At 42.7% G+C, this 62185-nt stretch overlaps 1 protein-coding gene and 1 pseudogene across 1 annotated transcript; both read left to right on the top strand.

Annotated features, from left to right (window-relative positions):
• The first annotated feature begins 2193 nt into the window (after positions 1-2193).
• Positions 2194-7765, top strand: LOC135530215 (GTPase IMAP family member 9-like; annotated as a pseudogene).
• Positions 7766-26610: 18845 nt separating this feature from the next.
• Positions 26611-31204, top strand: LOC135530214 (GTPase IMAP family member 6-like). The gene is made up of 3 exons (XM_064958580.1): positions 26611-26631; positions 28229-28934; positions 30306-31204. Exons 1-3 carry the CDS (start codon positions 26611-26613, stop codon positions 31202-31204), a joined length of 1626 nt encoding a protein of 541 aa, XP_064814652.1.
• Positions 31205-62185: the final 30981 nt, after the last annotated feature.

Raw genomic sequence — 62185 nt, 5'->3', positions numbered from 1 at the left:
TGATCCAAGCCAAGTGAAATAACTGTTTGAGAAGATCAGGAGAATGCAGACTGCAATACAACACAGGCATTACATCTTTGCATCACCAATAATTGGTAAGTTTATTACCTGGCTCAAGATCTCTGGTTAAACCTTTATTGAATAGAATCTTCTTGTTAAAACTAAGACAAATGCTGTATCGGAGACGGTCTTTGAAAATACAAAATTCCCCCTTTTTGAATTTACATTCTAAACTAACTAAACAAACATTTGTGCCATACAGCAGCTGACATTTTGCCTTTTGTTAACATTTAACTTGAAACAAAACACAACAAATAGTTTTTTGTTATCCTTATACACAATAGCCACCCCATGACACAATACCACTACCATTCACAAGCAAACAACTGATACAAAAACAGCTCAACAACTGCACAGTAGCCTATTTACAACCAATAGTAGGCCTAATCTTCTTTCACCTCATTTGAAAAGTAAACTGACTTTTTAAGTGCATTTTGCAGAGATATTCTGAAAAACAGTTGATTTCTGTCAGTTGCTCTGTGACTTCACTGGGGGAACCACTCATTAAACTGACATAGGAATCGATGTGACTGTGTGCACTGCAAACATTGTGTACATGTTCAGCATTTTAGATCATGTAGCTATCCTATTAAATAGTTTGCTATAATATTTTCTTTTTGACACAATAGCCCATTTTGGATAATTTACAGATGTCCATGTTCTATGATAGGGTAATTTGCAAGGTAGGCTACACAGATGTGCAGCTCATGCGGGCTTTTATATCATATCAGTAATTTTGTAATGTAAAATATTAGATCTAGGGATGGATTGATCAGGGGACGTTCATTCACTAAGCAAACTGCTAGCTGTCCAACTCAATGCCTATTCAGGTGAGTTGCGAACCCATACGTTATACTTCAAATAGACTACTGATTAAGAGTGTAGACAACTGTACAGTCATAGAAAAGTCTGAATGTTAGCTGCCATGGTCTTTAAAAGACGCCTAAACTCCTCGGACTAGCCTATCATTCAAGACGTTGTTGGAGGTACAGCACAGCGCATTTCTGTGGCCTTTTCTATGGTAATATACACAGTTGCTTGACAGGCTCTCTGAGCACCCTCAATGGGGTTGGGCACAATCGGATGCATCTGGTTTTCATGGGGAAAAGGAAGAGAGCCTGTGATACAACTTCCGCTTTTGGGTGAGAGCCTCGCTGTTAACAAGGAGGAAGTTCTATTACACTGAACCAGGGTAAACCGGCTCCATGCCATCGGGCCAAAGCGAAGAGGGAGGAGCGCCTAGCTCAAATGGAGCATCACCGGGCCATAATATCAACAAAACAGCTTGATGAATCATTCAATAACACAAAACCTGTATTTTCCATCCAATTTTCTGTATTTTTCCTTGGAAAGCAACATGTTTTTAAAAACACTTGTGAAAACATGGAATTTTAACTTATTACTCCACGTGCTTGACATTCATTTTGTTTTCAGTCGACTTCACTGTCGGCTTTGACCGTGGCACCCAGCTCACTCTCGGGAGACAGCTCTGTGCATCCATTAATCGAGTCCCCTTATTGTGACACTTTCTCTTAACTCCTCCACATATTGAATTGGTTGAACCCCTACAGTTCTCTTCGTCTCCTCAAGACCAGAAGGTGAGGCATCCTTCTCAGGTGTTTCTGTTATGCCTGCTACATTAGGTTTTTCCCAGAGTGACAGCATGCCATTGTTTCAGAACACTCAACGTCCAGAAGTACTTTGCAAACCGTTGGTTTGAAATTCATATTGTACATTTTTAAGATCAAATGAAAACAACACTATGGGGCCTGGTGAAGGTTTTTTTTCCTCCATGATTCCTTGTTTCATACACAAGCTTAAATTGGACATGTCATATGAACAAAAATCTAAATGCAGAATGAAACAATTATTGATTTTAATGAGTTATGGTTCAGATATGGAAATTGGTCAACTGAAATGCATTCATTAGGCCCTAATCTATCAATTTCACATAACTGGGCAGGGGTACAGCCATGGGTGGGCCTGGGAGGCTATAGGCTCACCCCCTTGGGTGCCATGCCCACCAACTGGAGAGCCAGACCCAGCCAATCAGAATGAGTTTTTCCCAACAAAAGGGCTTTATTACAGACAGAAAATCTCAGTTTCATCAGTTGTCCAGGTGGCTGGTCTCCGATGATCCTGCAGGTGAAGAAGCTGGATGTTGAAGTCCTGGGCTGGCGTGATAACACGTGGTCTGCCGTTGTGAGTCTGGTTTGACATACTGCCAAATTCTCTAAAAAGATGTAGGAGGTGGCTTATGGTAGAGAAATGAACATTAAATGCTCTGGCAACAGCTCTGGTGGACATTTCTTCAGTCAGCATGCAAATTGCATTCTCCCTCAACTTGAGACATTATGGCCTTGTGTTGTATAACAAAACTGCACATTTTAGAGTGCCCCTTTTTTGTCCTCAGCACAAGGTACACCTGTGTAATGATCATGCTATTTAATCAGCTTCTTGATATGCCACACGTGTCAGGTGGATGGATTATCTTTGCAAAGGAGAAACGCTCACAAACAGGGATGTTAACAAATGTGTGTACAAAACTTGAGAGAAATAAGCTTTTTGTGCATGTAGAACATTTATGGGGTGTTTTATTTCAACTCATGAAACATGGGCCCAACACTTTACATTTTGCATTTATCATTTTCTTCAGTATACACTACCGTTCAAACGTTTGGGGTCACCTGAAATGTAATTGTTTTTGAAAGAAAAGCACATTTCTATATACATTAAAATATCATCAAATTGATCAGGAGTACAGGGTAGACATTGTTAATTTTGTAAATGACTATTGTAGCTGGAAACAGCTGATTTCTAATGGAATATCTACATCGGTGTACAGAGGCCCATTATAAGCAACCATCACTCGTGTTCCAATGGCATGTTGTGTTAGCTAATCCAAGTGTATCATTTTAAAAGCTAATTGATCATTAGAAAACCCTTTTGCAATTATGTTAGCTGAGCTGAAATCTGTTCTGATTAAAGAAGCAATAAACTGGCCTTTAGACTAGTATCTGGAGCATCAGCATTTGTAGACTTGATTATAGGCTTAAAATGGCTCAGAAACAAAGAACTTTCTTCTGAAATTCAGTCTATTCATTCAAATAAGGAAAAGGCCAAATGTGTTTTGTTGAATTTTCTGTTTGCTCAGGCAAAGTTGTCTATTTGGATAACAAGGAGGAACAAGGTCAAAGGTGGGGGGATAGCAGACCCTATACTATTGTTTAATGGGATGGTCTCTGCACGCCTAAGGGTTGAGTTTGAACACTATAGAATGATTAAAAGTGTGGAGATGTTTCAGGAGATATGGTGTGTTGGGAGGGCTGTCTGTATAGCTGGGTAAGATGTTTTGGATATAGGGTTGTAGAAGTGGTTTGTATCGTGTGGTAGAGGGAAAGGTGAGTATGGTACATGTATGCAGTACAGGATATATTTGTGTTTTATTTTAAGGGGGGGTGGTGGTGGTGAGGTTTTAATGAAAATGTGTCATTAAAGAAAAACACAAAGACAAGTCTCTCTCTCTGTGTGTAATGATTCTAAAAAGGAACACATGAATTAGACATTTATTTTTGTACTGTGGCCTTTATTTTATAAAAGTAACATGTAGCGTTTTGTTGGTATTTGATGGTAGTCAATTTAGCAACAAAATAATTATGACAGAAAAACAGGCTTGCACAAATTTCAGACTTGAGTTTCAATAATGTAAAATGTATCAACCCCTACAAAAATGTCCATTAATTAAAATCCACAGTATTTTTCACATTTCCTGTTGCTGTATGAATATTTTCCTGTTGTAGCAAACTTGCTCAAATTAAGATCTGTACAGGCAATGCTCACAGATTATTTTGTGCATTCCATGAAGTACAGCTTTGTCTCAAGAAGTGTGAAACTTAAAAATGTAGCCGTTCCTCAAAATGTGACAATGTGTGGTACATGAAGACTAGACCTCTTTTAAAAAGGTAACAGCCGTGTCCATTTAATCCAACAGAACTCCAACCACAGACACAAAAGGAGGTCTGCATTGTTCTGGTCGGGAAGACTGGAGCTGGGAAAAGTGCATCAGCTTTAGAATCAAGGGTTTCCTCTAATTCTCTGACAAAAAACTGTGAAAAGGAAAAAGGGAAGGTGGATAAAGGCAAAGTGTAGCTGTTATTGAAACCCCAGGGTTGTCATGTCACATACTACATTATCCAATGAAGAGGCACTGAACAAGATCGCTCTGTGCATCTCTCTCTCTCTCTCTGCTTGTCACGGCTTTCTTCTGTTGAAGGAGAGGCGGACCAAAATGCAGCGTGGTTAGTTTTGTGGATCTTTAATAAAGAATGAAAAAACACGAACAATACAAAAACAACAAACAGAACGTGAAAAGCTAAACAGTCCTATCTGGTGAAGACACAGAGACAGGAACAATCACCCACGAAAACACTCACAGAATATGGCTGCCTAAATATGGTTCCCAATCAGAGACAACGATAATCACCTGACTCTGATTGAGAACCGCCTCAGGCAGCCATAGACTATGCTATACACCCCATACAACCCCAAGACGAAACACACCACAAATAAACCCATGTCACACCCTGGCCTGACCCAAATAAATGAAGATAAACATAATAAATATAGACCAGGGCGTGACAGAACCCCCCTAAGGTGCGGACTCCCGGACGCACATCAAAACAATAGGGAGGGTCCGGGTGGGCGTCTGTCCATGGTGGCGGCTCCGGCTCCGGCGCGGGTCGTGGAACCCACTCTATTAATGTCTTAGTCCCCCTTCCTCGCGTCCTAGGATAGTCCACCCTCGCCGCCGACCATGGCCTAGTAGTCCTCACCCGGAATCCCACTGGACTGAAGGTCAGCACGGGACTGAGGGTCAGCTTGGGACAGAGGGGCAGCTCGGGACAGAGGGGCAGCTCGGGACTGAGGGGCAGCTCGGGACTGAGGGGCAGCTCGGGACTGAGGGGCAGCTCGGGACAGAGGGGCAGCTCGGGACAGAGGCAGCTCGGGACTGAGGGACAGCTCGGGACTGAGAGGCAGCTCGGGACTGAGAGGAAGCCCAGCACTGAGAGAAAGCTCAGCCAGGTAGTTGAATCCGGCAGATCCTGGCTGGCTGGCAGTTCTTGCAGATCCTGGCTGACTGGCGGATCTGGAAGAGTCTGGTTGACTGGCAGATCTGGAAGAGTCTGGTTGACTGGCAGATCTGGAAGAGTCTGGTTGACTAGCAGATCTGGAAAAGTCTGGTTGACTAGCAGATCTGGAAGAGTCTGGTTGACTAGCAGATCTGGAAGAGTCTGGTTGACTAGCAGATCTGGAAGAGTCTGGTTGACTGGCAGATCTGGAAGAGTCTGGTTGACTGGCAGATCTGGAAGAGTCTGGCTGACTGGCGGATCCTGGCAGACTGACGGCTCTGGCTGCTCCATGCTGACTGACAGCTCTGGCTGCTTCATGCTGACTGGCGGCTCTGGCTGCTCCATGCTGACCGGCGGCTCTGGCAGCGCCTTGCAGACTGGCAGCGCCTTGCAGACTGACAGATCCTTGCAGACTGACAGCTCCTTGCAGACTGGCAGCTCCTTGCAGACTGGCAGCTCCTTGCAGACTGGCAGCTCTGGCTGCTCCATGCAGACTGACAGCTCTGGCTGCTCCATGCAGACTGACAGCTCTGGCTGCTCCATGCAGACTGACAGCTCTGGCTGTTCCATGCAGACTGACAGGTCTGGCTGTTCCATGCAGACTGACAGCTCTGGCTGCGCTAAACGGGCAGGAGACTCCGGCAACGCTGTAGAGGCGGAAGGCTCTGGCAGCGCTAAACAGGCGGCAGACTCCTGCAGCGCAGGAGAGGAGGAAGGCTCTTGCTGCGCTGAACAGACGGGAGACTCCAGCAGCGCAGGAGAGGAGGAAGGCTCTGGCTGCGCTGAACAGGCGGGAGACTCCGGCAGCGCAGGAGAGGAGGAAGGCTCCGGCAGCGCTGGAGAGGCGAGGTGCACTGTAGGCCTGATGCGTGGTGCTGGCACTGGTGGTACTGGGCCGAGGACACTTACAGGAAGCCTGGTGCGGGGAGCTGCCACCGGAGGGCTGGGGTGTGGAGGTGGTACTGGGTAGATCGGACCGTGCAGGCGCACTGGAGCTCTTGAGCACCGAGCCTGCCCAACCTTACCTGGTTGAATACTCCCGGTCGCTCTGCCAGTGCGGCAAAGTGGAATAGCCCGCACTGTGCAATACAGGCAAACCGGGGACACCAAGCGTAAGGCTGGTGCCATGTAAGCCGGCCCAAGGAGACGCACTGGGGACCAGATGCATAGAGCCGGCTTCATGGCATTTTGCTCGACGCTCAATCTAGCCCGGCCGATACGCGGAGCTGGAATAGAACGCACGGGACTATGCACCACAGCACCACAGCATAACATGGTGCCTACCTGGTCTCTCTAGCTCCCCGGTAAGCACAGGAAGTTTGCGCAGGTCTCCTACCTGGCGTAGCCATACTCCCTGTGAGCCCCCCCCCAAGAAATTTTTGGGGCTGACTCTCGGGCTTCCAACCGCGTCGCCGTGCTGCCTCTTCATACCAGCGCCTCTCCGGCTTTTCCGCCTTCAGTTCTTCCTTGGGACGGCGATATTCTCCAGGCTGTGCCCAGGGTCCTTTTCCGTCCAATATCTCCTCCCAAGTCCAGAAGTCCTGTGATCGCTGCTGCCGCTGCTTGTCACCACGCCGCTTGGTCCTGTTGTGGTGGGTGATTCTGTCACAGCTTTCTTCTGTTGAAGGAGAGGCGGACCAAAATGCAGCGTGTTTAGTTCTTTAATACAGAATGAAAAAACACGAACAATACAAAAACAACAAACAGAACGTGAAAAGCTAAACAGTCCTATCTGGTGAAGACACAGAGACAGGAACAATCACCCACGAAAACACTCAAAGAATATGGCTACCTAAATATGGTTCCCAATCAGAGACAACAATAATCACCTGACTCTGATTGAGAACCGCCTCAGGCAGCCATAGACTATGCTATACACCCCACACAACCCCAAGACGAAACACACCACAAATAAACCCATGTCACACCCTGGCCTGACCCAAATAAATGAAGATAAACATAATAAATATAGACCAGGGCGTGACACTGCTCCTGCTCCCCATATGTTCCTGGTTGTGATCAAGCTGGGAAGATTCACTGAAGAGGGGCAGAAAAACGTGGAGATGATTCAGAGATTCTTCGGTGATGAAGCATTGAAATACACCATGGTTGTCTTCACACATGGAGACCTTCTTGATGATGATGGTGTAACAATTGACAACTTCCTGGGTGAAAATCCAAGTTTAGGAAGTTTAGTTTTCAAATGCAATGGGGGATATCATGTCTTCAACAACAAAGATAAGAATCGCTCCCAGGTCACTGAGCTCCTTGAGAAGATAAACAATATGGTGAAGGGGAATGGAGGAAGCCACTACACCACTGAGATGTTCCAGGAGGCTGAGAGAGCGATTGAAGAGGAGAAGAACAGGATCCTGAAAGAGAATGAAGAGAAGATACGCAGAGAGGAGGAGAAACTGAAGAAAGACCAAATGAAACAAGAGGCTCAAGAGAAAGAGCTTAAAGAGGAGAATGAGAGGATCCTGAGAGAGAACAAAGAACAGAAGTGCAGACATGAGGAGGAACTTAATAAAATGGTAGAAAAACAGGCTGGGGAGAAAGTGCATAAAGAGAAGTAGGGGATTGAGAGAGAGATAGAAGAGCAGATTCAGGGAGGAAGAACTGGAGAAACTGAAACTGGAAGAAGAGGCTAAGGAGAAATAAATAAATGAGTTGAGGGAAAAACATGAAAGGGAGGCTAGAGAGAAACTGAAAATAGTTTTTTGTTTGTTTAATAGTCAGGGAGATAGTGGTGAAAGCAGAAGAGGCTATGGGTGTGAAAGTAGTAAAAGCTGTTGAAGACTACATTACACAATGACAATCTGAAACAATGCTGTTCTAGAGTCCCAAGCTTGGTCACAGTTGATATTAATTGTAATTACAACTGTATTGTATTGCATTGCATTGAGTACAGGGATATACAGCATACATCGTTGTCATTCTGTTGTTATAGTCTGTAGACCCATCTACTTCTATATATGTATATTATATAGCTTACATAAAGCTCTATGACATTTAACCTGGCTCTGTGTCTGTTTATGTCAGCAGTAAACATTATGGAATGATAATTTAACACAAATGCCAGATATTATTAAATTCAATGATTTAATTTGTATTCAATGAGGACATGTTCTTTAAATAACACAAATCATCTTCATGACAGTTTATTAAAGTTGGTCATTCCCAATGATGATACTTACAGTAACAGCACTAATCAGAAGAGCCTTGCATGTAGAGGAAGGCTTCTAGTAGAAACAACAGAGCCCCTGTCCAGAAACAACCCCTAACTAGCCCCTTCCTATAAGCCTTGTGGAGATCTGAGAGGATTGGACAGGTTTATGCAATACAGAATCCTCTCATTCTCCTTTTTAAGCTATTTCTCTTGAGCCTCTTGTTTCATTTTTTCCATCTTCAGTTTCTCTTCCTCTCTGCGTATCTTCTCTTCATTCTCTCTCAGGATCCTGTTCTTCTTCTCTTCAATCGCTCTCACAGCCTCCTGGAACATCTCAGTGGTGTAGTGGCTTCCTCCATTCCCCTTCACCATATTGTTTATCTTCTCAAAGAGCTCAGTGACCTGGGAGCGATTCTTATCTTTGTTGTGTAATGGCTTCCTCCGTTCCACCTAGCCTATCAGAGGGAAAGGTGGAGCTGTCACTATATTGATTCAACCTATCAAGTCCTCTCAGAGCTCGACAAGTGTCTTGGGATATATGTAGACCGTGTACTTATTGGGCCAATAGAAACCCTAAAGGGAAGGGCTGTTTCTGGACAAGAACCGAGACATCTCCATAATAAAGTATTATTACACCTAGCAACAGACCAACCAACATCCCAGCCAGCAGAAGGGTTTAGTAGTTAGCTAAATGCATGATTTTCAGGGCAGCTTTCATGCATTGGTATTATAAACTAAATATGTTTTAATCAACAAGATTCTCAGCTTTAAAATAATAAAGTATTTTTTACACTCTGACTCGGTCGTTCCATGGACGACCATCGGTGTTCGTACCATTGTCATTTTGACATCATCAATATGAGACAGAACAGTGGAATTATTAATTGGATGAATGCACACATTTGTCCAGACTCTGTAAATCCGGATATTTAAACTGTGAAGTTATAAAGAGACTCTGGCCAGCACTATTGAGTGAGACCGGCCACATCTCAGTACTTTTGTTCATCTTTCCTCCTCCTTTCCTACATATCACTAAATAAATGAACTGGTTAGAACTGGTTTTAAAAGGTTAATAGCTATAGCTATAGTCATAAATATTTTTAAGTCCCCTCATATCAGTTGATATGATATGAATATGGCCGGGACCTTTGTCTGACCATGTGACCTGACTGGGAAAACCAGGTCTATAAGGCTTGGAGTTTCCCCTGGTCTGGTCATGTACAACCTCTCCTAGAAGGAAATGATAGGAGGAAAGAAATCCATTTAAAACTATTGAGACAGCCATGTGAGCCATGGTGGCCTGGTCTGTCTTGGTCCTCCTAGCCAGTAGAGGGAGACAAACACACTTTAAACTCTGGGGAAGACAGCCGAAACGGCATCCTGTTTCCTATAGTGCACTACTTTTGACAGGGGCCCATAGGGCACAGCCAGCTAGTCAGTCAGTTTCAACAGACAAGGAACCAGCAGCACTATGGAATCAAGTGTGTGGTGACCATTTATCAATAGTGAGAGAAAAAAACGTGTAAATAAATAATAAATTATTGCACACAGTTCTCTTCTCCCACATTTCAGGTTGGCAACACAGGGAACCCAAACATGAGCAAAAAACAGTAATATTAATACATAAAGTAGTACCCTTTTCTCACAGAACTAGGTCTCTTTTTTATTGATGTTACAGTCAAACTAGGACCAACAATAGTAGCCTGCCTCCGACTTTATCAGATACTTGCCCATACTGGTTACATCAATATAATACAAACCAACCTCTTGACCTTGGGGGGTTTATTTATTTAATGCATTATACTGCCATTGTACTATGGTAACACACAATTCATATAGATGGAACCATATGATATTCTTTGGTACCATTTATCATTGTCGCGTAGAGTAGGCCAGAAGGTTAAACTGAAAAACCCAACCTCTTTCAAATATAACGATGGCAGAGCCGCAAAAGTAAGTGATTCTGGAAGATAAACTGTACTGCCATTAAGGTATATATTGTGGGACAGCTAAAACAGAGCTGCACATCAACAGCTCAATCAAAACAGTCCCTCTCTTGAACTGAAAGAGTGGCTCATTTTCTAGGGGAAGCCCCTCCCATCAGAACATATCAAACTCCTTAATCAATTAAACCATTGCAAACATCAAAGCCACTCAGCTAAACATGTCATTAATTAAATGAATTGAACCTTTGCAAATCAGTTTATCATAATACATTATATAACAATATCACACATTTGCAGAAACAAACATGGCGCTCATCCATAACATTGATAAGTACAATAAACGTCACTTCAATTAAACATGAAAGCTTGTCTGTGTATTCTAACTTGTGTCGACCCACATTGCTAATGCAGCTAAAAACGGAGCAGGGAGGGTGAGGTGTGGGTGTGTTAGTTTACCAAACGCTGCCCGTGGCCTGTGACACTTCTCCGTCACAATCGGAATTGTACATTACCATGGTAGAATGTATAATGCAGTTTCAAACCATGTTCTTTCCATGATCCATATCTATACGGTGGTATAAATGAGGCAATACCATGGTATTATTTAGGTGGATGGCAGTTCCATCATGCGTCAAAGCTGAAATCATGGTGCATTGTCACGATTCAGATCTATTAAAAAGCACGAGCTGGCGCTCACCCAGGGAAAAGTATTTAGTGTAGAGGTGCTGACTGACGGAGAACAAACTGTGCTTCTACACCTGCATTGCTTGCTATTTGGGGTTTTAGGCTGAGTTTCTGTACAGCACTTTGTGACATCAGCTGATGTAAGAAGTGCTTCATAAATACAATTGATTGACCGTCAGCTATAAAAACAAAGAGTCGCCCACTCCATATGTATAACCTCCCAGTCATTTATTGGGTAAAACACCACCAACGTTTTGGCATCACTATGGTAGCAGTATCATACTTCAAGGTTAAAACCAATCTACATTTCCATGATTAAGACTATACCATGGTATGAATGAAAGCACCTTAGTAGTACTGTGGTAAAATTGTTTAAGGGGAGGTATGTATGTGAAGGGTTCATTGATCCCTTCACACAAAATCTTCTCGGAACAAATGTAACTATCATAGCCACTGGAGGCCACTAGAAAACAGCTGAAAACACCTACATGGACAAGTTGAAGAACTGATAGCGATTAAGAGAGTGAAAGTTGGCCTTGCCTTTCCTATCAGCCTGGAAAGGGGCCTTACTACATTTTAACTGGAACACACCAGGGCAGCCAAGCTCTTCAGTCAAGACAGAGAACACTACACATGAACTCTTATCTCCTCTCATCATTTAGTGGATAGAATCCTTGGAAATGTCTGTTATCAGTACTTAGGGGACGAACATAAAGATCTGGGAATTGCACATTTGAAAGCGCATACTTTTATTACCCCTGAGTAAAGGTGACAGTTAAATGTTTATTTCTGCCTGTCAGGTGGCATTAGCTATGTGCTACTCTAAAATTAATTTGCAGTTGCAGTCACAGCTCCCATTGCTGCCTCAGAAGCATGATGAATGGAGATTATATATTTCAGGACAAACCATTATTATTAACTTCAATTATTTCATGGCACTATAAAATAAAGTCACTGAAAACACCTCCCTATTTTTTTACCCATTGTTTTATTGCCAATTCCGAAAAAAAAAGCAAAGGACTGTCTTTAACCTCTCTGGGCAACCCGACACGCTAGCGTCCCACCTTGCCAACAATAAATGCAAATGCGCTACGCCAAATGCTAATAGCACTCGTTAAAACTCAAACGTTCATTAAAACACACATGCCAGGTACTCAATTGAAGCTACACACGTTGTGAATCTAGCCAACAAGTCAGATTTTTAAAATGCTTTTCGGTGAAAGCATGAGAAGCTATTATCTGATAGCATGCAACCCCCCAGAAACACACGAAGGGGACGTAAACAAAATAATTACCGTAGCCGGCGCTACACAAAACGAAGAAATAAAATATAAAACATTCATTACCTTTGACGAGCTTCTTTGTTGGCACTCCTATATGTCCCATAAACACCACAATTGGGTCTTTTTTTTAGATTAAATCGGTCCTTGTATACCCAAAATGTCCATTTATGAAGACTGTGTGATCCAGGAAAAACACAGTTTCTAAACGCAACGTTATTTTTTTTAATTAAAAAAGTTGCCTATAAACTTTGACAAAACACTTCAAACTACTTCTGTAATCCAACTTTAGGTATTAGTAAACGTTAATAAACGATCAAATTGATCACGGAGCGATCTGTATTCAATAGCAACAAGTTTGGAAATCGTAGTCCACTTTCCCCCTTCCATTTCTTCCTGCTGTGTACCCGACGAGAGGATGTGCCTATTTCTCATATGACCAAAGATTTACCTGCATAGAATTCACAACACTGGTGACATCGTGTGGAAGCTGTAGGAACTGTAAGCCAGTCGTTATCTATTATACATTGCAATAGACAATACAGAGACTGGCGGATTGATTTTTTCTTCGTCGATTTTGTGATCAGGTTTCCTTGAGATTTTGACCACGAAAAACGTTCTGTTATAGTCACAGACATCATTTAACCAGTTTTAGAAACTTCAGAATGATTTCTATCCACACATACTAATCATATAAATATACTATATTCCTGGCATGAGTAGCAGGACGTTGAAATGTTGTGCGATTTTTAACAGAATGTTGAAAAAAGTAGCCCGAACTCTAACAGGTTTTAACTTCTTCCTTTCCGTGCTACCATCTAACTAGTACAGGGCATAGGGAGATGGAGACAAGTTGTACAAAGAGAACATTGGACAACAGACCGTATTCTGCTGGATAGAACCTCAGTGGACTATCTGCACTTAACCCTTGGCGAAAGACACGTTTCTACAGTAAGATGACCATGTACAAGTTGAGATATGAGAGATTGAGAGTATTGTGGTCACCATAAGGCACGTTCACAGGAAGACTGCAGATGTAAATAAGATGTTAGCTAAATCTGTTGCAACACATCACAACTTCTCACTTCTGAGACTTATGTTTTGTTGTGCATTGTCCCTGTTCAAATACATTTAATAAATACTGTACTATACTGTTATTGTAGCCTAAATTAAGAATGACACTTGGGGGGGTTGATGAACAAATAAACTCAGCAAAAAAAAAGTAATATACTCTCACTGTCAACTGCATCTTATTTTCAGCAAACTTAACATGTGTATATATTTGTATGAACATAAGATTCAACAACTGAGACATAAACTGAACAAGTTCCACAGACATGTGACTAACAGAAATGGAATAATGTGTCCCTGAACAAAGAGGGTGTCAAAATCAAAAGTAACAGCCAGTATGTGCTGTGGCCACTAGCTGTATACTGCAGTGCATCTCCTCCTCATGGACTGCACCAGATTTGCCAGTTCTTGCTGTGAAATGTTACCCCACTCTTCCACCAAGGCACCTGCAACTTCCCAGACATTTCTGGGGGGAATGACCCTAGCCTTCACCCTCCGATCCAACAGATCCCAAACGTGCTCAATGGGATCGAGTTCCAGGCTATTCGCTGGCCATTGCAGAACACCAACATTCCTGTCTTGCAGGAAATCACACACAGAATGCGCAGTATGGCTGGTGGCATTGTTATGCTGGAGGGTCATGTCAGGATGAGCCTGCAGGAAGGGTAACACATGAGGGTGGAGGTCTTCCCTGTAACGCACAGCGTTGAGATTGCCTGCAATGACAACAAGCTCAGTCCGATGATGCTGTGACACACCGCCCCAGACCATGACGGACCCTCCACCTACAAATCGATCCTGCTCCAGAGTACAGACCTCGGTGTAATGCTCATTCCTTTGACGACAAATGTGAATCCAACCATCACCCCTGGTGAGACAAACCTGCGACACTTCAGTGAAGAGCACTTTTTGCCAGTCATGTCTGGTCCAGCGACCGTGGGTTTGTGCCCATAGGCGACGTTTTTGCCGGTGATGTCTGGTGAGGACCTGCCTTACAACAGGCCTGCAAGCCCTCAGTCCAGCCTCTCTCAGCCTATTGCGGACAATCTGAGCACTGATGGAGGGATTGTGCGTTCCTGGTGTAACTCGGGCACTTGTTGTTGCCATCCTGTATCTGTCCCGAAGGTGTGAGGTTCGGATGTACCGATCCGGTGGTGTTACACATAGTCTGCAACTGCGAGGACGATCAGCTGTCCGTCCTGTCTCCCTGTAGAGCTGTCTTAGGCGTTTCACAGTATGGACATTGCAATTTACAGTTGAAGTCGGAAGTTTACATAAACGAGTTTTAATGACTCCAACCTAAGTGTATCAACCACTCCACACATTTATTGTTAACAAACTATAGTTTTGGCAAGTCGGTTAGGACATCTACTTTGTGCCTGACAAGTAATTTTTCCTACAATGGTTTACAGACAGATTATTTCACTTAATCACAATTCCAGTGGGTCAGAAATTTACATACACTAAGTTAACCGTGCCTATAAACAGCTTGGAAAATTCCAGAAAATGATGTCATGGCTTTAGAAGCTTCTGATAGGCTAATTGACTTAATTTGAGTCAATTGGAGGTGTACCTGTGGATGTATTTCAAGGCCTACTTTCAAACTCTGTGCCTCTTTGCTTGACATGTGAAAATAAAAAAAAATCAGCCAAGACATCAGAAAAAAATGTGGAGACCTCCACAAGTCTGGTTCATCATTGGGAGCAATTTCCAAATGCCTGAAGGTACCACGTTCATCTGTACAAACAATAGTACGGAAGTATAAACACCATGGGACTACGCAGCCGACATACCACTCAGGAAGGAAACGCATCCTGTTTTCTAGAGATGAACGTACTTGAGGGAAGAAGATTCACCGGTTTGAATTCAATACAAATCTCCAGCACCACCCAGACCAGTGAAGAATCATTAGTAGGAATCAAATAGAAAGATTCAGAGTGTAGAAAGTGAGTGAACAAACCAGCGACACACTGACATTATTAAATGAAGCCAGGTCAACAACCAATATATTAGATCTCACATTAATAACCCACTTCTGGTTTCCCATTCTGCTTCTCCCTTGTTACTCCCAATACAACCACCAGTGTCCCCACCACCTCCTTAATCACACTCACACACACAAACACACACACACACACACACACACACACAAACACACGAGAAGAAAATTATTAATTCATTCACACACAAAGACAAGCTGTTCATCCACTTCAGGTAGTAGTAATCATCAACATCATCAGCTTCCGAGGTAATAGTAATAATAAATAGTAATAGCATCACTGAACAGTGCCGGTTGTTGGTCAGTCAGCCCACTAGGGGGAGCCCTTCCTAAGACTGTCCCTGGTAGTGGCATCCCAGGCACGCAAGGCGTGGTCGGAGGAGCGAGACCATTCGCCCCGCATCAAAGCAGTCCCTTGGTTTCCGTGGCAGCTTAAGCATCACCGACGCTGCCCCTTTTGAGGTTCCGGAAGGGTCGCCGGGGCGGAATGCGGCGAGAGGTCGGCGCACCTGTCAGACACACGGACGGAAATCTCAAACCAATCAGACAGCAGCCCGGACAGAGAATGACCTCATATTGCTCAGGGGCGGGGCCAGCAGGGGGGCCAGAGATTGCGACGCGGTAACCTCTAGCTCTCCAGCCAATCGGACGGCCGAAGACCACCGTCGCTGATTCGAGCGGTTGTTGTTGTCCAGACAGGGGAGAGGAGGGAAGGGGGGGGGAATTGGAGACTTGGTGGCCCCAAACATTAGGCTGCAGAAACAGGGAGGAAGAGGACGAGGCTGGGTGTAGGAGAAGTCTCTCTGGTGTAGGGACAGCACCCTCTAGTTTGTCAGGAGACCTGCTGCAGTCCATAGGCTCCCCCAGAGAAAAACCTTCCTCTTCCAGAGGATTCAGAGACACCAGGTCCAGAGGCTGCCCTGAATCATCTGACACGTCCTCCACCATCCCTCCCTTCTCCTTCCTCCTTTCATCCTCCACTATCCCTCCCTTCCCTTTTTCTGGTTGTGTCTAGTGGGTCTAGCTAATATGTATGATTCTAGCATATTACCAGACTCTTTCAAGGTGTAATATTGTGAATATTTCAAGTGAGATGTTATTGACACACACACACACAGTTAACCAATGTATTTCCTTTTTACATTACCCTAAATCAAGGTTTTCGTACTATCACACAAAAACCCTTAACTCAACCCTTTCACCATCACTGCACAACCAGAGTCAAATATAACCATATTTTTCTTCTTCAGTAAACTATTTGTTTTCCACTGACCCAGAAAAGAAGTGCCCTTCCTTCCCTTATTGGACATTATCACGTGTAATGTTTAATGAGTAGAACCAAATATACTCTATCACAGTGTATATCTCTATCTAGTGGAAACTATGGAGAACTACAACATGTATGTTTTTTAAACATAGTCAGTGGGCGTGTGTGTGTGATTGGGGAGTTCGTGGGGACACTGGTGGTTGTATTGAGAGTAACAAGGGAGAATCTAGAAGCGGGTTATTTTTATTTGAACCATTATTTAACTAGGCAAGTCAGTTAAGAACGCATTCTTATTTAAAATGACGGCCTACCAAAAGACAAAAGGCCTCCTGTGGGGACGGGGGCCTGGGATTAAAAATAAATACAATATAAATATAGGACAAAACACACATCACAACAAGAGAGACAACACTACATAAAGAGAGACCTAAGACAACAACATAGCAAGGCAGCAGCACATGACCACACAGCATGGTATCAACACAACATGACATCAAAATGGTAGCAACACAACATGGTATCAGCACAAAAACATGGTACAAACATTTTTGGGCACAGTCAACAGCACAAAGGTCAAGAAGGTGGAGGCAACAATACATCATTCAAAGCAGCCACAACTGTCAGTAAGAGTGTCCATTATTTTATTAATTTGAGATCTTATATATTGGTTGTTGACCTAGAGCCATTTGATTTTTGCAAGTGCTGCTGGTTTATTCACTCACTTTCTAAACTATGAATCCTTCTATTTGATTCCTACTAATGATTTTTTCCCATGAGTCCTGATCAAAAGTAGTGCACTATAGGGAGTAGTTGGTTGTCCCCAGAGTTTAATGTGTGTTTGTCTCCATCTGCTGACCTGGAGGACCCAGACAGACCAGGCTACTGTGACTCACATGCCTCTCCATGCTCTTAAATGGCTTCCTTTCCTCATACCCGTTCCTTCTAAGAGAATCTATACATGACCAGACTAGGAAAAACTCCAGGCCTTAGTTAAAGAACTGGAGATTTTCCTAGTCAGGTCACATGGTCAGGAAAAGGTCCCGGCCATATTCATATCAACTGGGGACTTAAAAAGGTTTACGACTATTTATTACATTTTTTATTTCACCTTTATTTAACCAGGTAGGTAAGTTGGGAAGAAGTTCTCATTTACAACTGCGACCTGGCCAAGATAAAGCAAAGCAGTTCGACACATACAACAACACAGAGTTACACATGGAATAAACAAACATGCAGTCAATAATACAGTAGAAAAAAGAAAAGAAAAATGCTATATACAGTGAGTGCAAATGAGGTAAGATAAGGGAGGTAAGGCAATGAATAGGCCATGGTGGCGAAGTAATTACAATATAGCAATTAAACACTGGAATGGTAGATGTGCAGAAGATGAATGTATTTCACCTTTATTTATTAGTAGACATGCTGGGGTGCAAAGGAGCAAGATAAATAAATAAATAAATACAGTATGGGGATGAGGTATTTACAGACGGGCTATGTACAGGTGCAGTGATCTATATGGCTATAGCTATTAACATTTATAACCAGTTCTAACAAGTTAATGTAGCTAGTGATCTGTAGGAAAGGAGGAGGAGGAAATATAAACCAAAGTATTGGGGTGTAGCCAGTCACACTCAATTGTGCTGTCCAGAGAATATCTTTATTACTAAACTGATTAAACACCATGATTTACAGAGTCTGGACAACAATATGACCATGGAACGGCCGAGACAGGGAGTGACATGCATGAAGAGTCTTTTCTTTTTTGGAGGGTGCTGAGAATGTTGTTGATCAATTTCACCATATTGCTTAAACCTGTCCACTCCTCTCAGATATGCCAATTGCGCGCCTCCCTATGGGACAACCAATCACTGCCGGTTGTGATACAGTCTGGAATCGAACCAGGGTCTGTAGTGACACCTCTAGCACTGATGCAGTGCTTTAGACTGCTGCGCCACTCGGGAGCCCAAAGGGGGAACAATATATGTGTCACGGATCTCTCCAGTACTGTTACTCATTCCGTGCACCAGTTCCAGAGGTCTATGTCACCGGCCTCTAGGAGTGATTGAACTGCCTCATTACGCACATCTGGTTCCCATTCCTCCCTCATTAGGATTGTTATATATGTGCCCGCTGTTACCCATTGTACTTGTTGATTATTGTTCCAACGGCCGTTGGTCGTGTGAGTACCTGTGCGTTGTTGTTTTGGCTTTCGTGCTGCTTGAATTGTGCATGTATGATTACAGGTCTCGTTCCATGTTGTATCATTGTGCACTTGTGTTTTCGGGTCAGAGATGGCCGCCTCGCTTTGCGTTCTTAGGAAACTATGCAGTATTTTGTTTTTTTATATATTATTTCTTACACTGTTACCCCAGGAAATCAGAAACAAACATATCTCTGGTAAGAAGAAGAGCGGGGGTGTATGCCTTATGATTAACGAGTCGTTGTGTGATCATAACAACATACAGGAACTCAAGTCCTTTTGTTCACCTGACCTAGAATTCCTTACATTCAAATGCCGACCGCGTTATCTACCAACAGAATTGTCTTCAATTATAATCACAGCCGTGTATATTCCCCCCAAGCAGACACATCGACGGCCCTGAAAGAACTTCATTGGACTCTATGTAAACTGGAAAACATATATCCTGAGGCTGCATTTATTGTAGCTGGGAAATTTAACAAGGCTAATCTAAAAACAAGGCTCCCTAAATTTTTAGCAGCATATCGAATGCGCAACCTGGGCTGGTAATATTCTGGATCATTGTTATTCTAACTTCCACGACGCATACAAAGCCCTCCCCCTCCCTCCTTTTGGCAAATCTGATCACGACTCAATTTTGTTGCTCCCAGCCTATAGACAGAAACAAAAACAGGAAATGTCCATGCTCAGGTCTGTTCAATGCTGGTCCGACCAATCTGATTCCACGCTTCAAGATTGCTTCGATCACGTGGACTGGGATATTTTCTGGATGGCGTCAGACAACAACATTGATGTATATAATAATTCAGTGAGCGAGTTTATTAGCAAGTGCATCGGTAACGTGGTACCCACGGTGACTATCAAAACCTTCCCCAACCAGAAACTGTGGATTGATGGTGGCATTCGTGCAAAACTGAAAGCGTGAACCACTGCTTTTAATCAGGGCAAGGTGACCAGAAACATGACCGAATACAAACAGTGTAGCTATTCCCTCCGCAAGGCAATCAAACAAGCTAAGCGCCAGTAAAGAAACAAAGTGGAGTCGCAATTCAACGGCTCAGACACAAGACGTATGTGGCAGGGTCTACAGTCAATCACGGACTACAAAAAGAAAACCAGCCCCGTCGCGGACCCCGATGTCATGCTCCCAGACAAACTAAACATCTTCTTTGCTCGCTTTGAGGACAATACAGTGCCACTGACACGGCCCGCTACCAAAACCTGTGGGCTCTCCTTCACCGCAGCCAACATGAGTAAAACATTTAGGCATGTTATCCCTCATATTCAATCAATCCCTATCCCAGTCTGCTGTCCCCACATGCTTCAAGAGGGCCACGATTGTTCCTGTTCCCAAGAAAGCTAAAGTAACTGAGTTAAACGACTATTGCCTCGTAGCACTCACTTCCGTCATCATGAAGTGCTTTGAGAGACTAGTCAAGGATCATTTCATCTCCACCCTACCTGAAACCCTAGACCCGCACCAATAGGTCCACAGACATCGCAATCACACTGCACACTGCCCTAACCCATCTGGACAAGAGGAATACCTATGTAAGAATGCTGTTCATCGATTACAGCTCAGCATTTAACACCATAGTACACTCCAAACTCGTCATCAAGCTTGAGACCCTGGGTCTCGACCCTGCCCTGTGCAACTGGGTCCTGGACTTTCTGGCGGGCAGCCCCCCAGGTGGTGAGGATAGGAAATAACATCTCTAAGCTGATCCTCAACACTGGGGCCCCACAAAGGTGCGTTCTCAGCCCTCTTCTGTACTCCCTGTTCAGCCATGACTGCGTGGCCATGCACACCTCCAACTCAATCATCAAGTTTGCAGACGACACTACAGTGAATGGCTTGATTACCAACAACAACGGGATGCCCTACAGGGAGGAGGAGGAGGAAAATAACCTCACACTCAACGTCAATAAAACAAAGTAGATGATTGTGGACTTCAGGAAACAGCAGAGGGAGCATTCCCCCATACACATCGATGGGACAGTAGTGGAGAAGGTGGAAAGTATTAAGTTCCTTGGCGTACACATCACAGACAAACTGAAATGGTCCACTCACACAGACAGCGTGGTGAAGAAGTCGCAACAGCGCCTCTTCAACCTCAGGAGGCTGAAGAAATTTGGCTTGTCACCAAAAACACACAAAAACTTTTACAGATGCACAATCGAGAGCATCCTGTCAGGCTGTATCACCGCCTGGTACGGCAACTGCTCCGCCCACAATCATAAGGCACTCCAGAGGGCAAACTAACTGCCCTCCAGGACACCTACACCACCCAATATCACAGGAAGGCCAAAAAGATCTTGTTAATCCAGCCACAGTCTGATTTCAAAATGTCTTTACGGCAAAAGCACACCTTGCGATTATGTTAGGTCAACGCCTAGCCACAGAAAAACATAAAGCCATTTTCCAAAGAAGGAGAGGTGTCACAAAAGACAGAAATAACGTTAAGATTAATCACTAACAGGACTCCATGTTGACAATAAATGTGTTTTGTTCGATAAAGTTTACCTTTATGTCCAAACACCTCATTTGAAATTGGTGTGTTATGTTCAGAAATGCATTGCCTCAAACAAACATCCGGTGAAAGTGCAGAGAGCCACATCAAATTACAGAAATACTCATCATAAACATTAATAAAAGATACAAGTGTTAAACACACAATTAAAGATACATTTCTCCTTAACTCCTCTGTGCACAGATCCCGTTAGTGGGATTAAATTAGACACCATACGATAAGCGCTACATAAATAGTCATATTAAACATTCCTGATAATAGAAGTGGCTCACGTGGTTCAAAAGTCTAGAATCTTGATAATCCAACTGCGTTGTCAGATTTAAAAAAGGATTTACTGTGAAAGAATACGATGTGATTATCTGAGGACAGAGCCCCATACCAAAATACTAGTTCAACCAGCACAGGCTTAACAAAATCACAAATTGCAATAAAATAAATCGTTCACCTTTGACAATCTTCCTCTGTTTGCAATCCCAAGGCTCATTGTTACACAATGAATGGTCATTTGTTTGATAAAATCCATTTTTATAGCCTTAAAACATACAAATTATTATATCACTATGTAAGGCTACTATTTAAATTATTTCACTGACAACCTGAATGATTAACAATATTAGGTTGTTAACACGTTTGTTTCTTTACATAAATAAATGGACACAAAAAGGCAGTGTATAACAACATTTCCCATCATGCATTGCTTCTGAAACGCTGCCCAAGGCTGTAGCAGAGGAACAGTGGTTATACAAGAAATCCCGTGACTGACTAGAAAGGGACTCCGTGATCTATGATTTATCATGCAGTGGAGAGCATGGTCTTTTGTCCGAGTAGATGTGCAAGCATTGCATTGCATCAACTAATGGTTGTGTGCAAGTCATCCAGATGGCACTTAAAAGACACACCCTCATCCACTTACCCTCGCCTTATGCCCTTAGGGGAATCGCCGTCGCCATTTTGGAAGGTGGTCCAAATTATTAGCCAAGCAAGGGAAGTTTACAATGTAAGACCCTCAGCCCGCGTTTTTAGTTGGCTTTGTGAGTGTACTATTATGTTCACTCCCGGGCCTGAAACTCCCCATCATTCAATTCGCAAAGATTGTACATCGGTGAAAACTTAAAAACATCAATAGAGAAGTCAACATACAAGTGTAAGTCAAAACTAATGCAAATAAGTTAGAAATTGTGCAACTAATGCACATGACGGGCACACACACGTCTCATAAAAAGTAAATATGTTTTTGTTTGGTTATATTTTGGAAATTGTAGAAATAAAACATTGTCCTTCTTCAGAAGTTCCAGCTAGGCAGGCTAACGTTAGTTAGCTAACTCATTTGCTAGATATCTTACAGTAGGTTTATATTCATAATTATATATTTAATATTCGTAGACATGCAATCATAATTGACTGTAAAGCATATAAATCACCCGCAGCACTGGTGTGAGTCAGCAATGTTGTGCAGGAACTCAAACCAGGGTTGACAAGAAATCACCTGACGAAAAACAGAAACCTTCTAAGATCACGTCATGAAGTACAACTTGGCATGTTATAAAACGGCAGCTGCATCGCCCTTGTATATGTATGATACCCAACTCAGCAGGCATTCAAAGGTAAGGACATCTATAAAGTTACTATTACAAGATACAAGCCTGAACCACATTCTTGTTGCATGTTTTCATATAAAAAAATGGGTGTTCTTTACATATTGACATTCAAAAATCGAGTATGACAAAGTTTAATATCTGTGACACTTTTGGAAAGACTTCATATGCAGTTTATTTTAGACAAAGCTATATGTAATATGTTTATTGTAACAAGAGTAACCAATGAATACATGTCATGTGTAAATATAGTGATGCTGACATTATGATGAAGGTGTTATGATGTAGGCATTATGCACATTCCTAAAACAGAACTAATATGGACTTAAATATCTAATAGACATTCTGTACTTATATAAGCTGCACTATAAAAGCTCTCTAACCCTTTTAAAACTAAAATCCTTTATTGAAACCATAACAAAGTGTCTTCCATGCCCCCGTTTCCCTAAAGACTAAGGGATGGGACTGGAGAAATGTAACCACTCTCAAATTCATAGACAGGGCTATGGATGGACTGATATCAAATGTATAGTTGTAACCATGTTTTGAGGCTCTACAGTGTTTGTTTACATTGTTTACAAGCATTGGTGTAAAACAAGCTTTGATTTAATCAGATCAAGCCCTAACCGGTGATGCCCGACACCTGCATAGATGATGATTTGGCGGTGTAACTGTTAGAGCTGTCAAATGGTGAGGAGCTGCTCTTGCGAGCATTGTCAGGAAGCCACACCCATCCAGCTCGTGTTACACCGACAGGTCTTGTATTTTGGTACACCAGAAGTGCATTCATTTCCAATGGAATTTTTTATTTTACCTTTATTTAACTAGGCAAGTCAGTTAAGAACAAATTCTTATTTTCAATGATGGCCTAGGAACAGTGGGTTAACTGCCTGTTCAGGGGCAGAACGACAGATTTGTACCTTGTCAGCTCGGGGATATGATTGCTGCGTTTGCCTTGCAGTATTGTTTTGCAGAGGCAGGTACAGTGCGTTCTATGTGGTGCATATGTTGGAATTATCGATTGTATGCGTCAAACTGTATGGGTAGACGGCTTGATAGAAACGGTAGCAGAAGGTGAATGTTGAACTTTTGTTGCACACATAACCAGATGATGATGCTTGTGTCACTTTACGGAACTACTGTCGGTGTGATCAAGCCGTTAGAAGTTCAGAACGAGAAAGTGTAGGCTATATACAAATAATGAGTCAAATTGAAAATCATTAATCAAAATAATTAGAATTTCTATCAGCCTAATTGAGATGTAGATTGCATCTCACATTTCAGTGTTCGAACATGTATGGGATTGCTCTTAATGCGACTCTGTGCAGCCAATGGTAAGGTCCGCTTTAATATAATGTGGTGTTATGACTGGTGGTTTGTCGACACCCTCTTGAGGATAGCGGGACAGTCGCCTCCCACTTGGGCAAAAAACAGAAAAAAATGCAGCACGGCATATTAAAAAAAAATATATATAAAATCAAACTTTCATTAAATCACACATGTAAGATTCTCAGTTAAAGCTACACTCGTTGTGAATCCAGCCAACATGTCAGATTTTAAAAAGGCTTCGGTGAAAGCATAAGAAGCTATTATCTGATAGCCTGCACCATCTGCACCACCAGTAAACAAATGAGTTAGCATATTTATAGCCTGCAGGTGCTACACCAAACGCAGAAATAAAATATAAAACATGCATTACCTTTGATGAGCTTCTTTTGTTGGCACTCATATGTCCCATAAACATCACAATTGGTCCTTTTGTTCGATCAATTCCATCCATATATATCCAAAATGTCCATTTTATAAAGCGCGTTTGATCCAGAAAAAGACAGCTCCCAAAAAACGCGACGTCACTACAAAAATCTTCAAAATTTGCCTATAAACTTTTCCAAAATATTTCAAACTACTTTTGTAATACAACTTTAGGTATTTTTAAACGTTAATTTATTTGCAAATTATGGTGGAAAATAAGTATTTGGTCAGTAACAAAAGTTTATCTCAATACTTTGTTAGATACCCTTTGTTGGCAATGACAGAGGTCAAACATTTTCTGTAAGTCTTCACAAGATTTTCACACACTGTTGCTGGTATTTTGACCCATTCCTCCATGCAGATCTCCTCTAGAGCAGTGATGTTTTGGGGCTGTTGCTGGGCAACATGGACTTTCAACTCCCTCCAAAGATTTTCTATGGGGTTGAGATCTGGAGACTGGCTAGGCCACTCCAGGACCTTGAAATGCTTCTTACGAAGCCACTTCTTCGTTGCCCGGGCGGTGTGTTTGGGATCATTGTCATGCTGAAAAACCCAGCCACGTTTCATCTTCAATGTCCTTGCTGATGGAAGGAGGTTTTCACTCAAAATCTCACGATACATGGCCCCATTCAATCTTTCCTTTACACGGATCAGTCGTCCTGGTCCCTTTGCAGAAAAACAGCCCCAAAGCATGATGTTTCCAACCCATGCTTCACAGTAGGTATGGTGTTCTTTGGATGCAACTCAGCATTTGTCCTGCAAACACGACGAGTTGAGTTTTTACCAGAAAGTTATATTTTGGTTTCATCTGACCATATGACATTCTCCCAATCTCCTTCTGGATCATCCAAATGCTCTCTAGCAAACTTCAGACGGGCCTGGACATGTACTGGCTTAAGCAGGGGGACACGTCTGGCACTGCAGGATTTGAGTCCCTGGCGGCGTAGTGTGTTACTGATGGTAGGCTTTGTTACTTTGGTCCCAGCTCTCTACAGGTCATTCACTATGTGGTTCTGGGATTTTTGCTCACCGTTCCTGTGATCATTTTGGCCCCACGAGGTGAGACCTTGCGTGGAGCCCCAGATCGAGGGAAATTATCAGTGGTCTTGTATGTCTTCCACTTCCTAATAATTGCTCCCACAGTTGATTTCTTCAAACCAAGCTGTTTACCTTTTGCAGATTCAGTCTTCCCAGCCTGGTGCAGGTCTACAATTTTGTTTCTTGGGTCTTGGCCATAGTGGAGTTTGGAGTGTGACTGTTTGAGGTTATGGACAGGTGTCTTTTATACTGATAACAAGTTCAAACAGGTGCCAATAATACAGGTAACGAGTGGAGGACAGAGGAGCCTCTTAAAGAAGAAGTTACAGGTCTGTGAGAGCCAGAAATCTTGCTTGTTTGTAGGTGACCAAATACTTATTTTCCAACATAATTTGCAAATAAATTCATTAAAAATCCTACAATGTGATTTTCTGGATTTTTTTTCTCATTTTGTCTGTCATAGTTGAAGTGTACCTATGATGAAAATTACAGGCCTCTCTCATCTTTTTAAGTGGGAGAACTTGCACAATTGGGGGCTGACTAAATATTTTTTTGCCCCACTGTACACTATATATACAAAAGTATGTGGACACCCCTTCAAATGAGTGGATTCAGCTATTTCAGTCACACACGTTGCTGACAAGTGTATAAAATCGAGCAGAACTTAATGCATATATAAACATTGGCAGTAGAATGGCCTTACTGAAGCGCCCAGTGACTTTCAATGTGGCACAGTCATAGGATGCCACCTTTCCAATAAATCAGTTTGTAAAATTTCTGCCCTGCTAAACCTGCCACGGTCAATTGTAAGTGCTGTTATTGTGAAGTGGAAATGTCTAGGGGCAACAATGGCTCGGCCACAAAGTGTTAGGCCACAAAAGCTCACAGAATGGGATTGCCAAGTGCTGAAGTGTGTCGCATGTAAAAAAAATAAAATAAAAAAAAAGGTCTGTCCTCGGTTGCAACACTCACTACTGCGTTCCAAACTGCCTCTGGAAACAACATCCACAAAATAACTACTCGTTGGGAGCTTCATGAAATGGGTTTCCATGGCCGAGCAGCCTCACACAAGCCTAGAATCACCATGCGCAATGCCAAGCGTTGGCTGAAGTGGTGTATGTTTTGCTTTTTGTTTGGCATAAACTGAAACAAAAACGGATTTGAAGACTATTTCTGTTACCGTGGAATTGACTCTCTGGAAATGACTTCATGCACTCCAAGCTGTCTTTTTGTCCTTTCCATGAAACTGTGAGGTTGTATCATAACCTGTAAATGCGTGGAAACCTGATTAAGCCAAACTCTTGTGCATTCCAAGCTTCTCGTAGATGGTGTTGATGAAAATCTCCTAGTAGTTTTTTCCCATACCAATAGCAACACACCACTTTCTGGTTGGATCATTGTTGGTAAGATAGTAGAACAGACCAGCAAGGCGGACAAAGATGCCTGTATCAGTTGTTGCATTTATAATGGTCTGTGTACCCTTTTGAAGTGCATTTAGAAGATGAAGGCATACTATTGTCTGCCTCTTCCTAGTCCCATTCCAGCATTGAGACCATAGACTCATCAGTTGTAGCATAGATTCATTGGCATACACCTTCTGTGTTGACATTTTGAAAAACTCCTGTTTGTTATTAGGGTTTCTGAGAAATTCAGAACTTACATGGAAGCTTGGTTGTCTCCCCAACTTTCTTTCAGATGTAATTTCCTTGCTTCTCTCGTGTTCAGTCTTTTAGACTCTTTGTATGTGTGCCACACCTTATGGATTCTATTGAACCTTTTCAACTGGTGTTCTACCCAAGACAGTAAGACACTGAGATATTTACCAAATGTAGAAACTTGGTGGGTAGGCAAGGAATGGACAATGACAGCTCTGTAAATAGTGTTTCCTTTATTTTGGAGGTTTATCTGTAGAGAACAGCTATTCTTTTAGTTTTTTGTAGACAAAATGTAAGACTGAAAATGTAGCTTCAGTTCTGTAAGACCACACTTATTTCTACAGATCAACATCACACTTCTCTCCTCTACATATCAACATCACACTTCTCTCTACAGTAACATTTCATGTTTATCCAACAGAGACCCTGATTGTTCTAGTTGGAAAGACTGTACCTGGGAAGAGCGCTCCAAAACCCAAACATGGCCGGTGAGAACTTACTCTACACTTCACTGAATGTAGGCTACAAGAAGACAGAGATGGAAACTTATAAATACATTTACAAAAATGTGTTTAGTTTTTTATGGGTTTGCACCAAATAATTATGCTTTGTGAAATTATTAATATATTTTAATAAAATTAATGTATGATTGTAGCTTCATTTATGGATAATGTCATTGTTAATTTGGTTACAGTTAATATTCTATAGATCATCAATGTAAGTCTAAGTAATGTGAGACTGAACATGTTTAGTAGCTGTTCTGTAAGGTGACCAAACAGAAAGAACATCAACACCAGACTTCTTTCTACAGTAACAACATTTCCTTCTGATCCAACAGAACAAAATAAAAAGGTCCGTATTGTTCTGGTTGGGAAGACTGGAGCTGGGAAGAGCGCAACAAGAAACGACATCCTGGGGACAAAAGCTTTTAAATCCAAAATGGCCTTTATTTCTGTGACATCAACATTGGATAAGAAAAAAGGAGAGATGAGAGGGCAAAGTGCAGCTGTTATCGACACACCAGGCTTGTTTGACACCAAGTTAACACGAGATAAGGCACTGAAAGAGATCTCACAGTGCCTGCTTTTCTCCGCTCCTGGTCCCCATGTGTTCCTGGTTGTGATCAAGCTGGGAAGATTCACTGAAGAGGAACAGAAAACCGTGGAGATGATTCAGACATTATTTGGTGATGAAGCATCCAAATACACCATGGTTCTCTTCACACATGGAGACCTTCTTGATGATGTAACAATTGAAGACTTCCTGCATGGAAATCCAGATCTGGAACGTTTAATTGCCAAATGTAATGGGGGATATCATGTCTACAAAAACAAAGATCAGAATCCGTCTCAGGTCACTGAGCTGCTTGAGAAGATTAACATGATGGTGAAGATGAACGGAGGAAGATACTACACCACTGAGATGTTCCAAGAGGTAGAGAGAGAGACTGAACAAGAGAAAGAGAGGATCCTGAAAGAGAATGAAGAGCTGACATGCAGAGAGATGGAGGAACTCAAGGCAAAGTTTGAAGGAGAAAAGCTGACGAGGAACCAAGAAGGTGAAGCTAGAGAGCAAGCTGAAAAATGACAGCTCTGTCAAAGTTCTTTCCTTTATTTTGGCAGTTATCTGTGGATAACATCAGTTTATTCTTTGTAGACAAATATGTAAGACTGAAAATGTAGTTTTAGTTCTGTAAGATCATACTTATTTCTACAGATCAACATCACACTTTTCTCCTCTACAGATCAACTTCACACTTCTCTCCTCTACAGATCAACTTCACACTTCTCTCCTCCACAGATCAACTTCACACTTCTCTCCTCTACAGATCAACATCAAACTTCTCTCCTCTACAGATCAACATCACACTTCTCTCCTCTACAGATCAACATCACACTTTTCTCCTCTACAGATCAACTTCACACTTCTCTCCTCTACAGACCAACTTCACACTTCTCTCCTCTACAGATCAACTTCACACTTCTCTCCTCTACAGATCAACTTCACACTTCTCTCCTCTACAGATCAACATCACACTTCTCTCCTCTACAGATCAACTTCACACTTCTCTCCTCTACAGATCAATTTCACACTTCTCTCCCCTACAGATCAACATCACACTTCTCTCCTCTACAGATCAACATCACACTTCTCTTTACAGATCAATATCACCATTCTATCCTCAACAGATCAACATCACAGTTCTCTCTACAGATCAACATCACACTTTTTTACTCTACAGATCAACACCACACTTCTCTCCTCTACACATCAACATCACATTTCTCTCCTCTACAGATCAACATCACACTTCTCTCCTCTACAGATCAACATCACATTTCTCTCCTCAACAGATCAACATCACACTTCTTTCCTCTACAGATCAATATCACACTTCTTTCCTCTACAGATCAACATCACACTTCTCTCCTCTACAGATCAACATCACACGTCACACTTCTACAGTAACATTTCATTTTTATATAACAGAGGCCCGGATTGTTCCGGTTGGGAACACTAGACCTGGGAAGAGCTTGACAGCGCTCCAAAACCCAAACATGGCCATTGAGAACTTACTCTACACTTCACTGTATGTAGGCTACAAGAAGACAGAGATGGAAACTTATAAATATAAAAAACAAACCTAATTTACAAAAATAAGTTTAGTTTTTTTATGGGTTTGCACCAACTACTAATGTTTTGTTAAATTATTGATACAATTACATAAACTGAATCTATGATGGTAGCATAATTTATGGATAATGTCATTGCTAATGTGGTTACAGTTTATATTCTATAAACCATCAATATCTAAGAAGCAATGTGAGACTGAACATGTTTCGTAGCTGTTCTGTAAGGTGACCAAACAGAAAGAACATCAACACCAGACTTATTTCTACAGTGTCAACATTTCCTTCTTATCCAACAGAAGAAAATAAAGAGGTCCGGATTGTTATGGTTGGGAAGACTGGAGCTGGGAAGAGCGCAACAGGAAACACCATCCTGGGGACAAGAGCTTTTAAATCAAAAATGTCCTCTACTTCTGTGACATCAACATGTGAAAAGAAAAGAGGAGAGGTGGGAGGGAAAAGTGTAGCTGTTATCGACACACCAGGCTTGTTTGACACCAAGTTAACACAAGATAAGGCACTGAAAGAGATCTCACAGTGCCTGCTTTTCTCCGCTCCTGGTCCCCATGTGTTCCTGGTTGTGATCAAGCTGGGAAGATTCACTGAAGAGGAACTGAAAACCGTGGAGATGATTCAGACATTATTTGGTGATGAAGCATCCAAATACACCATGGTTCTCTTCACACATGGAGACCTTCTTGATGATGTAACAATTGAAGACTTCCTGCATGGAAATCCAGATCTAGAAAGTTTAATTGCCAAATGTAATGGGAGATATCATGTCTTCAAAAACAAAGAGCAGAATCCCTCCCAGGTCACTGAGCTGCTTGAGAAGACTAACAAGATGGTTGAGATGACTGGAGGAAGTCATTTCACCACTGAGATGTTCCAGGAGGCTGAGAGAGTGATTGAAGAGGAGAAGAACAGGATCCTGAAAGATAACGAAGAGCAGAGACGCAGAGAGATGGAAGAACTGAAGGCAAGGTTTGAAGGAGAACGTCTAAAAGAAGAAGTAGAGAAGCTGAAGAGAAAACAGGAAGGTGAAGCTCGAAAGAACGCTGAGAATACAAAACGCTTAAGGGCAGGTGCCGGGATCGGAGCGATTGTGGGAGTAGTTGGAGGCCCAATCGGTATGGCAGTTGGTGCAGCATTGGGAGCTTCAGTGGGAGCTGGAGTAAATGCATGTAAATTTCAATGAGAGTCCATAGCTAACAGTGCTGTACCTTCTACAAGTTGTTTGACTTTATTACTTGATATTTAAAGCTTCCTCTATATACACCAAGTATACCAAACATATACCAACCAAGCTCTTCAGCCAAGCTAGAGAACACCAGACATGAATTCACAATTTACAGGATAGGACGCTTGCACATGTATACTAGTCGTAACTACTTACAGCATGAACATAAAGATAGATCTGGGTATTGCACATTTGAGAGCACAGATTTGAATAGTTCCCTCAGTAAAGGTGAAAGTTAAGTGTATTTCTGCATGTCAAGCTGAAAAGCTATATGCTACTGATTAATATACAGTCACAGCTCACATTGCTGTCTCAGAAGCATGATGAATGGAGATGAACTATTTAACCATTGCTATTCATGTCATAGTTATTTCTTCACACAATAAAATGAAGGTCCACTGAAAATTCCTCCCTATCTCCTTAACTGCTTCCTTTCCTTTCTATAGTCTAACTAGTACAGGGCATAGGGAGATGGAGATATAGTCTAACTAGTACAGGGCATAGGGAGATGGAGATATAGTCTAACTAGTACAGGGCATAAGGAGATGGAGATATAGTCTAACTAGTACAGGACATAGGGAGATGGAGATATAGTTTAACTAGTACAGGGCATAGGGAGATGGAGATATAGTCTAACTAGTACAGGGCATAGGGAGATGGAGATATAGTCTAACTAGTACAGGGTATAGGGAGATGGAGATATAGTCTAACTAGTACAGGGCATAGGGAGATGGAGATATAGTCTAACTAGTACAGGACATAGGGAGATGGAGATATAGTCTAACTAGTCCATGGCATAGGGAGGGAGATATAGTCATAGGGAGATGGAACTAGTACAGGACATAGGGAGATGGAGATATAGTCTAACTAGTACAGGGCATAGGGAGATGGAGATATAGTCTAACTAGTACAGGGCATAGGGAGATGGAGATATAGTCTAACTAGTACAGGGCATAGAGATGGAGATATAGTCTAACTAGTACAGGGCATAGGGAGATGGAGATATAGTCTAACTAGTACAGGGCATAGAGATGGAGATATAGTCTAACTAGTACAGGGCATAGGGAGATGGAGATATAGTCTAACTAGTACAGGGCATAGGGAGATGGAGATATAGTCTAACTAGTACAGGGCATAGGGAGATGGAGATATAGTCTAACTAGTACAGGGCATAGGAGATATAGTCTAACTAGTACAGGGCATAGGGAGATGGAGATATAGTCTAACTAGTACAGGGCATAGGGAGATGGAGATATAGTCTAACTAGTACAGGGCATAGGGAGATGGAGATATAGTCTAACTAGTACAGGATATAGGGAGATGGAGATATAGTCTAACTAGTACAGGGCATAGGGAGATGGAGATATAGTCTAACTAGTACAGGGCATAGGGAGATGGAGATATAGTCTAACTAGTACAGGGCATAGGGAGATGGAGATATAGTCTAACTAGTACAGGGCATAGGGAGATGGAGATATAGTCTAACTAGTACAGGGCATAGGGAGATGGAGATATAGTCTAACTAGTACAGGGCATAGGGAGATGGAGATATAGTCTAACTAGTACAGGGCATAGTGAGATGGAGATATAGTTAGACTGGTACAGGATATAGGGAGATGGAGATATAGTCTAACTAGTACAGGGCATAGTGAGATGGAGATATAGTCTAACTAGTACAGGGCATAGGGAGATGGAGATATAGTCTAACTAGTACAGGGCATAGGGAGATGGAGATATAGTCTAACTAGTACAGGGCATAGGGAGATGGAGATATAGTCTAACTAGTACAGGGCATAGGGAGATGGAGATATAGTCTAACTAGTACAGGGCATAGGGAGATGGAGATATAGTCTAACTAGTACAGGGCATAGGGAGATGGAGATATAGTCTAACTAGTACAGGGCATAGTACAGGAGATGGAGATATAGTCTAACTAGTACAGGGCATAGGGAGATGGAGATATAGTCTAACTAGTACAGGGCATAGGGAGATGGAGATATAGTCTAACTAGTACAGGGCATAGGGAGATGGAGATATAGTCTAACTAGTACAGGGCATAGGGAGATGGAGATATAGTCTAACTAGTACAGGGCATAGGGAGATGGAGATATAGTCTAACTAGTACAGGGCATAGGGAGATGGAGATATAGTCTAACTAGTACAGGGCAAAGGGAGATGGAGATATAGTCTAACTAATACAGGGCAAAGGGAGATGGAGATATAGTCTAACTAGTACAGGACATAGTGAGATGGAGATATCGTCTAACTAGTACAGGGCATAGGGAGATGGAGATATAGTCTAACTAGTACAGGGCATAGGGAGATGGAGATATAGTCTAACTAGTACAGGGCATAGGAGAGATGGAGATATGGAGATCTAACTAGTACAGGGCATAGGAGATGGAGATATAGTCTAACTAGTACAGGGCATAGGAGATGGAGATATAGTCTAACTAGTACAGGGCATAGGGAGATGGAGATATAGTCTAACTAGTACAGGGCATAGGGAGATGGAGATATAGTCTAACTAGTACAGGGCATAGGAGATGGAGATATAGTCTAACTAGTACAGGGCATAGGGAGATGGAGATATAGTCTAACTAGTACAGGGCAACTAGTACAGGGCATAGAGATGGAGATATAGTCTAACTAGTACAGGGCATAGGGAGATGGAGATATAGTCTAACTAGTACAGGGCATAGGGAGATGGAGATATAGTCTAACTAGTACAGGGCATAGGGAGATGGAGATATGGAGTCTAACTAGTACAGGGCATAGGGAGATGGAGATATAGTCTAACTAGTACAGGGCATGGGAGATGGAGATAGTCTAACTAGTACAGGGCATAGGGAGATGGAGATATAGTCTAACTAGTACAGGGCATAGGGAGATGGAGATATAGTCTAACTAGTACAGGGCATAGGGAGATGGAGATATAGTCTAACTAGTACAGGGCATAGGGAGATGGAGATATAGTCTAACTAGTACAGGGCATAGGGAGATGGAGATATAGTCTAACTAGTACAGGGCATAGGGAGATGGAGATATAGTCTAACTAGTACAGGGCATAGGGAGATGGAGATATAGTCTAACTAGTACAGGGCATAGGGAGATGGAGATATAGTCTAACTAGTACAGGGCATAGGGAGATGGAGATATAGTCTAACTAGTACAGGGCATAGGGAGATGGAGATATAGTCTAACTAGTACAGGGCATAGGGAGATGGAGATATAGTCTAACTAGTACAGGGCATAGGGAGATGGAGATATAGTCTAACTAGTACAGGGCATAGGGAGATGGAGATATAGTCTAACTAGTACAGGGCATAGGGAGATGGAGATATAGTCTAACTAGTACAGGGCATAGGGAGATGGAGATATAGTCTAACTAGTACAGGGCATAGGGAGATGGAGATATAGTCTAACTAGTACAGGGCATAGGGAGATGGAGATATAGTCTAACTAGTACAGGGCATAGGGAGATGGAGATATAGTCTAACTAGTACAGGGCATAGGGAGATGGAGATATAGTCTAACTAGTACAGGGCATAGGGAGATGGAGATATAGTCTAACTAGTACAGGGCATAGGGAGATGGAGATATAGTCTAACTAGTACAGGGCATAGGGCAACTAGTACAGGGCATAGGGAGATGGAGATATAGTCTAACTAGTACAGGGCATAGGGAGATGGAGATATAGTCTAACTAGTACAGGGCATAGGGAGATGGAGATATAGTCTAACTAGTACAGGGCATAGTGAGATGGAGGGCATATGGAGTCTAACTAGTACAGGGCATAGGGAGATGGAGATATAGTCTAACTAGTACAGGGCATAGGGAGATGGAGATATAGTCTAACTAGTACAGGGCATAGGGAGATGGAGATATAGTCTAACTAGTACAGGGCATAGGGAGATGGAGATATAGTCTAACTAGTACAGGGCATAGGGAGATGGAGATATAGTCTAACTAGTACAGGGCATAGGGAGATGGAGATATAGTCTAACTAGTACAGGGCATAGGGAGATGGAGATATAGTCTAACTAGTACAGGGCATAGGGAGATGGAGATATAGTCTAACTAGTACAGGGCATGGAGATATAGTCTAACTAGAGATGGAGATATAGTCTAACTAGTACAGGGCATAGGGAGATGGAGATATAGTCTAACTAGTACAGGGCATAGGAGATGGAGATATAGTCTAACTAGTACAGGGCATAGGGAGATGGAGATATAGTCTAACTAGTACAGGGCATAGGGAGATGGAGATATAGTCTAACTAGTACAGGGCATAGGGAGATGGAGATATAGTCTAACTAGTACAGGGCATAGGGAGATGGAGATATAGTCTAACTAGTACAGGGCATAGGGAGATGGAGATATAGTCTAACTAGTACAGGGCAGGGAGATGGAGATATAGTCTAACTAGTACAGGGCATAGAGATGGAGATATAGTCTAACTAGTACAGGGCATAGGGAGATGGAGATATAGTCTAACTAGTACAGGGCATAGGGAGATGGAGATATAGTCTAACTAGTACAGGGCATAGGGAGATGGAGATATAGTCTAACTAGTACAGGGCATAGGGAGATGGAGATATAGTCTAACTAGTACAGGGCATAGGGAGATGGAGATATAGTCTAACTAGTACAGGGCATAGGGAGATGGAGATATAGTCTAACTAGTACAGGGCATAGGAGATGGAGATATAGTCTAACTAGTACAGGGCATAGGGAGATGGAGATATAGTCTAACTAGTACAGGGCATAGGGAGATGGAGATATAGTCTAACTAGTACAGGAGATGGAGATATAGTCTAACTAGTACAGGAGATGGAGATATAGTCTAACTAGTACAGGGCATAGGGAGATGGAGATATAGTCTAACTAGTACAGGGCATAGGGAGATGGAGATATAGTCTAACTAGTACAGGACATAGGGAGATGGAGATATAGTCTAACTAGTACAGGGCATAGGGAGATGGAGATATAGTCTAACTAGTACAGGGCATAGGGAGATGGAGATATAGTCTAACTAGTACAGGGCATAGGGAGATGGAGATATAGTCTAACTAGTACAGGGCATAGGGAGATGGAGATATAGTCTAACTAGTACAGGGCATAGGGAGATGGAGATATAGTCTAACTAGTACAGGGCATAGGGAGATGGAGATATAGTCTAACTAGTACAGGGCATAGGGAGATGGAGATATAGTCTAACTAGTACAGGATATAGGGAGATGGAGATATAGTCTAACTAGTACAGGGCATAGGGAGATGGAGATATAGTCTAACTAGTACAGGGCATAGGGAGATGGAGATATAGTCTAACTAGTACAGGGCATAGGGAGATGGAGATATAGTCTAACTAGTACAGGGCATAGGGAGATGGAGATATAGTCTAACTAGTACAGGGGGAGATGGAGATATAGTCAACTAGTACAGGAGATGGAGATATAGTCTAACTAGTACAGGGGGATGGAGATATAGTCATAGGGAGATGGAGATATAGTCTAACTAGTACAGGGCATAGGGAGATGGAGATATAGTCTAACTAGTACAGGGCATAGGGAGATGGAGATATAGTCTAACTAGTACAGGGCATAGGGAGATGGAGATATAGTCTAACTAGTACAGGGCATAGGGAGATGGAGATATAGTCTAACTAGTACAGGGCATAGGGAGATGGAGATATAGTCTAACTAGTACAGGGCATAGGGAGATGGAGATATAGTCTAACTAGTACAGGGCATAGGGAGATGGAGATATAGTCTAACTAGTACAGGGCATAGGGAGATGGAGATATGGTAGGGCATATAGATGGAGATATAGTCTAACTAGTACAGGGCATAGGGAGATGGAGATATAGTCTAACTAGTACAGGGCATAGGGAGATGGAGATATAGTCTAACTAGTACAGGGCATAGGGAGATGGAGATATAGTCTAACTAGTACAGGGCATAGGGAGATGGAGATATAGTCTAACTAGTACAGGGCATAGGGAGATGGAGATATAGTCTAACTAGTACAGGGCATAGGGAGATGGAGATATAGTCTAACTAGTACAGGGCATAGGGAGATGGAGATATAGTCTAACTAGTACAGGGCATAGGGAGATGGAGATATAGTCTAACTAGTACAGGGCATAGGGAGATGGAGATATAGTCTAACTAGTACAGGGCATAGGGAGATGGAGATATAGTCTAACTAGTACAGGGCATAGGGAGATGGAGATATAGTCTAACTAGTACAGGGCATAGGGAGATGGAGATATAGTCTAACTAGTACATAGGGCATAGGGAGATGGAGATATAGTCTAACTAGTACAGGGCATAGGGAGATGGAGATATAGTCTAACTAGTACAGGGCATAGGGAGATGGAGATATAGTCTAACTAGTACAGGGCATAGGGAGATGGAGATATAGTCTAACTAGTACAGGGCATAGGGAGATGGAGATATAGTCTAACTAGTACAGGGCATAGGGAGATGGAGATATAGTCTAACTAGTACAGGGCATAGGGAGATGGAGATATAGTCTAACTAGTACAGGGCATAGGGAGATGGAGATATAGTCTAACTAGTACAGGGCATAGGGAGATGGAGATATAGTCTAACTAGTACAGGGCATAGGGAGATGGAGATATAGTCTAACTAGTACAGGGCATAGGGAGATGGAGATATAGTCTAACTAGTACAGGGCATAGGGAGATGGAGATATAGTCTAACTAGTACAGGGCATAGGGAGATGGAGATATAGTCTAACTAGTACAGGGCATAGGGAGATGGAGATATAGTCTAACTAGTACAGGGCATAGGGAGATGGAGATATAGTCTAACTAGTACAGGGCATAGGGAGATGGAGATATAGTCTAACTAGTACAGGGCATAGGGAGATGGAGATATAGTCTAACTAGTACAGGGCATAGGGAGATGGAGATATAGTCTAACTAGTACAGGGCATAGGGAGATGGAGATATAGTCTAACTAGTACAGGGCATAGATGGAGATATAGTCTAACTAGTACAGGGCATAGGGAGATGGAGATATAGTCTAACTAGTACAGGGCATAGGGAGATGGAGATATAGTCTAACTAGTACAGGGCATAGGGAGATGGAGATATAGTCTAACTAGTACAGGGCATAGGGAGATGGAGATATAGTCTAACTAGTACAGGGCATAGGGAGATGGAGATATAGTCTAACTAGTACAGGGCATAGGGAGATGGAGATATAGTCTAACTAGTACAGGGCATAGGGAGATGGAGATATAGTCTAACTAGTACAGGGCATAGGGAGATGGAGATATAGTCTAACTAGTACAGGGCATAGGGAGATGGAGATATAGTCTAACTAGTACAGGGCATAGGGAGATGGAGATATAGTCTAACTAGTACAGGGCATAGGGAGATGGAGATATAGTCTAACTAGTACAGGGCATAGGGAGATGGAGATGGAGATATAGATCTAACTAGTACAGGGCATAGGGAGATGGAGATATAGTCTAACTAGTACAGGGCATAGGGAGATGGAGATATAGTCTAACTAGTACAGGGCATAGGGAGATGGAGATATAGTCTAACTAGTACAGGGCATAGGGAGATGGAGATATAGTCTAACTAGTACAGGGCATAGGGAGATGGAGATATAGTCTAACTAGTACAGGGCATAGGAGATGGAGATATAGTCTAACTAGTACAGGGCATAGGGAGATGGAGATATAGTCTAACTAGTACAGGGCATAGGGAGATGGAGATATAGTCTAACTAGTACAGGGCATAGGGAGATGGAGATATAGTCTAACTAGTACAGGGCATAGGGAGATGGAGATATAGTCTAACTAGTACAGGGCATAGGGAGATGGAGATATAGTCTAACTAGTACAGGGCATAGGGAGATGGAGATATAGTCTAACTAGTACAGGGCATAGGGAGATGGAGATATAGTCTAACTAGTACAGGGCATAGGGAGATGGAGATATAGTCTAACTAGTACAGGGCATAGGGAGATGGAGATATAGTCTAACTAGTACAGGGCATAGTGAGATGGAGATATAGTCTAACTAGTACAGGGCATAGGGAGATGGAGATATAGTCTAACTAGTACAGGGCATAGGGAGATGGAGATATAGTCTAACTAGTACAGGGCATAGGGAGATGGAGATATAGTCTAACTAGTACAGGGCATAGGGAGATGGAGATATAGTCTAACTAGTACAGGGCATAGGGAGATGGAGATATAGTCTAACTAGTACAGGGCATAGAGATGGAGATATAGTCTAACTAGTACAGGGCATAGGGAGATGGAGATATAGTCTAACTAGTACAGGGCATAGGGAGATGGAGATATAGTCTAACTAGTACAGGGCATAGGGAGATGGAGATATAGTCTAACTAGTACAGGGCATAGGGAGATGGAGATATAGTCTAACTAGTACAGGGCATAGGGAGATGGAGATATAGTCTAACTAGTACAGGGCATAGTGGAGATGGAGATATAGTCTAACTAGTACAGGGCATAGGGAGATGGAGATATAGTCTAACTAGTACAGGGGAGATGGAGATATAGTCTAACTAGTACAGGACATAGGGAGATGGAGATATAGTCTAACTAGTACAGGGCATAGGGAGATGGAGATATAGTCTAACTAGTACAGGGCATAGGAGATGGAGATATAGTCTAACTAGTACAGGGCATAGGGAGATGGAGATATAGTCTAACTAGTACAGGGCATAGGGAGATGGAGATATAGTCTAACTAGTACAGGGCATAGGAGATGGAGATATAGTCTAACTAGTACAGGCATAGGGAGATGGAGATATAGTCTAACTAGTACAGGGCATAGGGAGATGGAGATATAGTCTAACTAGTACAGGGGGAGATGGAGATATAGTCTAACTAGTACAGGGCAGATGGAGATATAGTCTAACTAGTACAGGGCATAGGGAGATGGAGATATAGTCTAACTAGTACAGGGCATAGGGAGATGGAGATATAGTCTAACTAGTACAGGGCATAGGGAGATGGAGATATAGTCTAACTAGTACAGGGCATAGGGAGATGGAGATATAGTCTAACTAGTACAGGGCATAGGGAGATGGAGATATAGTCTAACTAGTACAGGGCATAGGGAGATGGAGATATAGTCTAACTAGTACAGGGCATAGGGAGATGGAGATATAGTCTAACTAGTACAGGGCATAGGGAGATGGAGATATAGTCTAACTAGTACAGGGCATAGGGAGATGGAGATATAGTCTAACTAGTACAGGGCATAGGGAGATGGAGATATAGTCTAACTAGTACAGGGCATAGGGAGATGGAGATATAGTCTAACTAGTACAGGGCATAGGGAGATGGAGATATAGTCTAACTAGTACAGGGCATAGGGAGATGGAGATATAGTCTAACTAGTACAGGGCATAGGGAGATGGAGATATAGTCTAACTAGTACAGGACATAGGGAGATGGAGATATAGAGATGGAGATATAGTCTAACTAGTACAGGGCATAGGAGATGGAGATATAGTCTAACTAGTACAGGGCATAGGGAGATGGAGATATAGTCTAACTAGTACAGGGCATAGGGAGATGGAGATATAGTCTAACTAGTACAGGGCATAGGGAGATGGAGATATAGTCTAACTAGTACAGGGCATAGGGAGATGGAGATATAGTCTAACTAGTACAGGGCATAGGGAGATGGAGATATAGTCTAACTAGTACAGGGCATAGGGAGATGGAGATATAGTCTAACTAGTACAGGGCATAGGGAGATGGAGATATAGTCTAACTAGTACAGGGCATAGGGAGATGGAGATATAGTCTAACTAGTACAGGGCATAGGGAGATGGAGATATAGTCTAACTAGTACAGGGCATAGGGAGATGGAGATATAGTCTAACTAGTACAGGGCATAGTGAGATGGATAGGGAGATGGAGATATAGTCTAACTAGTACAGGGCATAGGGAGATGGAGATATAGTCTAACTAGTACAGGGCATAGGGAGATGGAGATATAGTCTAACTAGTACAGGGCATAGGGAGATGGAGATATAGTCTAACTAGTACAGGGCATAGGGGGATGGAGATATAGTCTAACTAGTACAGGGCATAGGGAGATGGAGATATAGTCTAACTAGTACAGGGCATAGGGAGATGGAGATATAGTCTAACTAGTACAGGGCATAGGGAGATGGAGAGATGGAGATATAGTCTAACTAGTACAGGGCATAGGGAGATGGAGATATAGTCTAACTAGTACAGGGCATAGGGAGATGGAGATATAGTCTAACTAGTACAGGGCATAGGGAGATGGAGATATAGTCTAACTAGTACAGGGCATAGGGAGATGGAGATATAGTCTAACTAGTACAGGGCATAGGGAGATGGAGATATAGTCTAACTAGTACAGGGCATAGGGAGATGGAGATATAGTCTAACTAGTACAGGGCATAGGGAGATGGAGATATAGTCTAACTAGTACAGGGCATAGTGGAGATGGAGATATAGTCTAACTAGTACAGGGCATAGGGAGATGGAGATATAGTCTAACTAGTACAGGGCATAGGGAGATGGAGATATAGTCTAACTAGTACAGGGCATAGGGAGATGGAGATATAGTCTAACTAGTACAGGGCATAGGGAGATGGAGATATAGTCTAACTAGTACAGGGCATAGGGAGATGGAGATATAGTCTAACTAGTACAGGGCATAGGGAGATGGAGATATAGTCTAACTAGTACAGGGCATAGGGAGATGGAGATATAGTCTAACTAGTACAGGGCATAGGGAGATGGAGATATAGTCTAACTAGTACAGGGCATAGGGAGATGGAGATATAGTCTAACTAGTACAGGGCATAGGGAGATGGAGATATAGTCTAACTAGTACAGGACATAGGGAGATGGAGATATAGTCTAACTAGTACAGGGCATAGGGAGATGGAGATATAGTCTAACTAGTACAGGGCAACTATAGGGAGATGGAGATATAGTCTAACTAGTACAGGGCATAGGGAGATGGAGATATAGTCTAACTAGTACAGGGCATAGGGAGATGGAGATATAGTCTAACTAGTACAGGGCATAGGGAGATGGAGATATAGTCTAACTAGTACAGGGCATAGGGAGATGGAGATATAGTCTAACTAGTACAGGGCATAGGGAGATGGAGATATAGTCTAACTAGTACAGGGCATAGGGAGATGGAGATATAGTCTAACTAGTACAGGGCATAGGGAGATGGAGATATAGTCTAACTAGTACAGGGCATAGGGAGATGGAGATATAGTCTAACTAGTACAGGGCATAGGGAGATGGAGATATAGTCTAACTAGTACAGGGCATAGGGAGATGGAGATATAGTCTAACTAGTACAGGGCATAGGGAGATGGAGATATAGTCTAACTGTTAAAGGGCATAGGGAGATGGAGATATAGTCTAACTAGTACAGGGCATAGGGAGATGGAGATATAGTCTAACTAGTACAGGGCATAGGGAGATGGAGATATAGTGGAGATATAGTCTAACTAGTACAGGGCATAGGAGATGGAGATATAGTCTAACTAGTACAGGGCATAGGGAGATGGAGATATAGTCTAACTAGTACAGGGCATAGGGAGATGGAGATATAGTCTAACTAGTACAGGGCATAGGGAGATGGAGATATAGTCTAACTAGTACAGGGCATAGGGAGATGGAGATATAGTCTAACTAGTACAGGGCATAGTGAGATGGAGATATAGTCTAACTAGTACAGGGCATAGGGAGATGGAGATATAGTCTAACTAGTACAGGGCATAGGGAGATGGAGATATAGTCTAACTAGTACAGGGCATAGGGAGATGGAGATATAGTCTAACTAGTACAGGGCATAGGGAGATGGAGATATAGTCTAACTAGTACAGGGCATAGGGAGATGGAGATATAGTCTAACTAGTACAGGGCATAGGGGATGGATATATAGTCTAACTGGTACAGGGCATAGGGAGATGGAGATATAGTCTAACTAGTACAGGGCATAGGGAGATGGAGATATAGTCTAACTAGTACAGGGCATAGGAGATGGAGATATAGTCAACTAGTACAGGGCATAGGGAGATGGAGATATAGTCTAACTAGTACAGGGCATAGGGAGATGGAGATATAGTCTAACTAGTACAGGGCATAGGGAGATGGAGATATAGTCTAACTAGTACAGGGCATAGGGAGATGGAGATATAGTCTAACTAGTACAGGGCATAGGGAGATGGAGATATAGTCTAACTAGTACAGGGCATAGGGAGATGGAGATATAGTCTAACTAGTACAGGGCATAGGGAGATGGAGATATAGTCTAACTAGTACAGGGCATAGGGAGATGGAGATATAGTCTAACTAGTACAGGGCATAGGGAGATGGAGATATAGTCTAACTAGTACAGGGCATAGGGAGATGGAGATATAGTCTAACTAGTACAGGGCATAGGGAGATGGAGATATAGTCTAACTAGTACAGGGCATAGGGAGATGGAGATATAGTCTAACTAGTACAGGGCATACATGGAGATATAGTCTATAGGGATAGGGAGATGGAGATATAGTCTAACTAGTACAGGGCATAGGGGATGGAGATATAGTCTAACTAGTACAGGGCATAGGGAGATGGAGATATAGTCTAACTAGTACAGGGCATAGGGAGATGGAGATATAGTCTAACTAGTACAGGGCATAGGGAGATGGAGATATAGTCTAACTAGTACAGGGCATAGGGAGATGGAGATATAGTCTAACTAGTACAGGACATAGGGAGATGGAGATATAGTCTAACTAGTACAGGGCATAGGGAGATGGAGATATAGTCTAACTAGTACAGGGCATAGGGAGATGGAGATATAGTCTAACTAGTACAGGGCATAGGGGATGGATATATAGTCTAACTGGTACAGGGCATAGGGAGATGGAGATATAGTCTAACTAGTACAGGGCATAGGGAGATGGAGATATAGTCTAACTAGTACAGGGCATAGGGAGATGGAGATATAGTCTAACTAGTACAGGGCATAGGGAGATGGAGATATAGTCTAACTAGTACAGGGCATAGGGAGATGGAGATATAGTCTAACTAGTACAGGGCATAGGGAGATGGAGATATAGTCTAACTAGTACAGGGAGATGGAGATATAGTCTATAGTACAGGGCAGAGATGGAGATATAGTCTAACTAGTACAGGGCATAGGGAGATGGAGATATAGTCTAACTAGTACAGGGCATAGATGGAGATATAGTCTAACTAGTACAGGGCATAGGGAGATGGAGATATAGTCTAACTAGTACAGGGCATAGGGAGATGGAGATATAGTCTAACTAGTACAGGGCATAGGGAGATGGAGATATAGTCTAACTAGTACAGGGCATAGGGAGATGGAGATATAGTCTAACTAGTACAGGGCATAGGGAGATGGAGATATAGTCTAACTAGTACAGGGCATAGGGAGATGGAGATATAGTCTAACTAGTACAGGGCATAGGGAGATGGAGATGGAGATATAGTCTAACTAGTACAGGGCATAGGGAGATGGAGATATAGATGGAGATATAGTCTAACTAGTACAGGGCATAGGGAGATGGAGATATAGTCTAACTAGTACAGGGCATAGGGAGATGGAGATATAGTCTAACTAGTACAGGGCATAGGGAGATGGAGATATAGTCTAACTAGTACAGGGCATAGGGAGATGGAGATATAGTCTAACTAGTACAGGGCATAGGATGGAGATATAGTCTAACTAGTACAGGGCATAGAGATGGAGATATAGTCTAACTAGTACAGGGCATAGGAGATGGAGATATAGTCTAACTAGTACAGGGCATAGGGAGATGGAGATATAGTCTAACTAGTACAGGGCATAGGGAGATGGAGATATAGTCTAACTAGTACAGGGCATAGGGAGATGGAGATATAGTCTAACTAGTACAGGGCATAGGGAGATGGAGATATAGTCTAACTAGTACAGGGCATAGGGAGATGGAGATATAGTCTAACTAGTACAGGGCATAGGGAGATGGAGATATAGTCTAACTAGTACAGGGCATAGGGAGATGGAGATATAGTCTAACTAGTACAGGGCATAGGGAGATGGAGATATAGTCTAACTAGTACAGGGCATAGGGAGATGGAGATATAGTCTAACTAGTACAGGGCATAGGGAGATGGAGATATAGTCTAACTAGTACAGGGCATAGGAGATGGAGATATAGTCTAACTAGTACAGGGCATAGGGAGATGGAGATACAGGGGCATAGGGAGATGGAGATATAGTCTAACTAGTACAGGGCATAGGGAGATGGAGATATAGTCTAACTAGTACAGGGCATAGTGGAGATGGAGATATGGAGTCTAACTAGTACAGGGCATAGGGAGATGGAGATATAGTCTAACTAGTACAGGGCATAGGGAGATGGAGATATAGTCTAACTAGTACAGGGCATAGGGAGATGGAGATATAGTCTAACTAGTACAGGGCATAGGGAGATGGAGATATAGTCTAACTAGTACAGGGCATAGGGAGATGGAGATATAGTCTAACTAGTACAGGGCATAGGGAGATGGAGATATAGTCTAACTAGTACAGGGCATAGGGAGATGGAGATATAGTCTAACTAGTACAGGGCATAGGGAGATGGAGATATAGTCTAACTAGTACAGGGCATAGGGAGATGGAGATATAGTCTAACAGGTACAGGGCATAGGGGATGGAGATATAGTCTAACTAGTACAGGGCATAGGGAGATGGAGATATAGTCTAACTAGTACAGGGCATAGGGAGATGGAGATATAGTCTAACTAGTACAGGGCATAGGGAGATGGAGATATAGTCTAACTAGTACAGGGCATAGGGAGATGGAGATATAGTCTAACTAGTACAGGGCATAGGGAGATGGAGATATAGTCTAACTAGTACAGGGCATAGGAGATGGAGATATAGTCTAACTAGTACAGGGCATAGGGAGATGGAGATATAGTCTAACTAGTACTAGGGGCATAGGGAGATGGAGATATAGTCTAACTAGTACAGGGCATCTAACTAGTACAGGGCATAGGGAGATGGAGATATAGTCTAACTAGTACAGGGCATAGGGAGATGGAGATATAGTCTAACTAGTACAGGGCATAGGGAGATGGAGATATAGTCTAACTAGTACAGGGCATAGGGAGATGGAGATATAGTCTAACTAGTACAGGGCATAGGGAGATGGAGATATAGTCTAACTAGTACAGGGCATAGGAGATGGAGATATAGTCTAACTAGTACAGGGCATAGGGAGATGGAGATATAGTCTAACTAGTACAGGGCATAGGGAGATGGATATAGTCTAACTATACAGGGCATAGGGAGATGGAGATATAGTCTAACTAGTACAGGGCATAGGGAGATGGAGATATAGTCTAACTAGTACAGGGCATAGGGAGATGGAGATATAGTCTAACTAGTACAGGGCATAGGGAGATGGAGATATAGTCTAACTAGTACAGGGCATAGGGAGATGGAGATATAGTCTAACTAGTACAGGGCATAGGGAGATGGAGATATAGTCTAACTAGTACAGGGCATAGGGAGATGGAGATATAGTCTAACTAGTACAGGGCATAGGGAGATGGAGATATAGTCTAACTAGTACAGGGCATAGGGAGATGGAGATATAGTCTAACTAGTACAGGGCATAGGGAGATGGAGATATAGTCTAACTAGTACAGGGCATAGGGAGATGGAGATATAGTCTAACTAGTACAGGGCATATGGAGGTACAGGGCATAGGGAGATGGAGATATAGTCTAACTAGTACAGGGCATAGGGAGATGGAGATATAGTCTAACTAGTACAGGGCATAGGGAGATGGAGATATAGTCTAACTAGTACAGGGCATAGGGAGATGGAGATATAGTCTAACTAGTACAGGGCATAGGGAGATGGAGATAGATGGATAGATATGGAGATATAACTAGTACAGGGCATAGGGAGATGGAGATATAGTCTAACTAGTACAGGGCATAGGGAGATGGAGATATAGTCTAACTAGTACAGGGCATAGGGAGATGGAGATATAGTCTAACTAGTACAGGGCATAGGGAGATGGAGATATAGTCTAACTAGTACAGGGCATAGGGAGATGGAGATATAGTCTAACTAGTACAGGGCATAGGGAGATGGAGATATAGTCTAACTAGTACAGGGCATAGGGAGATGGAGATATAGTCTAACTAGTACAGGGCATATGGAGATGGATATATAGTCTAACTAGTACAGGGCATAGGGAGATGGAGATATAGTCTAACTAGTACAGGGCATAGGGAGATGGAGATATAGTCTAACTAGTACAGGGCATAGGGAGATGGAGATATAGTCTAACTAGTACAGGGCATAGGGAGATGGAGATATAGTCTAACTAGTACAGGGCATAGTGAGATGGAGATATAGTCTAACTAGTACAGGGCATAGGGAGATGGAGATATAGTCTAACTAGTACAGGGCATAGGGAGATGGAGATATAGTCTAACTAGTACAGGGCATAGGGAGATGGAGATATAGTCTAACTAGTACAGGGCATAGGGAGATGGAGATATAGTCTAACTAGTACAGGGCATAGGGAGATGGAGATATAGTCTAACTAGTACAGGGCATAGGGAGATGGAGATATAGTCTAACTAGTACAGGGCATAGGGAGATGGAGATATAGTCTAACTAGTACAGGGCATAGGGAGATGGAGATATAGTCTAACTAGTACAGGGCATAGGGAGATGGAGATATAGTCTAACTAGTACAGGGCATAGGGAGATGGAGATATAGTCTAACTAGTACAGGGCATAGGGAGATGGAGATATAGTCTAACTAGTACAGGGCATAGGGAGATGGAGATATAGTCTAACTAGTACAGGGCATAGGGAGATGGAGATATAGTCTAACTAGTACAGGGCATAGGGAGATGGAGATATAGTCTAACTAGTACAGGGCATAGGGAGATGGAGATATAGTCTAACTAGTACAGGGCATAGGGAGATGGAGATATATCTAACTAGTACTAACTAACTAGTACAGGGCATAGGGAGATGGAGATATAGTCTAACTAGTACAGGGCATAGGGAGATGGAGATATAGTCTAACTAGTACAGGGCATAGGGAGATGGAGATATAGTCTAACTAGTACAGGGCATAGGGAGATGGAGATATAGTCTAACTAGTACAGGGCATAGGGAGATGGAGATATAGTCTAACTAGTACAGGGCATAGGGAGATGGAGATATAGTCTAACTAGTACAGGGCATAGGGAGATGGAGATATAGTCTAACTAGTACAGGGCATAGGGAGATGGAGATATAGTCTAACTAGTACAGGGCATAGGAGATGGAGATATAGTCTAACTAGTACAGGGCATAGGAGATGGAGATATAGTCTAACTAGTACAGGGCATAGGAGATGGAGATATAGTCTAACTAGTACAGGGCATAGGGAGATGGAGATATAGTCTAACTAGTACAGGGCATAGGGAGATGGAGATATAGTCTAACTAGTACAGGGCATAGGGAGATGGAGATATAGTCTAACTAGTACAGGGCATAGGGAGATGGAGATATAGTCTAACTAGTACAGGGCATAGGGAGATGGAGATATAGTCTAACTAGTACAGGCATAGGGAGATGGAGATATAGTCTAACTAGTACAGGGCATAGGGAGATGGAGATATAGGGCTAAGATGGAGATATAGTCTAACTAGTACAGGGCATAGGGAGATGGAGATATAGTCTAACTAGTACAGGGCATAGGAGATGGAGATGGAGATATAGTCTAACTAGTACAGGGCATAGGGAGATGGAGATATAGTCTAACTAGTAAAGGGCATAGGGAGATGGAGATATAGTCTAACAGGTACAGGGCATAGGGGATGGATATATAGTCTAACTGGTACAGGGCATAGGGAGATGGAGATATAGTCTAACTAGTACAGGGCATAGGGAGATGGAGATATAGTCTAACTAGTACAGGGCATAGGGAGATGGAGATATAGTCTAACTAGTACAGGGCATAGGGAGATGGAGATATAGTCTAACTAGTACAGGGCATAGGGAGATGGAGATATAGTCTAACTAGTACAGGGCATAGGGAGATGGAGATATAGTCTAACTAGTACAGGGCATAGGGAGATGGAGATATAGTCTAACTAGTACAGGGCATAGGGAGATGGAGATATAGTCTAACTAGTACAGGGCATAGGGAGATGGAGATATAGTCTAACTAGTACAGGGCATAGGGAGATGGAGATATAGTCTAACTAGTACAGGGCATAGGGAGATGGAGATATAGTCTAACTAGTACAGGGCATAGGGAGATGGAGATATAGTCTAACTAGTACAGGGCATAGGGAGATGGAGATATAGTCTAACTAGTACAGGGCATAGGGAGATGGAGATATAGTCTAACTAGTACAGGGCATAGGGAGATGGAGATATAGTCTAACTAGTACAGGGCATAGGGAGATGGAGATATAGTCTAACTAGTACAGGGCATAGGGAGATGGAGATATAGTCTAACTAGTACAGGGCATAGGGAGATGGAGATATAGTCTAACTAGTACAGGGCATAGGGAGATGGAGATATAGTCTAACTAGTACAGGGCATAGGAGATGGAGATATAGTCTAACTAGTACAGGGCATAGGGAGATGGAGATATAGTCTAACTAGTACAGGGCATAGGGAGATGGATAACTAGTACAGGGCATAGGGAGATGGAGATATAGTCTAACTAGTACAGGGCATAGGGAGATGGAGATATAGTCTAACTAGTACAGGGCATAGGGAGATGGAGATATAGTCTAACTAGTACAGGGCATAGGGAGATGGAGATATAGTCTAACTAGTACAGGGCATAGGGAGATGGAGATATAGTCTAACTAGTACAGGGCATAGGGAGATGGAGATATAGTCTAACTAGTACAGGGCATAGGGAGATGGAGATATAGTCTAACTAGTACAGGGCATAGGGAGAGATGGAGAGATATAGTCTAACTAGTACAGGGCATAGGGAGATGGAGATATAGTCTAACTAGTACAGGGCATAGGGAGATGGAGATATAGTCTAACTAGTACAGGGCATAGGGAGATGGAGATATAGTCTAACTAGTACAGGGCATAGGGAGATGGAGATATAGTCTAACTAGTACAGGGCATAGGGAGATGGAGATATAGTCTAACTAGTACAGGGCATAGGGAGATGGAGATATAGTCTAACTAGTACAGGGCATAGGGAGATGGAGATATAGTCTAACTAGTACAGGGCATAGGGAGATGGAGATATAGTCTAACTAGTACAGGGCATAGGGAGATGGAGATATAGTCTAACTAGTACAGGGCATAGGGAGATGGAGATATAGTCTAACTAGTACAGGGCATAGGGAGATGGAGATATAGTCTAACTAGTACAGGGCATAGGAGATGGAGATATAGTCTAACTAGTACAGGGCATACAGGGCATAGGGAGATGGAGATATAGTCTAACTAGTACAGGGCATAGGGAGATGGAGATATAGTCTAACTAGTACAGGGCATAGGGAGATGGAGATATAGTCTAACTAGTACAGGGCATAGGGAGATGGAGATATAGTCTAACTAGTACAGGGCATAGGGAGATGGAGATATAGTCTAACTAGTACAGGGCATAGGGAGATGGAGATATAGTCTAACTAGTACAGGGCATAGGAGATGGAGATATAGTCTAACTAGTACAGGGCATAGGGAGATGGAGATATAGTCTAACTAGTACAGGGCATAGGGAGATGGAGATATAGTCTAACTAGTACAGGGCATAGGGAGATGGAGATATAGTCTAACTAGTACAGGGCATAGGGAGATGGAGATATAGTCTAACTAGTACAGGGCATAGGGAGATGGAGATATAGTCTAACTAGTACAGGGCATAGTGAGATGGAGATATAGTCTAACTAGTACAGGGCATAGGGAGATGGAGATATAGTCTAACTAGTACAGGGCATAGGGAGATGGAGATATAGTCTAACTAGTACAGGGCATAGGGAGATGGAGATATAGTCTAACTAGTACAGGGCATAGGGAGATGGAGATATAGTCTAACTAGTACAGGGCATAGGGAGATGGAGATATAGTCTAACTAGTACAGGGCATAGGGAGATGGAGATATAGTCTAACTAGTACAGGGCATAGGGAGATGGAGATATAGTCTAACTAGTACAGGGCATAGGGAGATGGAGATATAGTCTAACTAGTACAGGGCATAGGGAGATGGAGATATAGTCTAACTAGTACAGGGCATAGGGAGATGGAGATATAGTCTAACTAGTACAGGGCATAGGGAGATGGAGATATAGTCTAACTAGTACAGGGCATAGGGAGATGGAGATATAGTCTAACTAGTACAGGGCATAGGGAGATGGAGATATAGTCTAACTAGTACAGGGCATAGGGAGATGGAGATATAGTCTAACTAGTACAGGACATAGTGAGATGGAGATATAGTCTAACTAGTACAGGGCATAGGGAGATGGAGATATAGTCTAACTAGTACAGGGCATAGGGAGATGGAGATATAGTCTAACTAGTACAGGGCATAGGGAGATGGAGATATAGTCTAACTAGTAGATATAGGGCATAGGGAGATGGAGATATAGTCTAACTAGTACAGGGCATAGGGAGATGGAGATATAGTCTAACTAGTACAGGGCATAGGGAGATGGAGATATAGTCTAACTAGTACAGGGCATAGGGAGATGGAGATATAGTCTAACTAGTACAGGGCATAGGGAGATGGAGATATAGTCTAACTAGTACAGGGCATAGGGAGATGGAGATATAGTCTAACTAGTACAGGGCATAGGGAGATGGAGATATAGTCTAACTAGTACAGGGCATAGGGAGATGGAGATATAGTCTAACTAGTACAGGGCATAGGGAGATGGAGATAACTAGTACAGGCATAGGGAGATGGAGATATAGTCTAACTAGTACAGGGCATAGGGAGATGGAGATACAGGGCATAGGGAGATGGAGATATAGTCTAACTAGTACAGGGCATAGGGAGATGGAGATATAGTCTAACTAGTACAGGGCATAGGGAGATGGAGATATAGTCTAACTAGTACAGGGCATAGGGAGATGGAGATATAGTCTAACTAGTACAGGGCATAGGGAGATGGAGATATAGTCTAACTAGTACAGGGCATAGGAGATGGAGATATAGTCTAACTAGTACAGGGCATAGGGAGATGGAGATATAGTCTAACTAGTACAGGGCATAGGGAGATGGAGATATAGTCTAACTAGTACAGGGCATAGGGAGATGGAGATATAGTCTAACTAGTACAGGGCATAGGGAGATGGAGATATAGTCTAACTAGTACAGGGCATAGGGAGATGGAGATATAGTCTAACTAGTACAGGGCATAGGGAGATGGAGATATAGTCTAACTAGTACAGGGCATAGGGAGATGGAGATATAGTCTAACTAGTACAGGGCATAGGGAGATGGAGATATAGTCTAACTAGTACAGGGCATAGGGAGATGGAGATATAGTCTAACTAGTACAGGGCATAGGGAGATGGAGATATAGTCTAACTAGTACAGGGCATAGGGAGATGGAGATATAGTCTAACTAGTACAGGGCATAGGGAGATGGAGATATAGTCTAACTAGTACAGGGCATAGGGAGATGGAGATATAGTCTAACTAGTACAGGGCATAGGGAGATGGAGATATAGTCTAACTAGTACAGGGCATAGGGAGATGGAGATATAGTCTAACTAGTACAGGGCATAGGGAGATGGAGATATAGTCTAACTAGTACAGGGCATAGGGAGATGGAGATATAGTCTAACTAGTACAGGGCATAGGGAGATGGAGATATAGTCTAACTAGTACAGGGCATAGGGAGATGGAGATATAGTCTAACTAGTACAGGGCATAGGGAGATGGAGATATAGTCTAACTAGTACAGGGCATAGGGAGATGGAGATATAGTCTAACTAGTACAGGGCATAGGGAGATGGAGATATAGTCTAACTAGTACAGGGCATAGGGAGATGGAGATATAGTCTAACTAGTACAGGGCATAGGGAGATGGAGATATAGTCTAACTAGTACAGGGCATAGGGAGATGGAGATATAGTCTAACTAGTACAGGGCATAGGGAGATGGAGATATAGTCTAACTAGTACAGGGCATAGGGAGATGGAGATATAGTCTAACTAGTACAGGGCATAGGGAGATGGAGATATAGTCTAACTGTTAAAGGGCATAGGGAGATGGAGATATAGTCTAACAGGTACAGGGCATAGGGGATGGATATATAGTCTAACTGGTACAGGGCATAGGGAGATGGAGATATAGTCTAACTAGTACAGGGCATAGGGAGATGGAGATATAGTCTAACTAGTACAGGGCATAGGGAGATGGAGATATATAGTCTAACTAGTACAGGGCATAGGGAGATGGAGATATAGTCTAACTAGTACAGGGCATAGGGAGATGGAGATATAGTCTAACTAGTACAGGGCATAGGGAGATGGAGATATAGTCTAACTAGTACAGGGCATAGGGAGATGGAGATATAGTCTAACTAGTACAGGGCATAGGGAGATGGAGATATAGGTACAGGGCATAGGGAGATGGAGATATAGTCTAACTAGTACAGGGCATAGGGAGATGGAGATATAGTCTAACTAGTACAGGGCATAGGGAGATGGAGATATAGTCTAACTAGTACAGGGCATAGGGAGATGGAGATATAGTCTAACTAGTACAGGGCATAGGGAGATGGAGATATAGTCTAACTAGTACAGGGCATAGGGAGATGGAGATATAGTCTAACTAGTACAGGGCATAGGGAGATGGAGATATAGTCTAACTAGTACAGGGCATAGGGAGATGGAGATATAGTCTAACTAGTACAGGGCATAGGGAGATGGAGATATAGTCTAACTAGTACAGGGCATAGGGAGATGGAGATATAGTCTAACTAGTACAGGGCATAGGGAGATGGAGATATAGTCTAACAGGTACAGGGCATAGGAGATGGATATATAGTCTAACTAGTACAGGGCATAGGGAGATGGAGATATAGTCTAACTAGTACAGGGCATAGGGAGATGGAGATATAGTCTAACTAGTACAGGGCATAGGGAGATGGAGATATAGTCTAACTAGTACAGGGCATAGGGAGATGGAGATATAGTCTAACTAGTACAGGGCATAGGGAGATGGAGATATAGTCTAACTAGTACAGGGCATAGGGAGATGGAGATATAGTCTAACTAGTACAGGGCATAGGGAGATGGAGATATAGTCTAACTAGTACAGGGCATAGGGAGATGGAGATATAGTCTAACTAGTACAGGGCATAGGGAGATGGAGATATAGTCTAACTAGTACAGGGCATAGGGAGATGGAGATATAGTCTAACTAGTACAGGGCATAGTGAGATGGAGATATAGTCTAACTAGTACAGGGCATAGGGAGATGGAGATATAGTCTAACTAGTACAGGGCATAGGGAGATGGAGATATAGTCTAACTAGTACAGGGCATAGGGAGATGGAGATATAGTCTAACTAGTACAGGGCATAGGGAGATGGAGATATAGTCTAACTAGTACAGGGCATAGGGAGATGGAGATATAGTCTAACTAGTACAGGGCATAGGGAGATGGAGATATAGTCTAACTAGTACAGGGCATAGGGAGATGGAGATATAGTCATAGGGAGATGGAGATATAGTCTAACTAGTACAGGGCATATGGAGATATAGTCTAACTAGTACAGGGCATAGGGAGATGGAGATATAGTCTAACTAGTACAGGGCATAGGGAGATGGAGATATAGTCTAACTAGTACAGGGCATAGGGAGATGGAGATATAGTCTAACTAGTACAGGGCATAGGGAGATGGAGATATAGTCTAACTAGTACAGGGCATAGGGAGATGGAGATATAGTCTAACTAGTACAGGGCATAGGGAGATGGAGATATAGTCTAACTAGTACAGGGCATAGGGAGATGGAGATATAGTCTAACTAGTACAGGGCATAGGGAGATGGAGATATAGTCTAACTAGTACAGGGCATAGGGAGATGGAGATATAGTCTAACTAGTACAGGGCATAGGGAGATGGAGATATAGGGCATAGGGAGATGGAGATATAGTCTAACTAGTACAGGGCATAGGGAGATGGAGATATAGTCTATAGTACAGGGCATAGTGGAGATATAGTCTAACTAGTACAGGGCATAGGGAGATGGAGATATAGTCTAACTAGTACAGGGCATAGGGAGATGGAGATATAGTCTAACTAGTACAGGGCATAGGGAGATGGAGATATAGTCTAACTAGTACAGGGCATAGGGAGATGGAGATATAGTCTAACTAGTACAGGGCATAGGGAGATGGAGATATAGTCTAACTAGTACAGGGCATAGGAGATGGAGATATAGTCTAACTAGTACAGGGCATAGGAGATGGAGATATAGTCTAACTAGTACAGGGCATAGGGAGATGGAGATATAGTCTAACTAGTACAGGGCATAGGGAGATGGAGATATAGTCTAACTAGTACAGGGCATAGGGAGATGGAGATATAGTCTAACTAGTACAGGGCATAGTGAGATGGAGATATAGTCTAACTAGTACAGGGCATAGGGAGATGGAGATATAGTCTAACTAGTACAGGGCATAGGGAGATGGAGATATAGTCTAACTAGTACAGGGCATAGGGAGATGGAGATATAGTCTAACTAGTACAGGGCATAGGGAGATGGAGATATAGTCTAACTAGTACAGGGCATAGGGAGATGGAGATATAGTCTAACTAGTACAGGGCATAGGGAGATGGAGATATAGGGCATAGGGAGATGGAGATATAGTCTAACTAGTACAGGGCATAGGGAGATGGAGATATAGTCTAACTAGTACAGGGCATAGGGAGATGGAGATATAGTCTAACTAGTACAGGGCATAGGGGAGATGGAGATATAGTCTAACTAGTACAGGGCATAGGGAGATGGAGATATAGTCTAACTAGTACAGGGCATAGGGAGATGGAGATATAGTCTAACTAGTACAGGGCATAGGGAGATGGAGATATAGTCTAACTAGTACAGGGCATAGGGAGATGGAGATATAGTCTATAGGGCATAGGGAGATGGAGATATAGTCTAACTAGTACAGGGCATAGGGAGATGGAGATATAGTCTAACTAGTACAGGGCATAGGGAGATGGAGATATAGTCTAACTAGTACAGGGCATAGGGAGATGGAGATATAGTCTAACTAGTACAGGGCATAGGGAGATGGAGATATAGTCTAACTAGTACAGGGCATAGGGAGATGGAGATATAGTCTAACTAGTACAGGGCATAGGGAGATGGAGATATAGTCTAACTAGTACAGGGCATAGGGAGATGGAGATATAGTCTAACTAGTACAGGGCATAGGGAGATGGAGATATAGTCTAACTAGTACAGGGCATAGGGAGATGGAGATATAGTCTAACTAGTACAGGGCATAGGGAGATGGAGATATAGTCTAACTAGTACAGGGCATAGGGAGATGGAGATATAGTCTAACTAGTACAGGGCATAGGGAGATGGAGATATAGTCTAACTAGTACAGGGCATAGGGAGATGGAGATATAGTCTAACTAGTACAGGGCATAGGGAGATGGAGATATAGTCTAACTAGTACAGGGCATAGGGAGATGGAGATATAGTCTAACTAGTACAGGGCATAGGGAGATGGAGATATAGTCTAACTAGTACAGGGCATAGGGAGATGGAGATATAGTCTAACTAGTACAGGGCATAGGGAGATGGAGATATAGTCTAACTAGTACAGGGCATAGGGAGATGGAGATATAGTCTAACTAGTACAGGGCATAGGGAGATGGAGATATAGTCTAACTAGTACAGGGCATAGGGAGATGGAGATATAGTCTAACTAGTACAGGGCATAGGGAGATGGAGATATAGTCTAACTAGTACAGGGCATAGGGAGATGGAGATATAGTCTAACTAGTACAGGGCATAGGGAGATGGAGATATAGTCTAACTAGTACAGGGCATAGGGAGATGGAGATATAGTCTAACTAGTACAGGGCATAGGGAGATGGAGATATAGTCTAACTAGTACAGGGCATAGGGAGATGGAGATATAGTCTAACTAGTACAGGGCATAGGGAGATGGAGATATAGTCTAACTAGTACAGGGCATAGGGAGATGGAGATATAGTCTAACTAGTACAGGGCATAGGGAGATGGAGATATAGTCTAACTAGTACAGGGCATAGGGAGATGGAGATATAGTCTAACTAGTACAGGGCATAGGGAGATGGAGATATAGTCTAACTAGTACAGGGCATAGGGAGATGGAGATATAGTCTAACTAGTACAGGGCATAGGAGATGGAGATATAGTCTAACTAGTACAGGGCATAGGGAGATGGAGATATAGTCTAACTAGTACAGGGCATAGGGAGATGGAGATATCTAACTAGGGGCATAGGGAGATGGAGATATAGTCTAACTAGTACAGGGCATAGGGAGATGGAGATATAGAGGGGCATAGGGAGATGGAGATATAGTCTAACTAGTACAGGGCATAGGGAGATGGAGATATAGTCTAACTAGTACAGGGCATAGGGAGATGGAGATATAGTCTAACTAGTACAGGGCATAGGGAGATGGAGATATAGTCTAACTAGTACAGGGCATAGGGAGATGGAGATATAGTCTAACTAGTACAGGGCATAGGGAGATGGAGATATAGTCTAACTAGTACAGGGCATAGGGAGATGGAGATATAGTCTAACTAGTACAGGGCATAGGGAGATGGAGATATAGTCTAACTAGTACAGGGCATAGGGAGATGGAGATATAGTCTAACTAGTACAGGGCATAGGGAGATGGAGATATAGGATAGGGATGGAGATATAGTCTAACTAGTACAGGGCATAGGGAGATGGAGATATAGGGGGCATAGGGAGATGGAGATATAGTCTAACTAGTACAGGGCATAGGGAGATGGAGATATAGTCTAACTAGTACAGGGCATAGGGAGATGGAGATATAGTCTAACTAGGCATAGGGAGATGGAGATATAGTCTAACTAGTACAGGGCATAGGGAGATGGAGATATAGTCTAACTAGTACAGGGCATAGGGAGATGGAGATATAGTCTAACTAGTACAGGGCATAGGGAGATGGAGATATAGTCTAACTAGTACAGGGCATAGGGAGATGGAGATATAGTCTAACTAGTACAGGGCATAGGGAGATGGAGATATAGTCTAACTAGTACAGGGCATAGGGAGATGGAGATATAGTCTAACTAGTACAGGGCATAGGGAGATGGAGATATAGTCTAACTAGTACAGGGCATAGGGAGATGGAGATATAGTCTAACTAGTACAGGGCATAGGGAGATGGAGATATAGTCTAACTAGTACAGGGCATAGGGAGATGGAGATATAGTCTAACTAGTACAGGGCATAGGGAGATGGAGATATAGTCTAACTAGTACAGGGCATAGGGAGATGGAGATATAGTCTAACTAGTACAGGGCATAGGGAGATGGAGATATAGTCTAACTAGTACAGGGCATAGGGAGATGGAGATATAGTCTAACTAGTACAGGGCATAGGGAGATGGAGATATAGTCTAACTAGTACAGGGCATAGGGAGATGGAGATATAGTCTAACTAGTACAGGGCATAGGGAGATGGAGATATAGTCTAACTAGTACAGGGCATAGGGAGATGGAGATATAGTCTAACTAGTACAGGGCATAGGTAGATGGAGATATAGTCTAACTAGTACAGGGCATAGGGAGATGGAGATATAGTCTAACTAGTACAGGGCATATGGAGATGGAGATATAGTCTAACTAGTACAGGGCATAGGGAGATGGAGATATAGTCTAACTAGTACAGGGCATAGGGAGATGGAGATATAGTCTAACTAGTACAGGGCATAGTGAGATGGAGATATAGTCTAACTAGTACAGGGCATAGGGAGATGGAGATATAGTCTAACTAGTACAGGGCATAGGGAGATGGAGATATAGTCTAACTAGGGAGATGGAATACAGGGCATAGGGAGATGGAGATATAGTCTAACTAGTACAGGGCATAGGGAGATGGAGATATAGTCTAACTAGTACAGGGCATAGGGAGATGGAGATATAGTCTAACTAGTACAGGGCATAGGGAGATGGAGATATAGTCTAACTAGTACAGGAGATGGAGATATAGTCTAACTAGTACAGGGCATAGGGAGATGGAATAGGGCATAGGGAGATGGAGATATAGTCTAACTAGTACAGGGCATAGGGAGATGGAGATATAGTCTAACTAGTACAGGGCATAGGGAGATGGAGATATAGTCTAACTAGTACAGGGCATAGGGAGATGGAGATATAGTCTAACTAGTACAGGGCATAGGGAGATGGAGATATAGTCTAACTAGTACAGGGCATAGGGAGATGGAGATATAGTCTAACTAGTACAGGGCATAGGGAGATGGAGATATAGTCTAACTAGTACAGGGCATAGGGAGATGGATATATAGTCTAACTAGTACAGGGCATAGGGAGATGGAGATATAGTCTAACTAGTACAGGGCATAGGGAGATGGAGTTATCGGGCATAGGGAGATGGAGATATAGTCTAACTAGTACAGGGCATAGGGAGATGGAGATATAGGGCAACTAGTGAGATGGAGATATAGTCTAACTAGTACAGGGCATAGGGAGATGGAGATATAGTCTAACTAGTACAGGGCATAGGGAGATGGAGATATAGTCATAGTACAGGGCATAGGAGATGGAGATAGTCTAACTAGTACAGGGCATAGGGAGATGGAGATATAGTCTAACTAGTACAGGGCATAGGGAGATGGAGATATAGTCTAACTAGTACAGGGCATAGGGAGATGGAGATATATAGTCTAACTAGTACAGGGCATAGGGAGATGGAGATATAGTCTAACTAGTACACGGCATAGGGAGATGGAGATATAGTCAAACTACTACAGGACATAGGGAGATGGAGATATAGTTAGACTCTAACTAGTACAGGGCATAGTGAGATGGAGATATAGTCTAACTAGTACAGGGCATAGTGAGATGGAGATATAGTCTAACTAGTACAGGGCATAGGTAGATGGAGATATAGTCTAACTAGTACAGGGCATAGGGAGATGGAGATATAGTCTAACTAGTACAGGGCAAAGGGAGATGGAGATATAGTCTAACTAGTACAGGACATAGTGAGATGGAGATATAGTCTAACTAGTACAGGGCATAGGGAGATGGAGATATAGTCTAACTAGTACAGGGCATAGGGAGATGGAGATATAGTCTAACTAGTACAGGGCATAGGGAGATGGAGATATAGTCTAACTAGTACAGGGCATAGGGAGATGGAGATATAGTCTAACTAGTACAGGACATAGGGAGATGGAGATATAGTCTAACTAGTACAGGGCATAGGGAGATGGAGATATAGTCTATACAGGGATAGGGATGGAGATATAGTCTAACTAGTAGATGGAGATATAGTCTAGATGGAGATACAGGGCATAGGGAGATGGAGATATAGTCTAACTAGTACAGGGCATAGGGAGATGGAGATATAGTCTAACTAGTACAGGGCATAGGGAGATGGAGATATAGTCTAACTAGTACAGGGCATAGGGAGATGGAGATATAGTCTAACTAGTACAGGGCATAGGGAGATGGAGATATAGTCTAACTAGTACAGGGCATAGGGAGATGGAGATATAGTCTAACTAGTACAGGGCATAGGGAGATGGAGATATAGTCTAACTAGTACAGGGCATAGGGAGATGGAGATATAGTCTAACTAGTACAGGGCATAGGGAGATGGAGATATAGTCTAACTAGTACAGGGCATAGGGAGATGGAGATATAGTCTAACTAGTACAGGGCATAGGGAGATGGAGATATAGTCTAACTAGTACAGGGCATAGGGAGATGGAGATATAGTCTAACTAGTACAGGGCATATGGAGGAGATGGAGATATAGTCTAACTAGTACAGGGCATAGGGAGATGGAGATATAGTCTAACTAGTACAGGACATAGGGAGATGGAGATATAGTCTAACTAGTACAGGGCATAGGGAGATGGAGATATAGTCTAACTAGTACAGGGCATAGGGAGATGGAGATATAGTCTAACTAGTACAGGGCATAGGGAGATGGAGATATAGTCTAACTAGTACAGGGCATAGGGAGATGGAGATATAGTCTAACTAGTACAGGGCATAGGGAGATGGAGATATAGTCTAACTAGTACAGGGCATAGGGAGATGGAGATATAGTCTAACTAGTACAGGGCATAGGGAGATGGAGATATAGTCTAACTAGTACAGGGCATAGGGAGATGGAGATATAGTCTAACTAGTACAGGGCATAGGGAGATGGAGATATAGTCTAACTAGTACAGGGCATAGGGAGATGGAGATATAGTCTAACTAGTACAGGGCATAGGGAGATGGAGATATAGTCTAACTAGTACAGGGCATAGGGAGATGGAGATATAGTCTAACTAGTACAGGGCATAGGGAGATGGAGATATAGTCTAACTAGTACAGGGCATAGGGAGATGGAGATATAGTCTAACTAGTACAGGGCATAGGGAGATGGAGATATAGTCTAACTAGTACAGGGCATAGGGAGATGGAGATATAGTCTAACTAGTACAGGGCATAGGGAGATGGAGATATAGTCTAACTAGTACAGGGCATAGGGAGATGGAGATATAGTCTAACTAGTACAGGGCATAGGGAGATGGAGATATAGTCTAACTAGTACAGGGCATAGGGAGATGGAGATATAGTCTAACTAGTACAGGACATAGTGAGATGGAGAT

The sequence above is a fragment of the Oncorhynchus masou genome, unplaced genomic scaffold, assembly GCF_036934945.1.
Source record: "Oncorhynchus masou masou isolate Uvic2021 unplaced genomic scaffold, UVic_Omas_1.1 unplaced_scaffold_1292, whole genome shotgun sequence".
NCBI lineage: Eukaryota > Metazoa > Chordata > Actinopteri > Salmoniformes > Salmonidae > Oncorhynchus > Oncorhynchus masou.
Note: the sequence above shows the minus strand (reverse complement) of the source record. Positions and strands in the feature narration are given on the sequence as shown.

Excerpts from the sequence above, each read along its gene's own strand:
- LOC135530214 (XM_064958580.1), top strand. The coding sequence starts at position 26,611 with ATGGGATTGCCAAGTGCTGAA. Across the intron at positions 26,632-28,228 it reads TGGGATTGCCAAGTGCTGAA|GTCCGTATTGTTCTGGTTGG; the intron begins GTGTGTCGCATG and ends CAAAATAAAAAG. Across the intron at positions 28,935-30,305 it reads GCTGACGAGGAACCAAGAAG|AAGAAAATAAAGAGGTCCGG; the intron begins GTGAAGCTAGAG and ends CTTATCCAACAG.